Below are 72,089 nucleotides of genomic sequence, written 5' to 3'. Positions count from 1 at the left end.
ATAGTATATTGGTTGCCGTTAAGCTCCTGTGCTAAAAGAACTAATTATTAGGAATGCTAGGAATTTTATGAACTCGTAATTAGGGATAGGCCTTCTTGACAAGGTAATTTAGAGAGTGGCATTAACAATGATGAATTGAATGTTGAATTCCTAAAATATATGAGAGTGGATAAGATGAAATTGATAAACCCCAACAACATACTCATCCATATATTCCATTGAAAGTGTTTGTATTTTGTTTAGCATCAAAACTCATGCATACATGTTTATTTTCTGTTTTGCATATTAAACTCCACTTATTTCGTACTTAAGTCTTAGCTAATCAACAAATCATATAACTAAACTAGGCCGTGAGTCCTTTGGGAGAACGATACTTGGTCTTACTGAGTTTATTACTTGAAACGATTCGGTCACACTTGCTGATTGTTCAACAAGTTTGTGACATCATATTTTGGTGATCATAAAATTGTCATCAGCCCATTAGGGTATTTTTATACCCCAAGCTGCGTTTTAGTTTTTCTTTTCAGAATCTTCTCTTCACACACACTCCTACATACCTTTTCAAAGGTTCTCCACATCTTTTCCCTCTTCCCTCTTGAGAAAATCTCCCTTTCACTCACTTTCTTATTAGTTTTCCATCTAAGTTTGGGGTTGGGAGAGAGCATCATTGATGGGGCTGAGTTTTTCAAAGCACTAGAGTAGGATTTGTTTTATCAATCACTTATGTTTGTAGAATAGGGTTTAATGTACTCAATTGGAAACTTTGTCTGTATGATGGTTTGCTTATGATTGTGATTGTTTGATAAGTAATACTTGATGATGCCTTGAGATTGATTGATGTTGAGATGTTCACATTATATGCTTATACAGGTGATTCACAAGCTTTGTGAACAAATGCATGATATTGTGATTGTGATTGTGATATTAAGCAGGATGTGTATGTCAAATGTGAATGAGCTTATATGTGAGGTTTTGAGCTCTAGAGTTGTTATGATTGAATGCTATTACTTTGAAAGCATGAATGATTTTGCCCAGGTTTTCTATGATTGAATCAATTGCTTGATTGCATCATATGATCAAGGCCATTTATTGATAACCCTTTTATTGGCCAAATTCATGAAGTTAGCCCAATAAAGGGAGCACTTTGTGTTCTATCCTTTGAACCCTTAGCCTTGAACATGATTTGAAACCCTTGATGAAAAGCTTTACCTTGAGTTACGTAGAAAATATTTTGTGGTATTGATAAATGTTCAAGTTTGGGGTTGTTGGGAAATTATGAAAAAGAAAAAAGAAAGCATTGAGCTAAGAGCTAAGAAATAAGAATGTGAAAAGAGAAAGAAAAGAAAAGAAAAAGTAAAGCTCAATGCAAAGGAAAGTTGGGAATAAGTAAGAATGGTTGTGTTTATGTGATTCTCTTAACTCAAGGGTTTTGTGATCTAGAAAAACCAATTTTCTTGCTAGCCCAACCACATTATAAGCCATTGAAAAGTCCTTGTGATGATGTGTGCTTGTAAGTGTTTTTGATTATGGTTAAATGAAAGGCAAAGTTGATTCATGTGACATTGTAATAGTAGAGTGAATGAGTGAATATCTCCTATACACTTGTGTGTTTGAGTGAAACACTTTATCTAGAGAGCATAGATTCCATGAACACATAAGAACATCTTTGCTTAGTTAATTGATCATTCATGAAAATAGCATTTGTTGGATAGTATGTGTTTGAGTGATCAGTAAAAGCATGTGCACATCTTGATTGAAGTCTTGATGATAAGCTAAATTGAGTATTTACTTGTCTTGAAAGAAGGATTTTTGAATGTGGTGAACCATTATATGGATTGATGGAAGATTGAGTTACATCTTGTTTGCTTGAGGACAAGCAAAGTTTTAAGTTTGGGGTTGTGATATCGGTTGAAAAACCGTTATTTTTATGCTTAAAATTGATACTAAAAGCAACCTTTAAGACTTAGAAACTAGCTTGAACTCATATTTTTGCTTTAGTTTTGTGAATAAGAGAGTTGAAAGTGAATTTAATGATTTTGTGCAAGATTCCCTTAATTTTGTAGGCTAATTGAATGATTCGAAAGAAGAATTGAAGTACCGAATGATTGGAGTGCTCAAAAGTCAACCAGAAACCAGAAAAGTCAACCAGTGAACCAGAAAAGTCAACCAGTCAACTAGAAAAGTCAACCAGTCAACCAGAATGCTGAAAAATCAACCAGAACGCAGAAAAAGTGTGACTGAGTGGCGCTGAGCGGTAAAATACCGCTGAGCCGCACTTTTCAGGTGCCAAAATCACCATTGAGGGGCAAAAACAGCAGCTGGGGGCAAAATGGATCATGCGGTATTACCGCTCAGCGGTAAAATACCGTTGAGCGCCATTCTAAGTGGGCTTGGACCGGTTTTCTTTTGTTTTTCTGGGCTTGGACTTGTTTTATGCTATTTTTATGCCCTATTTAAGGACTTGCATGTCCTAGGGTTTGTATCTTTGGCAGAAACGAAGCAAACACTCTCTCTTCCACTCCTTTGAAGGAGGATCTTGGATGCTCAGGGTACCTCTTCACCTTTCTAGGGTTTTATCCTTCATTCTTTCATTATTATTCATCTAGTTTCACCATGAATATGGTGAACTAAACCTTGTATTGTTGTTGGGGAATCAATGTAGTCTTGTGAAAACTCTTATATATGGAATTTGTGTTTACATCTTATATTTAAGACCTATGCTTTCTTTCATCATTAGTTAGGGTTTTTCCTCTTTGCTCAATGCTTGCTTTGTTTAACTCATTCAATGCATGATTATTGATTTTGTCGATACGAGAACGTACGGAGAAGTCTAGATCCGGGGAATTTCTCCCAATAGTATATTGGTTGTCGTTAAGCTCCTACACTCAAAGAACTAATTATTAGGAATGCTAGGAATTGTATGAACTCGTAATTAGGGATAGGCCTTCTTGCAAGGTAATTTAGAGAGTGGTATTAACAATGATGAAAAGAATGTTGAATTCCTAAAATATATGAGAGTGGATAAGATGAAATTGATAAACCCCAACAACATACTCATCCATATATTCCATTGAAGTGTTTGTATTTTGTTTTAGCCATTGATCAAAACTCATGCATACATGTCTATTTTCTGTTTTTCATATTAAACTCCACTTATTTCGTTCGTAAGTCTTAGCTAATCAACGAATCACATAACTAAACTAGGTCGTGAGTCCTTTGGGAGAACGATACTTGGTCTTACCGAGTTTATTACTTGAAACGATTCGGTCACACTTTCCGATTGTTAAACAAGTTTGTGGCGCCGTATTTCGGTGTTCATAAATTTGTCATCATGGAGCAGATGAAAAGGGAGATCTCGGCCATGAACATGGCCAAGCACCCCAGCATCGTTCAGCTTCACGAGGTCATGGCTAGCAAGTCCAAGATCTACATCGCCATGGAGGTCGTGCGCGGCGGCGAGCTCTTTAACAAGATCGCCCGCGGTCGTCTTAGGGAGGACACAACGTGCCTCTACTTTCAGCAGCTCGTCTCCGCCATCGACTTCTGCCACAGCCGTGGCGTCAACCACTGATGACAAATTTATGAACACCGAAAAACGGAGCCACAAACTTGTTTAACAATCGGCAAGTGTGACCAATCGTATCAAGAAACAAGGTAAGACCAAGTATCGTTTTCCCAAAGGACTCACGACCTAGTTTAGCTATATGATTTGTTGATTATTTGAGACTTGTGAAAAATTAATTGTAGGTTTAAGTGCAAAAGACAATAATTAAATATGTATGCATGAATTTGATCAATGGAAAAACATAATACAAATACTTTAATGAATTATATGGATGAGTATGTTGTTGGGGTTGTCAATTTCATCTTGTCCACTCTCATATACTTTTAGGAATTCATCATTCTTTTCATCAATGCTAATGCCACTCTCTAAATCACCTTGCAAGAAGGCATATCCTTAATTACGAGTTCATACAATTCCTAGCATTCCTAGTAATTAATTCTTAAGTGCAGAAGCTTAACGGCAACCAATATGTTATTGGGAGAAAATCCCCGGATCTAGATTTCCCCGTACGTTCCCATATCGACAAAATCAATAATCATGGCAATGAATGAGTTAAACAAAGCAAGCTTTAAGCAGAGAGGAAACACCCTAACTAATGATGAAAGAAAGCATAAATCTTAAAGTAAGATGTTAAAACACAAATTCCATATATGAGAGTTTCACAAGACTACATTGATTCCCCAACAACAATACAAGGTTTAGTTCACCATATTCATGGTGAACTTAGATGAGCAATAATGAAAGAATGAAAGATAAAACCCTAGAAAGAGGAGGAGGTAGCCTGAGCATCCAAGATCTTCCTTCAAGGGGTGGAAAAGTGAGTGTCTGCTTCGTCTCAGCCAAAGATACAAACCCTAGGACATCCTAAAGCTTATATACTATTCTAAAAATACAAGAAATTAGGTCCAAGCCCATAAAAGTGCCGCTCAGCAGTAAACTACCGCTCAGCGGTAAGTGCGTGAGTTGATTCTTTCCTCCCAGCGGCATTTTCACCCCTCAACGGATCCAACGTGAGTGCCTGAGCGTCGCTCAGCGGTAAACTGCCACTGAGCGGTAATTGTGACTTCTCTTTTTGCACTTTTTGATGTCATTTCTGATTCCATTTCTATCCTCCTTCACTTCTTTCACCAAATTCACCTTAAAACCTGCATAAAACACTGAAATCAAGCATAAACCTATCCAACTCTCTTATTTTTGAAAATATGACCAAAAGCATGATTTCAAGCTAGTTTCTAAGTGTTTAAGGTTGCTTTTAGTATCACTTTTAAGCATGAAAATAATAGTTTTTCAACTATTATCAACCACCGCGACCTCAAGCCAGAGAACCTCCTCCTCGACGAGGAGGGCGACCTCAAACTCACCGACTTTGGCCTCAGCACCTTCTCCGAGCACCTCCGCCAGGATGGTCTGCTTCACACCATTTGCGGCGAAGAGAGAAGAGTTGGATTTGGAAGAGAAGATTAAGCAGTTGGAAGAATCTAAGTCCACCACGATGAATGCTTTCCATTTAATTTCGCTTTCGGTGGGGTTCGATTTGTCGCCCTTGTTCGAGGAGAAAAAGAAGGAGCAGAAGGAGATTTGGTTTGCGACCACACGCACCGCGAGTAGCGTGATCTCACGGTTGGAGGAGGTGGCGAAGGCGGTGAAGTTTGACGTTAAGAAAAGCGAGAGCAAAGAGGTTGTAGGGTCAACAGCGGGGTCGGAAAGGGAAGCTTGCAATTGCTGCGGATTTATACACCATGACGCCATCGCTTTCACTACAAAAAAGAAGGGCATTACCGAAGGCCAGAAGCCCTCGGAAACAGCCCAAAACCGTCGGTAAAAGGTAATTACCGAAGGCTTATCGACGGCCAAAGAGCCCTCGGTAAATCTCTTGTCGCTAACATTTACCGAGGGCTTTCGCCCTTCGGTAATTACCGAGGGCCAAAAGCCTTCGGTAATTACCGAGGGCCAAAAGCCTTCGGTAATTACCGAGGGCCAAAAGCCTTCGGTAATTACCGAGGGCTTTTGCCCTTCGGTAATTTCCGAAGGGTGAAAAAAAAAACAGGGCATTGGGCTGCTGCAGAATGTGAGACTCTCTGTAAAGTCGCGCCCGACGCCCCCTTTGTCGCGCCTGGGCTTGAGACTCTCTATATCACTTCTTCCTCACTTCTCATTACAACCATCTCCTAAATATAGCTAACTTATGAGCATATTCTATGCTTCTATCACCCAAGTACAAAACCCAATGAGAAAATAAATACTTCTCCATACATAAATTCACCTAATAAAATCTCTTTCATAACTATAAAATATCAAACGTATATATCTAATATAATACGTTTATAACCTACATAATATAATATCTTTAACAATAAATAATAAAATATCATTCTTAAATCTCTTTAATATAATACGTATATAAAACCTACCTAATATAATATAACGTACTTGATATAATATCATTCATAAATAATAAAATATCATATAAAAAAACTAATCATTCACGTATATTTATCAGTAGCATCCAAATAACCCAACTGATAACCAATTACTATTACACTATAAACCTGTTATATGCATTAGCTTTCAAAGATTTATATAAAAACAATATCACGTTAAAGCCTCTAAAAACAACTTTTACTGCAAGAGTATATAGCATCCTTACAAAAGACCTAGGATGAATCACGTAAAACATGCCAAACAATGCAGAGAAAATGTGTGCACTGGTATATAAAAAAAAACACAGGTAACAGTACAACCCAGAAGAAATGACTAAAATTTCTAATGTTCTTCCATTTTATCCTTTTCCACGCCCTAACTTTCTTCCATTTTATTAACTGGGGGACTAATAGATTGAGACACATACTCATTATTTTCCTGGTTGAGTGGATGTCCCGGTGCATCATCCTCCTTATCAAGGTCAAAAACTATAGTTTCTTTCTGTATCTGTGAATTAAGGAATATAAAATACAAACTCAATGATAATATAAAAATATATAAGAGCAAGCAACTTATCAATTCCAGGTGGCCAGGTGATCAAAAGGAAAACTAAAGTTGAACACAACCATCCAACCAACCAACTATTAAAGCATCTGGGCTAGTTTGGTATAGCCTTAGAAATGATATGCAAAATACAGGGACGAGGTTTATATAATTGCTTGAAAAAACACATAAGATTTTTCACCCACAATTTTAAGGGTATACCTGACTCAATAAGGATATTTGAGCTATTATGATCATTTACAACAGTATCAACTTCTTCCACTTTCTCTTCGTGATCAGAAATGTCAGGGCTGTTTTCACCAGAATCATCATTGGACGAAATCTCAGCAAATCTGGTCCAACAAAAGAACTAAATGAATAGGATATTCAGTCAAGATTTGCTACAAGTTTTACTCATGTCAGATATTAGAATGGTCAAACAAAAACAAATAAGCATAATGTTTATCGTAATGTAATTTGAATAGGATATTCTTGTTGATGATCAAAATCCCAAAACCATAGGCCTTTCCTGATGTAATTTGAATAAGAACAGATAAGCATAATGTTTATCAAAATTTTTATCATAGATAACATAAAAATAATAAATGGATGTAAGGAATACTACTGATGGGAGATGTCGATTGTCGGCTCTTAAATAAATCTTAGTACCTCAAAGAATTAGTTGTTGACTCTTCGCTAAATGATACCCTACATTCAACCAAAAATAATAATAATAATAACAAAACAACAATAATAATACTAAAAGATTGTTTGCATCCGCCCAATGCTTCTCTTTGCACTGCAGAATCCTCTTTTCTCTGTCATGTAAACACAAACCAATCTTCTCAACATACTTCCTAACTTGCAATTCATAATCAAGGAAAGACCAACATCAACTTGCGAATAGCAAATTGAACTTGTATTAGCACATGGAAAACCACACAAAACTAATTTCTTGTGAGCTCAAAAACAGTAAAATCAGCATAAAGTTTATATAAAAGTTGAATAGTCTTGTGTCTGAGTAACAATTACACTAAAATATAAGTTAGAACTTGACATGTTTGAAAATTCTGAAAACACATTCTCAAAGTATAAAAGGCATGACAACACTTTGTTGGAAAATGAAAACTTTGAAGGCAAATCCAAATGCAGTACATATTAAACCAGAAAATTGGTGAAGTTCTATGTTCTGACCTTCTTCTGGTTATGCAGAGTTTGACAAATTTATAGGAAAAAAAGTAAAGAAAGTAGCAAAAGGATAGTTAATTTTGAGAATGAATGAGAGAAAAGTTTATGAAATTTTGAGGGAGAAAAGTTTATGAAACTTTGAACATAAGTGCTCCACAATAAACCAGGCATCTCAATATTGCGGACAACCTCTCCCAGCTTCTTCATGTCGGTCTCATCATCCCAAGGCTTGACATCGAGTAGGACAGAAGACTTGCCACCTATACAACGTCATTCAGTTACAGTTTCCAACAATTTCAGCAATGAAGTAAAATCTAGAGATAAGAAAAAGCCCCTGTATGTGACAAGTTCTCATAAATTTCAACCATTGTTCTACTATATAGCAACATGCCTAGTTTCTAAGTTTCCCAAATAGCAAGACAATTTTACTTGAATTAAAAAAAGTCCAGAACAACTTCCATCAATATTTTAGTTATGGGAAATGTTTCATGGACAAGAAATTACTGTCACCATGCTCTTAAGAAAGCTTACTCTCTTTTATCTTGGCAGGCTTTTTAAACCAGTGGTGGTGAGCGCAACTTTGGATTGTGCGAGAAGATAAACCCTAAATCAGAACAAGCAAGGAATCATTGGATTTGATGGTCTCCCAATCTCTAAGAGAAGCGCGCGAGGGAGGGTGGGGTTCTAAGGGAAAGCCAAGGCAGGAAAGGCATGCGGTTGAGGTAGGTAAAATTATACAAGTAAATAACACACTTTTAAAGAGACCAAACAAATATGAAAGTAGTAAACAGCAGCAGATGGAAGAAGGAGGAAAGAAAAATTAAAATTTCGAGAATAAGATATAGGAGACAAACAAATCGGAAAGATTTCTCGCCAGGATTCTAAGCCGCATGAACGAATCTATAGTTTAATTTCCCAGGGAGAACACGCCAGAACACCACGATGCCTCGACGACGAACACAATGCTCAGCCCAAGCAAGAGAAGAACAACACGAAGATGGTGCATAAATAGAAAGACAAAGAGAAAGAGTCAGAAAATAAAAGAAGAGAAGTGATGATTACGAAAGCAACTCCAATGGTACTTATGTAGCTGTCCACATACGAGTTATCCTGCAAGGAAAGGAAGTGAAAAGATGAGAGAAAGCGAAAGAGAAGGGGAAATACGGTGAAGTGATGAGAGACCGACAGCGAATTAGAGAAGCAAGCATGAATTGCTGACGGAAGAGTCGCCGATAAGCAGAAGCTTGAATAGGTAACCGCTGAAATCAAATCAAACCAAACCAAACCCCAGATCACTAACACTTTCTTCCCCCAACCTCTTCACGTCACGACATCACCCCTGACGCAGCGACAACACCTCCTCACGCCGCCAAAGGACCGTCGTGAACAAACCCTAAGAGAAGCACCGTCCACAATGGAAGCCGTCACGTCAATGCCTCCGTCCTTCAACCCCACACACTTTTGGAGAATGGAGAGGAGCTCGAGAACGTCCAATGGCGATGGCGGAACCGTAATACACAAGTGGGGTTCAATGGTGCTTTCAAACTCTGAACGAGAGAAGGAGACAGAGATTACATGGGGGAGAGGGGAGTGAACTCAAATGGAGGGCAGGTTGCTTTCGCGAATACGAATTTTGGGAAAATGGAAGAGGGAAATCCCAATTCCTGATTTCAATATGTCCATGCCTATACCGATGTCTAAACACCTTCGGTAAATTAGTTGCCCATTATCGACGGGCATAGGCCGTCCATAATAACCATTTTCATTGACCTTCGGTAAAGCCTTCGGTAATTCATCTTTACCGACGGCTCAAGTGACCTTCGGTATTAGTCCTTCGGTAAATAAGACATTTCTTGTAGTGTTTTGGTGGTGGAGGTGAAGAAGGACAACGGTAATACCTTGGAGTACAACCAGTTCTGCAGCAACCAACTTCGTCCTGCGCTTAAAGACATCCTTTGAAGGACTTCCCCTTCTGAGAATCCTACACCTGTTTGAACCGACACTTCACTTCCACGTAATGACATAAACTAGACACGCAATTATGTTTTGTCCACGTTGTCAGCTACACTGTTAAAAAATTAATGTCGTGATAAAAAAGGATTTAATTGCAAACTTTTTTCACAAGTTAGGACCACATTGAACTTTTTAAAAAACGTAGGACAGACTTGAACATTGCCCCCTAAAGAAGGACGAAAAAAGGTATTAAGCCTTATTTTTATTGCACTTTCATTCAAAACCCTAAAAATTGTTCTTCTTAAGTCTTAATTAGTTGAGTAATCACATAATTGTTTAGTGTCGTGAGTCATTTGGGATACGATACTTAGTCTTACCATTTTATATTACTTGATACGATTGGGTACACTTGCCACAGTCTGAACAATAGTTCCATGTATGCATGATTACATCTTTGCTTGATTGATCATTCATGACTTTAGCATCTGTTGAATATTTTGTGAGTATGTGAGCACCACAATGAGGTTAAGTGAATCAAGATATTTAATCATCTTGACTGATAATCTTTATAATAAGCTGATATGAGCAATTACTTATTTTGAAAGAAAAGGTGTTGAAACCATTGTATTGATTGTTTGAAAGCCAAGTTACATTTTGTTACTCGAGGACAAGCAAAGTTATAAGTTTGTGGTTGTGATAACAGTTGAATTTACCGTTATTAGATAAGTAGCTTGTAATCATAGTTTTGATGAATAAGAGAGTTGAAGGTGAATTTAATGGCTTTGTGCTAGATTTCAGTGTTTTCAATAGGAATTGAGATGATTTGGAAGAAGAGTTGAAGTAGTAAGGAGTTGGAACTCAGGAAGAATTGGAAAAGCATCAAGAAAGGAGGATCACAACAGCGCTAAGCACCACTTTAGGGGCCCTCAGTGCCAAAGTAAGTTGTCTCACGCTTCGCTGCCCTTTTCTGGAGCCCTCAGCGCAGGATACCCTTGGCTCGCGCCGGAGCGCCCTTTTCAAGGGCGCTGAGCGCAACTTCCTCGAGTCGCACACTGCTGGGCGCCATAAGTGGGGCGTTGAGCGCCAATCTTGTGGGCTAGTGATAACAGTTGAAAAACTGTTATTTTCATGCTTAAAAGTGATACTAAAAGCAACCTTTAGACTTAGAAACTAGCTTGAAATCATGCATTTTGTTTATATTTTCAGAAATAAGAGAGCTGGACAGGTTTATGCTTGATTTGAGTGTTTTTGTGCAGGTTTTGAGGTGAATTTGGTGAAAGAAGTGAAGAATGAGAGAGAGGACATTAGAAAAGACAAGAAAGAGTGCAAAAAGAGAAGTCGAAGGCACCGCTCAGCGGCAAATTACCGCTGAGCGGCACTCAAGAGGTGGCGTTGGAACCGCTGAGGGGCAAATGGCCGCTGAGGGGAAGAAAGAAGACGCGTAACCACCGCTGAGCGGTAAATGGCGCTGAGCGGCACTTTTTGGGCTTGGACTTTTATAATCTTTTGTAACTCTAGATTAGTATTTAAGGGCTTGCACGTCCTTTAGTTAGTATCTTTGGCAGAAACGAGGCAAACACTCTCTCTTTCACCCCTTTGAAGGAGGATCTTGGATGCTCAGGCTACCTCTTCACCTTTATTGGGTTTATTCTTTCATACTTTCATTGTTATTCATCTAGGTTCACCATGAATATGGTGAACTAAACCTTGTATGTTTGTTGGGGAATTAATGTAATCTCTTGAAGCTCTCATATATGGAATCTGTTGAGTACATCTTTGCATTAAGACATATGCTTTCTTTTCATCATTAGTTAGGGTTTTTCCTCTTTGCTCAATGCTTGCATTGTTTAACTCATTCTAATGCATGATTATTGGTTTTGTTGATACGGACACGTACGGGGAAATCTAGATCCGGGGAATTTCTCCCAATATTTTACTGACAACATTATATTGGTTGCCTTAAGCTCCTGCACTCATGAACTAATCATTAGGAATGCTAGGAATTGTATGAACTATTTGATTAGGGAGAAGCCATCTAGAATGGTACATTAGAGAGTGGCATTAACAATGATGATTTGAAAGAGGAATTCCTAAAATATATGAGAGTGGATGAGATGAAATTGACCCCCAACAACATATTCATTCATTTAATCCATTGAAAGTGTTTATCTTATGTCTTTGCCATTGATCAATTCATGCATACATGTTTATTTTCGTCTTGCATATTAAAATTTCAATCATTGTTTTCTTAAGTCTTAGCTAATCAAGAAATCACATAACTAAACTAGGCCGTGAGTCCTTTGGGAAGAACGATACTTGGTCTTACCAAGTTTTATTACTTGAACGATTCGGTCATACTTGCCGATTGTGAAACAAGTTTGTGACATCATATTTTGGTGCTTACAAATTTGTCCATCAAGTTTTTGGCGCCGTTGCCGGGGACTCGTGGTTTAACTGGTTAATTTGTGTGATTATTGATTATCTTTGACTTATTTTTTTATTTTTAATTTAAATTTCGAATTTTTATTTTATCTTATTTTATTTTTCTGTTTATATTTTTCAGTTTGTATTTTATTTGATTTTATTTTATTTTTCTGTTTTCTGTTTTTCTGTTTTCTATTTTTATTTTCTGTTTTTTATTTTTCGGTTTTTATTTGATTTGATTTTATTTTAGGTTAGATTAGATTAGATTTTTTTAGGTTAGATTTTATTTTTATTTTTTTAGATTAGATTTTATTTTATTTTATTAGATTTTATCTTTTTATCTTTTTAGGTTAGATTTTATTTTATTCTTATTCTATCTTTTAGGTTAGGTTAGATTTTATTTTATTTTATCTTTTAGATTAGATTTTATTTTTTAGATTAGGTTTTATTCTATTTTATTTGATTCTATCTTCTAAATCTTTTATCTTCTTATATCTTTTCAATCTTTATTTTCTTCTATATCTTTTTGTGCTAACAATTGTTTTAGGGTTTTGTGCCTAATGTCTGCAGAATGCAATTTGGTCAAGAGTTTAACTATAGGGGCACTCAATTCTACCAAAGTAATCTCAACCAATGGTGGGAACCTCACTCAAGCATGGATCAAAGCCAATTTTGGCAAGCTGCTGGACAATTTGAGAACCAACCACAACAACAATGGCAGCAACAACCCTTTCTATCAGGAAGTTTGGATAGGTTGGAGGACACCCTTCAACGATTTTTGAAAAATTCCGACTCTACTCAGAAAAGCATTGAAGAATCATGTAAAAGAATGGAGATGCAACTTCGTCACATTAGTCAGATATTAAATGATGATGATAATACTGATGTTAACCTTAAGGAGGAAGGGCAAGTCATTATCACTGAAAGTGACAAGATTCTTGATGAGGAAAAATTAGAGGGAGATGAGGAAAGGGTAGAGAGAAAAGAGAAAGAAGAGTTGAGTGAGAAAGATAAAGATGAAGAAAAAGAAAAAGAATTGGTTGAGAGAAAAGAGAGAAAGAAAATTTGTGTGAAGATAAAGAAGTTGAGGAGAAAAAGAGAAAGGAAGAAAAAAATAAAAGAAGAGAAAAAGAGAAAATTTAGGGAGAGAAAAAGGAAGAAAAAGAAGATGAGAGGAAAGAAGAAGAAATCACATGAAAAATCACATCCTCATCTAAAGAAGAATCATAGGAAGGAAAAGAAATTTAAGTGCTTTATGGAAATCTTCAAGAAATTGGAGATTAAAGTTCCTATGATTGAGACATTGCAACAGGTTCCTGGTTTGATCAAATTTCTGAAGAAGTTCAGTAGAAAGAAGAAAAAGAAGAAGGAACATGAGCTTTACTGGGTCAAGCTAATGACGTTAAAAGAGCGCTTGCTGGGAGGCAACCCAGTTGATTTAAGAACTTTTGATTTTATTTTGGTTTTGTAATTTTTAATTTGTGAACCTTATTTTTGTATTTAGTTTGTTGGATTTAGCATCTACTGAAGGATGCTAGGTGATTAAGTATCTACTGAAGGATACTAAGTTTGTAACACCTACTGATGGGTGTTGGTGAGAAGATTTTGCACCTACTGATGGGTGCTGGTAAGTTTGAAACACCTACTGATGGGTGTTGGTGGATTTTGGGTCAGGCTCGTGACGTTAAACAAGCGCTACCTGGGAGGCAACCCAGTTGATTGATTGTTTTCTGTTTGTCTATTTTAGTTAGGGTTTGCATAAGCATTTTTAACATTGAATTGCAGGGAACCTATGAGGGGTATGCTAGGAAGGCACGTAGGTCAAGAAAAGAAGGAGAAGGGCACATCACGAAAGTGCCGCTGAGCGGCATTTACCGCTGAGCGGTACTAACGCAGATGGGCTTAAGTTCCCCTTAGCGGAACCCGAGCCCATTGGGGTATTTTAAACCCTAAGCTGCGCGTTTTTACACTCTTTCAAGTTCTTCTCTGCATAAACACTTCCACACCTCTTCTCCTAGGTTTTCCACATCTTTCTACTCTTCCCTCTTTAGAAGATTTCTCTTCCACTCACTTTTATACTAGTGTGCCATCAAAGTTTGGGGTTGGAAGAGAGCATTATAGTTTGGAAGCATTCTCATATCATCTAGCATCTCCACCCAAGTAAGTAAAATGCATTTTGTTCATTCTAGGGTTCTTGAAATTAAATGTGATTGTCAAAGCATGAATATTTAGGGGTTTTGATTTCTATGCATGATTTGATGATATATTTGATGTTTGAACCGATTAAACTGCATGATTATGAACTGGAAAACTGAAAATTGCATTTGGGTGGAGTTAGGGAAGCTTTAAAAACTGATTTTTCAAAAATCTGCAGAGTTACCGCTGAGGGGTAAATTACCGCTGAGCGGCACTCTGCCAGATTTGGTTTTTTCTGATTTTTGCGTGTTGGAATGTGGCACTGGTGGCGCTGAGGGGAAATTCTGGCCCTCAGCGGTGGTTTAGCTTCAAAAGGAGTTTTGTTTTGTGTTTACTAATGATTAACATCATGTTCTGTGGTTTTGGATTTATGTTTGAATGCAGGAATGGCATCCTCTTCAGGAAAGAGATTGAAAACCATGGCAACCAAGAGGAAGGAAAAGGAACCAGAGCAGCCCCATAATGGCAGGTTCCTCTCTAGGAAACATGAGAAGCACTTTAGGGTGGTTCAGGACAGGAGACTTCTAATGGAGAGAAAGGTTGGAATGATACCTAACTTTGCTCCTCAATTTGGAGAGCAAGTGTTAGGGAATGATTGGGGGAAGCTAGCCACTTATCCATCACCTGCCAACATAGCTGTGGTGAAAGAATTTTACACCAATGCAAAGAAGATTGGTGATTATCCAGCTGAGAATTATTTGGGCTATGTTAGAGGCCATGCTATCAGGTATGATCCTGACTCCATAAATAACTTTCTGGATACTGTGTGGGCTGGTGAACAATGCCAGTTTGCTCTTAGCATGGAGGAAGGTGCTGATTATGAGGATGTGGAGAGAGTATTGTGTATATCTGGAGGACACTTCCAAAGGAATAGATCTGGCTCAGTGGTTAACATTAGGAGGACAGATTTGACTCCTCTTGCAAAGTATTGGATGGCGTTTTCTCATGCCAACATTCAGCCATGTTCACATGTGTCAGATATTACTCTCAGCAGGGCACTATTCATCTACTGTGTTATCAGAAACTTGAATGTTAATATTGGGCAGGTGATAGCTGATGAGATTAGTGTGTGTGCTAACACCTCAAACAACAAAGCACCACTGGGACATCCTTCTTTGATCACTCACCTTTGCAAGCTAGCTGGGGTGGACACTTCTTTTCCACCATTTGAGAGGCCAAGAAAAGCTATAGATGAGGCCTATTACAGACAGTACTGTGGAGGTGAGGAGGCAGCCCAGCCAGTGCCACCCCGCCAGGCTCGTAGAGAGAGAAGGCCAGCACAGAGCAGGACTTCTGCTGATACTCATGAGGCAGAACCATTCCAGATGAGGGACATGTATATGTCTCTTATAGGTGCTCAGTTGCAGTCCATCCACAGAGGGCAGGTGGCCACGGCTGAGATGATAGTGGGGATGTATGATACCCCTCCAGCACACAGGTGGACTATGGATGAATTCCATAATGTGGTAGCTTGGCCAGAAGAACCAGTATATGGAGGAGCTGGAGCAGCTGAAGCTTCAGCCAGAGATATGGAGGAAGATGAAGCAGAGGAGGAGGATGCATTTGATGAAGATGATGATGAAGAGGAAGAGGAAGATACAGAGAGCTCGGACTGATGAGGAGCTGAGATAGCATTTACTGATGAATGCTATCATATGATTATGCTTTTGTGGTTTAAGTTTTCTGAACTTATTTGTTTTTGTTTTTAGATTAGGGTTTGATGTACTCTATTGAACACCTGGTTTGTTATGATGGTTTGCTATTAACTGTGATTGTGTGATAAGTAATGCTTGATGATGCTTATTGATTGATTGATGTTGTGATGATGTGCACATTAAAATGCTTATACAGGTGATTCACAAGCTTTGTGAACAAATGCATAATATCATGATTGTGATTGTGAAATTAAGCAGGATGTGCATGTCAAATGTGAATGAGCTTATATGTGAGGTTTTGAGCTCCAGAGTTATTATTGTTGAATGCTATTACTTTGAAAGCATGAATGATTTTGCCCAGGTTTTCTATGATTGAATCAATTGCTTGTTTTGCATCATATGATCAAAGGCCGTGTTTTTGAAACCTTTTTTATTGGCCAAATTCATAAAGTTAGCCTTATAAAAGAGAACACGTTGTGTTCTATCCTTTGAACCCTTAGCCTTAAATATACACTGAACACCCTTGCTTGAAAATCTTTACCTTGAGTTAAGTAGAAGATCTTGTGTGGTATTGTTAAATGTTCAAGTTTGGGGTTATTGGGAACACATGAAAAAGGAAAAAGCATTGAGCTAAGAGCTAAAAAGTAAGAATATGCAAAGAAAAGAAAAGAAAAAGAAGCAAAGCTCAATGCAAATGCAAAAGAAAATTCAAAGGCAAGTTGGGAAGAATAAGAATATTTGTGTTGATATGACTCTCTTAACTCAAGGATTTTGTGATCCAGAAAAACCAATTTTCTTGTTAGCCCAGCCACATTATAAGCCATTGAAAAGTCCTTGTGATGATGCATGCTTGTGAATGTATTTGATTGTGGTAAAATGAAAGGCAAAGTTGATTCATGTGACATTGTGATAGTGGAGTGAATGAGTGAAACACTTTACCTCTTATACACTTGTGTGTTGAGTGAAACACTTTACCTAGTGAGGAAAGATTCCATAAGCACATGAACATCCATGCTTAATTGATTGATCATTCATGAAAAATAGCATTTGTTGGAACTTAAATGACTTTGTGAACACTAAAGCATGTGCACATCTTGAATTAACTCTTGGTCATAAGTTTGAGTGAAGTTATTACTTATCTTGAAAAGAGGATTTTGAATGAGTGAACCATCATATGAATTGGTTGGAGATGGAGTTACATTTTGTTTGCTTGAGGACAAGCAAAGTTCTAAGTTTGGGGTTGTGATAACAGTTGAAAAACTGTTATTTTCATGCTTAAAAGTGATACTAAAAGCAACCTTTAGACTTAGAAACTAGCTTGAAATCATGCATTTTGTTTATATTTTCAGAAATAAGAGAGCTGGACAGGTTTATGCTTGATTTGAGTGTTTTTGTGCAGGTTTTGAGGTGAATTTGGTGAAAGAAGTGAAGAATGAGAGAGAGGACATTAGAAAAGACAAGAAAGAGTGCAAAAAGAGAAGTCGAAGGCACCGCTCAGCGGCAAATTACCGCTGAGCGGCACTCAAGAGGTGGCGTTGGAACCGCTGAGGGGCAAATGGCCGCTGAGGGGAAGAAAGAAGACGCGTAACCACCGCTGAGCGGTAAATGGCGCTGAGCGGCACTTTTTGGGCTTGGACTTTTATAATCTTTTGTAACTCTAGATTAGTATTTAAGGGCTTGCACGTCCTTTAGTTAGTATCTTTGGCAGAAACGAGGCAAACACTCTCTCTTTCACCCCTTTGAAGGAGGATCTTGGATGCTCAGGCTACCTCTTCACCTTTATTGGGTTTATTCTTTCATACTTTCATTGTTATTCATCTAGGTTCACCATGAATATGGTGAACTAAACCTTGTATGTTTGTTGGGGAATTAATGTAATCTCTTGAAGCTCTCATATATGGAATCTGTTGAGTACATCTTTGCATTAAGACATATGCTTTCTTTTCATCATTAGTTAGGGTTTTTCCTCTTTGCTCAATGCTTGCATTGTTTAACTCATTCTAATGCATGATTATTGGTTTTGTTGATACGGACACGTACGGGGAAATCTAGATCCGGGGAATTTCTCCCAATATTTTACTGACAACATTATATTGGTTGCCTTAAGCTCCTGCACTCATGAACTAATCATTAGGAATGCTAGGAATTGTATGAACTATTTGATTAGGGAGAAGCCATCTAGAATGGTACATTAGAGAGTGGCATTAACAATGATGATTTGAAAGAGGAATTCCTAAAATATATGAGAGTGGATGAGATGAAATTGACCCCCAACAACATATTCATTCATTTAATCCATTGAAAGTGTTTATCTTATGTCTTTGCCATTGATCAATTCATGCATACATGTTTATTTTCGTCTTGCATATTAAAATTTCAATCATTGTTTTCTTAAGTCTTAGCTAATCAAGAAATCACATAACTAAACTAGGCCGTGAGTCCTTTGGGAAGAACGATACTTGGTCTTACCAAGTTTTATTACTTGAACGATTCGGTCATACTTGCCGATTGTGAAACAAGTTTGTGACATCATATTTTGGTGCTTACAAATTTGTCCATCAGCTAGGACCCGTTTTCTATTATTTTTGTGTTCTATTTAAGGACTTGGATGTCCTAGGATTCACATTTTTGGACGGAATAGGCTAAGAAACACACGCTTTAATCCCTCGGAGGCGGATTTGGATGCAGAAGCTCCTATCTTCAATTTCTAGGGTTTCATCTTTCATTCTTTTTCCATTGTTCTTCTAGTTTCACCATGTCAATGGTGAACTAAACTCTATTTGTTGTTGGGAATGATGTAACCTTTGTAAACTTTCATGTATTGAATTGGTTCTTCATTATATATGCTTCTTTCATTAATTATTAGGGTAATTCTTCTTTGCGTAATGCTTGCTTTGTTTAACTCATTCTTTAGCATGATGTAAAATTTGCATGAGTACCGGAAGGTATCTTATAATTCATGATCCGGAGAATTATTCCCAGAAGTAGTATTACTCAGGAATGAGGGTATGAGTTCTGGTTGTCTTAAGCTTTTGTTCTTCAGAATTAATTATTAGGAATGTTAGAAATCGTATGAACTAACAGTTAAGGATAGGCTTTCTTCGCCAAGGAATCGAGTTTTAAGTATTTTAGATAGTGCACTAGTACAATAAGAAGAAAAGACACTGGTTATTTTTTATTATTGGCATCAGTTCTGTAACCGAGGCATATGTGGGCGAGGTAAAAAGGCCAGACTTTATGCCTCAGTCATGGACCGAGATAAAACCAGATATGAATTTGCCTCGGTTCTTAGATAACCGAGGCAATATCATATTTTTTTTTCAGATGCAACCCGTTTCAGTACGCAACCAGCAATCATAATTTGTTTCAGTTCTCAGCAACCATAAATTGTTTCAGTGGTGCAAGTCATTGTTTTCCAAACAACTAGAAAATCCCAATCCCAATCCGAGATCAAAACAAACCTAACATTTCTCAATTTCAGAAACCCAAAGTCCTTGTGATTGTGAGTCTTCACTAGCCTGGCCTCAAGAACAATGCCAAAATCTACAAAATTTCACAGATCTAACATGGTTAAACTTCTACAACGAACAAGATATGAAGAAGAGGCAGAAGAACAAGAGTAGATGGACACCTTCTGCAACGAACCAGGAAGCTCCCTTAGGGTTTCCAATCACACAAGGCTTCGATCGCTGGAGGAAGATTGTTGGTCTAGGGCAGCAGCGTTCCATTAAGGGGTGAGAGGGTAGCGGCGACTCGCGGTGGATCTGGAGCGGTGGATGAAGATGAAGATATAGAGGGGAAGAATGGCGGAGGGAACAACGACGGAGGGCTCGCCGATCTGGAGCGGCTTGGCGATGGCAATCTGGAGTAGTGGATCTAGAGCGACGGAGCCAACAACGGTGGAGGCAGCAATGACGGAGGGCTCGCCGATCTGGAGCGGCTTGGCGATGGTGATCTGCAGTGATGGATCTAGAGCGGCGGAGGCAGCAATGGCAAAGGCAACAACGACGGAGGGCTCGCCGATCTGGAGCGGCTTGGCGATGGCGATCTGGAGCGGAGGATCTAGAGCAGTGGATGCAGCAGTGGCGGAGGCAACAGCGATGAAGGCTACAACGACAGAGGCTACAGTAGTGACAGAGGGGAAGAATGGGAGAGAACATAGGGGAAGAATGGGAGAGCACGGACGAAGAAGAAGTGAGAGCACGAGGGAAGAAGAAGATGTTGGGGTGTGGAAATGAAAGAGATCAGAGAAATGAAGGGTCGCACATGTGTATAGGCATCAGTTGTTTTGCAACCCGAGACCATAGAACTGTGTATAGGCATCAGTTGTTTGGCAACCCGAGACCATATAACCTTTTCATAAAGTTGTCAGACAAAAAAGCAGAGTATAGGTCTCGGGTGTTCTTCTAACCGAGGCAATATCATCATTCTGCCTCGGGTTAAGATGTAACTGAGGTATATAGTCTTTTCCGTTTCAGGTTTTGCATAACCGAAGCGTATATGGCGTGTTAGATTCCACTTTTTTTACTAGTGGTGACATAGACATTAATGAAGAAGTAGAATTCATATATGCATAAGAGTAAACTAGGTGAAATATAACCCGTACCAAAATATTCATTCCATCATATCATTTAATAGTGCAAAATTAGTAAATAAAAAAATAGTAAATAAAAAAACAAAGCAATATATATAGTTGATGGTCAATAAGAAAGCAATACATAGAGTATTAGGACAATTGTTATAACCATAATAAAAAGAATTAAACATTTTCTATTCTCCTCTCCTCCATGAGTACAATATTGAGAAGAGTCCCCACGTATAAAACTCAACCTGAGATATATTATGCCAAATGGTGATCATCATATACTTTTTATACTCCACCGACAGTTTGGTAGAGCACGTCTTCAAGTACAAGTACCCCATAAACAACCCTACCGATATAACTACCAGTACCAGATACATCACAAATCCAATAACTTTCTTCTTTCCCTCTAATACCTGTGAAGCTTTCTTCAGTGCCTCGGTTCCACTAATCTCCTCACGAACCGAGATATCAATTGCCAAGTTCCCAAAAGTGCCCACATACGAGAACATTAAGATACCTCCTGCAACCAAAATCATTGTACCAATGTTGCTGGCTAAGACGTGACTTTTTACTTCATGTTGCTGCTCACAACTAGAACTAATTATCAACGCCAAGCGCTGATGCAAAAGTAGAATTCCCAAGAGTATACAACCCAATTTAACTAGTCTTACCAAGAACCACGTAACAAGTAAGCTTCTAGCGGGTTTAGTAACTATTGATATGAGGCTTGCGATGCTCAACACCGCTTCTGAATCCGCTCTCTTCTTAGAGACCAAGATGTAGGAAATTGGCTTTAGCAAGGAAAACATGGATATGGCAAGAACGGCAAAACCTTCAACTTGTGCGATAAATGAGACATACTGGAAGTTTGCGTCTGCAAAGCTGCTGAGGTCTTCACTATTTGTGAGAAAAACATTGGACAAATACCCCGAGACATAGAAGCAGTAGAAGTAGGAGGGAGGCATCACCAATAAACACAAGAAAATTGTGAATATGATTTTATGTGCAGTGCAGAAATCTTGAAGGTTTCTCAGAAATCCTGCCAAACCCATTTAGATCGATAAAGGGTTCAGAGTATTTCCTTATTGAAGGTGAAGATGAAGACTACTGAATTCAACTGTTTTGACGGCGAAAGTATAAAAATAGATTACATGGGCGAAGGTTCCTTGTAAGGCCTAACAGTGGTGCAGTTGAATATTTCATTCTGACCCACGAAGACTTTTAATGAGGCAGTGAATGCATCGGTTTTAGATAGAAAAAGTTTGAAATTTAATGGGCGTTAATTATTTCATTAAGGAAAATGTTATTTGGACAACAAAAGTTTGACACAATTTTGACAACGGCGACGTGGCAGCTGTGCATTGGCTCAGTGAATTGAAAACAAACCAGAAAAAACCCAAAATACCCCTCACCCCGGTTCACTGAGCCAATGCACAGCTGCCACGTCGCCGTTGTCAAAATTGTGTCAAACTTTTGTTGTCAAAATAACATTTTCCTTTCATTAAATCCCCTGTCATATGTCAGAGCCATCCATCCGTCAGACGTCTTTATAAAATTATTAAATTATAAAATTATATAATAAAAAAATTATAAAATTATAAATTACAAAGTTATTTAAATTTTAAAATTATAAAATGTGTATATAAAATATAAAATTTTAAAAAGGTTTAAATGTTTATTTCATGTATCCAAAGTAAATTTTTGTTTAACATCTGTTTTAAAAATATAGACATTAAATCTTAAAATTGTCAAAATTGTATGAATTGAGTCTCTTCCATTAAATAAACACAAATCGACTTAAATCCAAACTGACATGATAGAGGAATCTTCATTTCTTTCTTCTCTCTCTTCTATTTTTTTTAAATGCCCAGCTTTTTCTTTCTTTCCTATATTTTTATTAAATATTTATTTTTTCTCTCTCTCTTTCCTCCGCAACCTCTACCTCCAAACCATCACTTCTCTGGTGAGTTCCTTCGCTTGTCTCACTTGCCCTTGCTCGTCTCACTCGCCCTTGCTCGTCTCACTCGCTTGGATTATCTTCCAACAACTTCACCGGTCAAATTTCTTTCTTTGTCAACAACTTAACCCACCTCACTGGTCTCTTTTTGGAACACAACGCCAACAGGAAACGTAGATCTCTGTGGGCAACCCCTTCTTCCCGGCTCCGGCGCCGTCTCCCTCCTCCAATTCGACCCCGGCCACGGCGCTGGGGCATGTGTGTTCGGAAACGTGAAATCCGAGGTTGACGTTTGAGGGTCTGGTTTCGGAGTGTGGTGATCTTATTTGGGGTTTGGAATCAATTTTGAAACGAGAGAACTGGTGTTCCATGGAAGTAGTTGGGAAGTCGAAAAAGTCAGAGAAAAAATGGTCCATTGTTGCAGATGAGTGAGAAGTTGAAGATTGGGAAGTTTGATTCAGATGAGGTGAGATTTGGTTCCTCAAATAAAAAAGAGAAGTTATTTTTGGTGACATCAGAAGAGGAAGAGGGTGTGATCGGAAGAGGAGAGAGTTCTCCGAGAAGGTGCAGTTTTATTTGATTGTTGAAGAGGTTTGCCATACAGCGGTCGAAAATATACTGTTATATTGTTATTAAATTTTCAACATGCTAGTTTTTTTATTTGAAAACAATGTTTCTCTGTAAATAAAAAGAAACAGAAAAAAAGTGAAAATCGTGAAACTTATTTGTTAGTGTTCTTTTGTAAAAGAATTTTTTTTTTTGTGTGTTTGTTGCAATTATTAAAATTTAAAAATATAAATAATTGAAATTCGGACAAAAATACATTTTCTTAATTATATTATAATACAAACATGTATGTGATATAAAACTAATCAAATCAGTTTTGCATTTTAAAATTTTATAAGAATGTGCCGTTTTTTAGTATATAATAAACTTAGCTGGAGTATTTGTTGTCAACTTAAAATGAAATTGTAGCCTGTTAGGAAGTGTTAAAACAATTTCATTTTTCATGTACTACTAAATCTAGCAGAGAACAATAACTATTTAACTTTAATTAATAATTTGATGTTTTTATTTAGATGTGTGATTCATTTTGATTTTAATTTTGGTTTTTATTTAATTGGGTTTCTATTTCATTAAAGTAGATTTAATGGTATATATCTTTACATTGATATTAATATTATTTAAAAATTATATAGATTTGTCACTTATTAAAATTAAAGAATTTAAGAATAAAAAATTATCTAAATTTTAATATATAAATACTGATTTAGAAATGGTTTCTTATGAGGTAAAAGATGGAGAAGGAGCATGCTTGAGATGTTCAAGAAGCTGAAGGAAGATTTTGAGTGTATGAGAGATAGTGAAAAATGAAGATATATAACCAGAAACACTAGTAGAAAAATACCTTTTTATGACAGACCTATTATAACGGATAAAAATTATCCATTATAATAGGTTGACCGGTGGCAGAATGGTAATAAAAGTAAAACATATTATAACGTAGTTTTATAAATCTGTTATAATATGAAATGCGGTGGCAAACTTGTAAATAAATTTAAAACATATTATAACGTAGATTTGTATATCAGTTATAATTTCAAACACAGTGGCAAACTTGTAAATAAATTCAAAAGATATTATAACGGAGTTATACATATATGTTATAATACATAAGAGGATTAGAAAACTTTGGTAATATATTAGAACTGATTTTAAAAAATATCTCATAATATCTCTCAAAAATCTGATTTTTCTATTTTCCTCAACAATTTCAGTCAGGTTAAACTCTCGAAGTCTTGGCAAGCCCTAATTTCTCCTCACATTGAATTGATGGCGCGATCTTCCCACATTGTTGGCTCTCCATGGTCTTCCCACGCTCTTCATGTCGTCATCTCGGAGGCGCCAAACAAGTAATTTGTGTTACCGGAGCTTCCGGTTACATCGCTTCCTGGCTCGTCAAGTTTCTTGTCGAATGTGGCTACACCGTCAAGGCCACCGTTCGCGACACGAGTATGTTTTTTTACTTCTGTAATTTTTGTTTTCGTCAGTGATTATTTGTGGTGATACATTACTATTTGGAAGATTAAAGATTGGTAATGTGTGATGTGTAGATGATCCCGAAAAGGTAGATCACTTGCTCAGCCTTGATGGTGCGAATGAGAGATTGCATCTCGTCAAGGCGAATCTTCTAGAAGAAGGTTCCTTTGACTCTGCCGTTGAAGGTTGTCACACTGTGTTTCACACTGCTTCTCCCTTTTTCAACGATGCCAAAGATCCGCAGGTTTGCTTCTTTTGCGATTTGATTTATGTATTTATTTTTTAATCTGTTTTGGCTGTGTAATATTTTGTTTTTAATTTATCTATTGCAGACTGAGTTGTTGGATCTGGCAATGAAGGGGACTCTGAATGTTCTGAAATCGTGTGTGAACTCGCCCACGCTGAAACGCGTCGTTTGAACTTCTTCTATTGCTGCAGTTGCGTTCAGTTTTTGCTTTAATTGTAGAACTGTTTTAGCGGTGGAGATTGCTAGAGGGATAATGTATTTCCGTGAAAAGTGTGAGGCTTGAATCATTCACTGTGACATAAAGCCTCAAAACATCTTGGTGGATGAGTTTTGGACTGCCAAAATATCCGATTTTATGTTGCAGAAGAATTATCGAAGTTCATGCCCCTAAACCTGAGGCGGTTAGTCTCTGCTCCTGGGCTTATAACTGTTTTGTTGCAGGAAAACTCAATAAGCTTTTTCCTTGGGAAGTGGTGGATGACAAAACTGCTGTGGAAAATATGGTTAAAGTGGCACTTTGGTGTATCCAAGATGAACCTTTTCTTCACCCAACAATGAAGAGTGTCGTATTGATGTTAAAAGGGGTCACTGACAGAAATTCCTCCTTGTCCCGCTTCTAATTCTACTTGAATTTTCTCTGTTAAGAAATGTCGCAGTGTTCATGAATCATATGCTTTTCAGTTTATTTGTTTGTGGTTGTCTTACTGTCACTTGTTAGGCTTATTTTATGGTGTTGTTTAGGTAACAAGACAGAAGTTGAACTAGTAATGCATAAGGTTGGGATGGCATTGTTTGATTAATGTAGCCAACTCCAACTAATGGGGTAAGGCTTATCTAATGAAGTTTGGTTTATTTAACATTAGTTTTAAAAAGATATGTGGATACTTATTACAATCATTTATTAGATATTATTTCTTAGCTTACTGTTTCTTATCCATGAATAGGTTGACATTTTGATTCTCAAATATATTATTGTTGAGAGCAATTATGAGCAAAGAAGTTGAAAATATACACTTTGGTGATGGTTCATGCATCAACAGTGAATGTGGTGTAGTTGGTAACACTCTTCATAAAGAAGAAAATGGCAACATAGAAAAACAATTTCATAGCTGGGAGATGAAAGAAGAACCCGTGTAGGTGATCAAGATCAAGAAAGTTTTTCTATTTATTTATGGAAAAGAAAATCATTTGTTCTAAAAATGATTTGTTCTTTTAACTCTCTTAATTTTTAGAACCAAGGGTGTTTTAAAACAGGAATATGATGATTATAATTTATTTTTTTTTAAAAAAAAACATATATTATAACGTACTAAACAATGTATGTTATAATATCTTTCGTGCATATTATAACTGATTTCAGAAACTACGTTATAATACGTTATTATAACGTAAATTTCTGCTATGTTATAAAATGTGCAGACTTATTATATCGCCCAGAACTATGTCCCTAGTAACTACGTTATAAAAGATCACTTTTGTACGTTATAAAATGTGATTTTTCCACTAGTGAAAAGATGTTCATGTTTCAACTAGGTGCCTCCAATGATATAAAAAAGATTAAAAAAGAGAGAAAAAGCTGGGGCATTTCAGGAAAATTAGAGGAGAGAGAAGAAAAAATGAAGATTCCTCCGCCACGTCAGTTGGGAGTTAACTCCGTTTGTGTCCATTTAACGGAAGGGACTCAATTCATACAATTTTGACAATTTTGAGACCCAATGTCTACATTTTTAAAACCGGGTACTAAACAGAAATTCACCTCTTAACATAGGGACAAAGTAAGCATTTAAGCCTTTAAAAATTTATAAAATATTATATGATTTAAGTAAATAGTGTGACATAAGGATTAAATATGTTTTTAGTCCCTCAAGTATCACGTGATTTTGGGTTTCGTCTCTCTTTCAAAAGTTTGTTCATTTTCATCATCTTCTTTAGTAAACTCAAATTTTTAGTCCTCAAAAAGTGACGACCTTAATTTTTCTCTAAGTTGGCTAACGGTTTACCACGTAACTTTTCATTTTCTGAAACGTGGATCCTTCCTTCATGCATCTTCACGCTTAAGCTTCTCTCCCTCCCTTATTCATCTTCATCATCCTCCAACTCCCTTCATCGTCGGGCCGCCCCCTCTCCCTCCGTCTCTGACTGGTGGCAAATCCTTCCACACTGACAAGATCGACGCCAACATCTCCCACTCTGTCTCCATCATCGGCGAGTACCTTTTCCTTCCTCTGTCTCATTTTTCCATCTCCATTCTACAAAGAAAAATTCTACTGAATCTCTAAAGTAGTACTACAATACACGCCATTGAGACAGAGAGAAAGAGATTCTGGGAACAATTCATACACATCGACATTAATCTTTCAACAACAAAGATATCATAATTCATAATTACTTTTTTTTTCTCATTCAATATGTGGAGATTATTGATAAGGGCAGCACTGGTTTAGCTGAACGTACAATCTCAAAGCTTCTGGTTTTTTATGATGACAACACACAATTAATAACACATGTGTTTAGGTGTTACATGTTCATTACTTTCATGATTATGATTATATGAGAACATGTTTGTGTTGTGTTGATCATTGCAATTCACTGTGTTTTACATGAGATCTTATTTGTGAATGCATGACATATGTTTTAGAAAAGGAAAACCATATCCACTCTTGTTGAACTTAAATTGTGTGGCAAAACAACAGTTTTAAGTCGACTTCATTATGAAATAAGTCGATTAAAACTTGTGGCTTTGCATAAACGTTTTCAAAGTGTGGTGTGAGAATTTTTAAAGAGAAAGTTTTTCAAAACTATGTTTTTAACTGTTACAAAGTCGACTATGTGCGCAAGCCATTCGAGTAAGTCTGTTATAGTTTTGAAGTTTTATTAATGCTTGTATTAAATGTTAAAACGGCTATATTTTTTAAATATTTTGACCAAGCATTTATTGTGATTTGAATGCATTAATTATACATTCAATTAACTACATTGATTGCTGCTAACTGCTTTAACTAAATTGTGATATTTGACTTCATTAGTAGCTAAGTCGACTTGAGCACGTTAGAATTGTGAAAATCTATAAATAGACGTGAATTTGAATTCTAAAGAGACAATTAGTGATTCTAACGATTTGATTGATTTGTTTCATATTATTGATCTCTTGGAAAACGTGTGAAAGCTCCAAGAACTCATCAAGAAGATCGTGGTGTTCATCTTTGGTGATTGCTTGACGAGCAAGAGTCTGTGTGCTCTTAATGTTTGATCAACCTGCACTTGAGGTTTCTATTTCGTGATCAGTTTCTTTCAATCTTGTGAAGATTGGTGTTGCCCTGTTGTGACTACAGGAAGAGGACGTGCGACGTTCTGGACTTTGAGGATTGTTCAAAGTATTAAAGACTACGGGAGAGGGGACATCTTGTTGTTGTTCTTTGTTTATACATGCCTATATTTTGATTAAAGGGTTAGAGAGGTGTTTTATATTTTCGACGTGGAGGTCTCTATAAAATCCTTGTTGTAAAAACCTTGATTATTATTGATAACAGTTGAAAAACTGTTATTTTCATGCTTAAAATTGATACTAAAAGCAACCTTTATACTTAGAAACTAGTTTGAAATCATGCTTTTCTTCATATTTTTAGAAATAAGAGAGCTGGACAGGTTTATGCTTGATTTCAGTGTTTTTGTGCAGGTTTTAAGGTGAATTTGGTGAAAGAAGTGAAGAAGGAGAGAGATGAAATCAGAAAAGACATCAAAAAGTGCAAAAGGAGAAGCCGAAGTCACCGCTCAGCGGCAGTTTACCGCTGAGCGGCACTCAGGCACTCACGGGAGATCCGCTGAGGGGCAAAATGGCCGTTGAGGGGAGAAAACAAGACACGCACTTACCGCTGAGCAGTAATTTACCACTGAGCGGCACTTTAATGGGCTTGGACCTAAGTTTTTGTAATTTACGAATGGTATTTAAGCTTTAGGGTTTCCTAGGGTTAGGTATCTCTGGCTGGAACGAAGCAAACACTCTCTCTTCCACCCCTTTGAAGGAGGATCTTGGATGCTGAGGCTTCCTCTTCACCTTTTTAGGGTTTATTCTTTCATTCTTTCATTGTAATTCATCTAGGTTCACCATGAATATGGTGAACTAAACTCTGTATGTTTGTTGGGGAATCAATGTAGTATTGTGAAACTCTCATATATGGAATTTGTTTTTACATCTTTTAATTAAGACTTATGCTTTCTTTCATCATTAGTTAGGGTTTTTCCTCTTTGCTTAATGCTTGCATTGTTTAACTCATTCGATGCATGATTATTGGTTTTGTCGATACGGGCACGTACGGGGAAGTCTAGATCCGGGGAATTTCTCCCAATATGATATTGGTTGTCGTTAAGCTCCTGCACTTATGAACTGATCATTAGGAATGCTAGGAATTGTATGAACTCGTGATTAGGGAGAAGCCTTCTGGAAAGGTACATTAGAGAGTGGCATTAACAATGATGATTTGACTGTTGAATTCCTAAAAATATATGAGAGTGGATAAGATGAAATTGACCCCCAACAACATATTCATACATAAATTTCATTGAAAGTGTTTATCTTTTGCTTTCTGCCATTGATCAAAACTTCATGCATACATGTTTATTTTCTGTCTTGCATATTAAACTCCAAATATTTCGTTTGTAAGTCTTAGTTAATCAAGAAACCACATAACTAAACTAGGCCGTGAGTCCTTTGGGAAGAACGATACTTGGTCTAACCAAGTTTATTACTTGAACGATTCGGTCATACTTGCCGATTGAAAACAAGTTTGTGACATCATAATTTGGTGTTCATAAATTTGTCCATCAATTATAGCGCATTTACTTTCTATGGTGGAAGGACACTGGATGTAGGTTTGGCCGAACCAGTATAAAAACTCAGTGTTTGATCTTTCTATCCCTACTCTGTTACATTCAGTCGACTTTGTATTTCGAGAAAGTTTTTTAAAGGAATCCACTTTTCGAAACAGATTTAAAGAAAACATTGTTTTTGTATTTCACCAATTCATCCCCCCTTTTGGTGTTGAAAATTAAGCCATTCTATTTTAACACAATATTTCCTTTGTTTAGGTTTGTAAATGATGATTTCAAGCAAACCAAGAAAGTGCAAAAATATTATAGATGGAAATTGAAATTATCATCAAGAAAGAGAATGGAAGAAACTAGAAAACAAGGCTAACATTCTTACAATATAATTTTTTTTTTCTAAAAAAGCATATATTATGACGTACAAAACAATGTACGTAATAATACGTTGATTTTGATATCACTTATTATAACGTACAAATAAATTCACGTCATAATATCTCTCGGCGTATTATAACGGACAAATGAAAATTTGTCATAATAAACTGCGCATATTATGACGGACTTCAGAAACTACGTTATAATATGTTCAAGTTATTATGACATAAATTTCTGCTATGTTATAAAATGTGCAGACTTACTATAACGCCCAAAACTATGTCCCTAGTAACTACGCCATAATACATCATTTTTGTACGTCATAAAATGTCATTTTTCCACTAGTGATTGTTCTCGACTTGGATTTGTTCATCACTGAATATCCATCCCATGGTAGTTTTCTTTAGACCAATACATGTCAGGATTGCTTTTCCAATTTCGTTTGTTTGTTGCATATGACCTTAGTTTTTCCAATGAGGACAACATTGCTAAGTGTTAGAACTTTGCTTATGAACACATAATAGGGCAGGTTACACTAGTTATTTATTCCTGCATCAATGATATGCTTCTTGAAGACAACAACCCAGTTAGTTGGTATTTTGAATTGAATTGCATATAACAATTACAAATCTTCATATGTCAGCTTATAGTAATGAAACCTTCCAGGTAATAGTAACCAATCAATGATGTATGCAATCACTTTTTCTTCTTTATCCAATCATCTATGTAGAAACCCTTTTTCTTTCTTGTATCTACCAAGATACCTTATACAATCCTTATACATTTGCCTCTTTTTAGTCCACTTGTTGTACAGAGAGTTAGGTAAGTGTGACATGCATCCTTCATCCTTGAGTCCAGCAACATGCAACCATGTATTATTATTGATCATAATGTCAACACCTTTAACCCGTGAGTGAATGTCACCGTTGACAACTTTTATATATTATTGTAAAACACACCAACTAAGTTCAGATAGTAGTCATCCTTCATCTCAACAAAGGTGGCTAAACCTTGATGGGCGAGTTTTTCTGGAAAAATGAATGCTTCTCTTCTGAACAAAAATAAATCAAGTGACTTATGCAGAACAATCTCTTTGACATTTTTCCAGCCCATAAACCTTTCTCTAGCACTACGGTCACTAATCCATCCTGAAGGACTTGCATTTCTTTCCGATGAAGGAACCCTTTTGATGCGTTTGGATGAGGATGATGATGCCATTTTTCACAAGATTTACACAGATTTATTTAACAGCTTTTTAGGGTCTTACAAAGGCCAATAATAAGACATAACTACAAACACATCATTTCAAATCAAAAGATATACAGGGGAACGAACAACCATCACATTCAATCAGGCCCATTTAAGTTTTCAAAATAAGAAAGCCTAAAAATAGAGATTATTAATCGGTTTCATTAAAGAAAAAGTCAACTGGTGTATGACAGAGTGTTACCAAAAACAGAGAAACACATTCACAGATTATAATCGACTCAGTTCATAACAGAATCAATTAAAATTTGCACAACTTTATTTTCACAGAATTCAGTCAATCAAACAACACACAACAAACATGCTTATAACAGTCAATAAGCCAAATATTTATAATGCATGATGCATGAAAATTTTTTTTTGACTTACCATATTTAGAGACTGAAGAGCTTGTGAATCGTTCCATTTCTAGTTCATCCTTGAGCATTGTACTTCTTCAGTTACAACTCCTTTCCTGCAAAACAATTGAATGATTTTGACGCTGGTACCCATTTGAACTTGGGTCCTGTCTTGTCAGTTGTAGGAGGCAGTTCCTTAGGAATCGATTTTAATTTTCCCTTTGGAACTCCAACCTTTTTGTAGTAGCAGTTTCTAACATTATGGCCAATAGTATTGCAGTAAAAACAAGCATTTGTAATAGGCTTAATGAGATCAATAAACTTTTTGAATTAATCCTATTACTCTTTGCTTTGTAGCCAATACCATACATATTAATTGCTCTTCTAGATGATCTTAACACAAAATCTAGATTTTCTTTACCTTGTGTAAATTTACATACGTGCTAGTTAAGTAATCAATTTTCTCAATGTGTACAAGATAGTTATCACATTCTTTCTCAACAATTTATATTTCGGTCTTAATTATCTTTGCAGATTTTAAAGCATTTTCAAGTTCTTTTCCAAGCTTTTCATTATCCTCTACTAGATTATCAATTCTATATTCATAGTCTCTTCTCTCAAAGGATAATAAATTTACCTTATACTGGAGTTGCATGGCTTCTGCATGTATCTCCTGAAATGCATCCAACAACATGTGGTACTTGACCTCTATTGGTTCATTCTCAAATTCACTATCACTGTCATCATTAGAGTGTGTAGAGCCTGCCATGAAACATAAATTTGACTCCTCTTCAACGCTACAATCATCATCACTTGAAGAGTCTCCATCACTCTTTTCCCAGGAAATATATGTTTTCCTTTGCTTTATGTTCTTGTCCTGAAGATACTTGGTGAATTCTTTTTGCTTGTTCTTCAAGTCTGGACAGTCAGGCTTGATATGACCATCCTTTCCACACTCGTACCATTGTACAACGTTGTTTCTTGAATTCTTTCTTCCTCTAGCAGTACCTGCATTGTTAGTGGTAGAACTTCTATCTTTCATAAATCAATTAAACTTTCTTAGCACCATGTTCAAGATTTCTTTGTTATTCAGGTCTGCTTCTGAATCAGTTTCTGGTTCAAAATTCTTCACTACATTCTTGCTTGTGGCCTTGAGGGCAATTGATTTATTTTCTTAGTTTCTTCTTCCTCTTTCAGCCTTCCAAGTTCCAGTTCATGTTCCCTGAGCTTGCCAAACAAAGTTGCCATATTCATGTTAGTCAAATCTCTTGATTCAGATATGGATGTTACCTTTGGCTGCCAGCTCCTATTGAGACTTTTCAAAATCTTTATGTTGATCTCCTCTTTATTAAACACTTTTCCGAGAGCCATGAGATGATTTACTATATATGTAAATATTTTCTGCACTTCATAAATCGTCTCACCAGCTTTCATCCTTAATAATTCATACTCTTGTACAAGGAAGTTATTCCCGACACGTTTCACTTCGTTTGTGCCTTCATGCATCACCTCAAGAACCTCCCACATTTCCTTGACAGTCTTGCATTGTGATATCCCGAAAAATTAATCCATTTTTAGCATAGAAGCAATTACATTCCTAGCCTTAACATCATATTGTGCTCTACGGTTTTCATCTTGAGTCCACTCAGAAAAGTTTTTCAAAACAGTTTTTCCATTCACAATTTGAGTGGGTTCATATGGAATGTTTAGAGTTGCATCCCAAACTCCTATATCCACGGATTCAAGAAAGATTTGCATCCTTATTTTCCAAAAAGCATAGTTTTCTCCAACAAATAGTGGTGGTCTGTTTGTGGATGCACCTTCACCAAAGGTTTGAGAAATGAAAGCCATTTTCCAGGATCAATCGATTAAATAGAAATAGTAATCAATTAGTTTTTCAAATATTTTATGAAAACCAATGCCACTTTCTAATTTACCTTAAACCCGATGTCTCGGTGAAGAAAGCCTACTCCTATTAGTTTACAATGTCTTGTCTCCCTAGCAATTATTCATGCATTACATTCGCACAAAAGCTTAAAGGCAACCAATCCTCCTATCCTTATGTCTAGGAAATATTGCTCTTGGGAGAATTTCTTCATTTCTAGATTTACTTATATGTGTCCATACAAATAACATCAATGATCATTCAATTGAATGAGTTAAAAAAAGCATGGATAAAGTATACAAGAAAAGAAAGCATATAAATTGAAGAATGAATTTAATACATGAGAGTTTCAAAGGATTACATCGGTTCCCCAACAACAATGAAGGTTTAGTGCACCATAGACATGGTGAAACTAGATGAAAAACAATGAAAGAATGAAAGACAGAACCCTAGAAGTTAAAGAGTAGAGCTTGAGCATCCAAAATCCTCCTCCAAGGGGTGAAGAAAGTGTGATTTCGCCTCTTTTTGTCCAAAGATACTAACCCTAATTCGACTAAAACCTTATATAGTTTCCTAAGGATTACAAAAAATAGGCCCAAGCCCAAATTAATGGCGCTCAGCGGCACTTTTTCCGCTTAGTGGTAAGTGCGGATCTTCAGAATTGACGCTCAGTTGCAGTTTTAGCCCTCAAAGGTGACTGTGAGACTTCAGAGTGTCGCTCAGCAGTAAAATTGGCACTCAGCGGTGACTGCGACTCTTCTTTTAAGCACTTTCACTTCCTTTCTTGAGTTCAACTCCTTACTACTTCGACTTCTTTCATCTAATTCATCTCAATTCCTGCAAAATAAGGAAAACCAAGCATAAAACCCATCCAACTCTCTTATTCCCAAAACATATGCAAAAGCATGATTCAAAGCTAGTTTCTAAGTCATAAGGTTGTTTTTGATGTCAAAATTAAGTATAAAAATAACAGTTTTTCAAATGTTATCACAACCACAAACAAACTTAGAACTTTGCTTGTCCTCAATCAAACAAGATGTAACTGAGTCTTCCACCAATCCATACAATGATTCACCACATCCAAAACTCTTTCTTTCAAGACAAGTAATTACTCAAATCAGCTCATCACCAAGAATTCAGTCAAGACGCACACATGCTTTGGTGTTCACATAATAATATCCAACAAATTCTATTATCATGAATGATCAATTAACTAAGCATAGATATAATCATGTGCTCATGGAATCTTTCCTCACCAGATAAAGTGTTTCACTCAAACACCACTGTATAAGAGATCACTCATTCACTCTACTATCACAATGTCACATGAATCAACTTTGCCTTTCATTTAACCACAATCAAAAACATTCACAATCAAGTATCATCACAAGGACTTTTCTATGGCTTATAATGTGGCTAGGTTAACAAGAAAATTGGTTTTTCCGGATCACAAAATCCTTCAGTTAAGTGAATCATCTAAACACAATCATTCTTCCTTCTTCCAAACTTTCTTTTGCATTAAGCTTTTCTTTTTCTTTCATTTTTATTTTACTTTTCACATGCTTAGCTCAATGCTTTTTATTTTCCCTTTTTAGACCTCCCAACAACCCCAAACTTGAACATTTATCAATACCACCAGATATCTTCAACTCAACTCAAGGTAAAGCTTTTCAAAAAGGGTTTTCAATCATGTTCAAGGCTAAAGGTTCAAAGGATAGAACACATTGTGCTCTCTTTTATTGGGCTAAAATCATGCATTTGGCTAACAAAGGATAGAACATAAGCTCATCCAATCATTCCACATACACATCTTGCTGAGCATCATAATCACAATCACAACATCATGCATTTGTTCACATAGCTTGTGAACAACCACCTGTATATCAACATATAGTGCACAATCTCAACATCAATAAATATCCAAGCATCATCAAACAATACTCATCATGCATAAATCACAAGCAAACCATCATAGCAGATAAAGTTTCAAACTGAGTACATCACACCATATTCTAAAAACATAAGTATATGAGTTCAACAGTACAAAACAAAAGATAGAAAAAAATCATGCTCTAGAGGTGATAACATCCATCAGTAGATGCTATCTCAGCTCCTCATCAACCCATGTTGTCATCTGAATCTTCCTCCTCTTTGTCATCTTCAACATCTTCAAAGTCATCATCATCCTAATCATCATTCATAGTTGGAGCTTCAGTTGCTCTAACTCCACTGGCTTGTGCTCGATGGTCTGGCCATGCCACCACATTGTTGAACTCATCCATGGTCCATTGATGTCCTGGGGGTGTATCATACATCCCAATGATCATCTTTGCTTGAGCTGATTTGAGTAATTACTTGTCTTGAAAGAAGGAGTTTTGAATGTGGTGAACCATTGTATGGATTGGTGGAAGATTGAGTTACATCTTGTTTGCTTGAGGACAAGCAAAGTTCTAAGTTTGGGGTTGTGATAACAGTTCAAAAACTGTTATTTTTATACTTAAATTTGACATAAAAAACAACCTTTATGACTTAGAAACTAGCTTGGAATCATGCTTTTGTTTTCTTGTTTTTTCAGGTTTTAAGATGAATTGAATGGAAGAAGTGAAGTAGCCATAAGTTGGATTCAGAAAAGGAAGAAAAAGTGCGTAAAAGAAGAGCCACAAGTACTGCTCAATGCTACTTTTGCCGCTGAGCGGCACTCAGTCAATGCTGAGGGGCAAAACTGCAGCTGAGCGTCAAATAGAAGAACCGCACTTACCGCTGAGCGCCATTTTAATGGGCCTTGGGCCACTTTTTTGTAATCTTTAGGAATCTATATAAGGTTTCAGTCAACCTAGGGTTAGTATCTTTTGGCAGAACGAAGCAAAATCACACTTTCTTCACCCCTTGGAGGAGGATGTTGGATGCTCAAGCTCCACTCTTCAAATTCTAGGGTTATATCTTTCATTCTTTCATTATTTTTCATCTAGTTTCACCATGTAATCCTTTGAAACTCTCATGTATTGAATTCGTTCTTTAATCCATATGCTTTCTTTCATTAATTACGCATGCTTTGTTTAACTCATTCATTTGAGTGATCATTGCTTTTATTTGTATGGACACATATAGAAAAATCTAGAGATGAAGAAATTTCCCAAGAGTAATATTGCCTAAACATAGGGATAGGAGGATTGGTTGCCTTTAAGATTCTGTGCGAATGTAATGCATGAATAATTGCTAGGGAGACAAGACATTGTAAACTAGTGATTAGGAGTAGGCTTTCTTCACCGAGACATCGGGTTTAAGGTAAATTAGAAAGTGGCATTAACATTAATGAAGAAGATGAATTCTTGAATACATGAGAGTGGATAAGATGAATTGAAAACCCAAACAACATCATCATTCCATAATTTGCATCAATTTCTTTTGCTTCTTTTGATCCAATTGATCAATACATGCATTCATATTTAATTTTTAGTATTTGCATTTAAACCTACAACAATATGTTCACAAGTCCAATTTAATCAAAAAATCACATGACTGTTTAGGCCGTGATACTTGGTCTTATCATTTTATTATTACTTGATACGATTAGATTACTCTTGTCGAGTGTTAACAATTTTTTGGCGCCGTTGCCGGGGACTCGTGGTTTAAATATTCTATTTGTGTGATTATTGATTAGCTTTGAATTGATTTTTATCTTTTTATCTTTTTGTTTTATCTTTTTATCTTTTTGCTTATCTTTATATCTTTTTGTTTTTATTTTTTATCTTTGTATCTTTTTAGTTTATCTTTTCTATCTTTTTGTGCTAACAATTGTTTCTAAGGTTTTGTGTTCTTGTGTATGCAAGATCTAACCAGTGTACTGAAGAGATGGATGAAGAGAACAATGTTAGACGTACTCTAGCGGATTACACCACTGTTGTTGGCCCTCATCACTTTCATAGCATTGCTAGGCCGAGGGTCAATACTATAAACATGGAGGTGAAACTGGCGTTGATACAATTGGTAAAGAGCAACCAATTTAATGGGCTATCACATGAAAGTCCATATGAGCATCTCACCACATTCGACGAGATTTGAAACACTGTAAAGATCAATGGTGTGCCAGATGAAGCAATAAAGCTTAGTTTGTTTCCTTTCTCATTAGGAGGCAATGCTAAGTTATGGTTGAATTCTTTTTCGGAGGAAAGCTTTACCGAATGGGAAGTCGTGGTTTCAAAGTTTATAAACAAGTACTTCCCACAATCTAAAATCAACAAAGGGAAGCAAGAGATTTATTCTTTTAGACAAGGCATGGAGGAGACGCTAGGTCAAGCCTAGGATAGATACAAGAGCTTGATGAGAAAGACACCCACTCATGGCTTTGACTAAGCAAGTATAGTCATTCTTTTCCTTGGAGGTCCTGGTTCACAAACCAAGTTGATGCTAGATGCCTCAACTGGAGGTAATATTAAATGCAAGACTCTAGAGGAACCCATTGAATTGATTGACAACATGGCTATAAATGATAATGAGTTGCATAATGAGAGAGGAGCTCTAATTCAACAGAAGGGAGTTCTACAATTGCAATCAAATGATGCCTTGCTTGCATAGAACAAAATCATAACTCAATAGTTGGAGAATTTTAGTAAAACACTTTCTTAGTTGCCAAAAGAGCTAAAGAATGTTGAATAGGTTCAACAACAACTTTGTGAATTGCGTAGTGGTGACTATATCAATGGTCAATGCGCTTTTCCAGTGGAGGCTTTAGAAGATGTCAATTTCATAGTAAATCAATTTCCATACCGCCAAGGGAACTACAACCAAGGGTGGAAACCACACCCAAGTATGGGTTAAGGTTAGAATGGACAAGCTGGACAAGCAGGACAATTCAAAAGACCACAGCAGCAACCATCAATATGGCAACAAGTATCTACATTGAATAAGAAATCATCAAAGCTGGAAGAAACTCTTCAACAATTTATTCAGGTGACCATCTCAAACCATAAAAGCACTAAAGTTGCAATTAGAAATTTGGAGATATAGGTTAGCCAAATAGCTAAGAACTTGAAGGATATGCCTGATAAGAGTTTTGGGGCTAATACTAAGGTTAACCCTAGGGAAGAATGTAAAGCTATTGTAAGTGCAGATGATAAGAGGGTGGATGAGAAAGAGAGTGTTGAGTTGAAAAAAAGAGTGGAGAGAAAAGAAGAGATAATAAGTGGCGATGAGAGAAAAGAGAATGAAAAGAAGAGGGGAGAGAAAATTTTTGAGAAAAATAATAGAATTCTTCCTTATCCCAAGGGGAGTAAAAAGATTAAGAAAGAGAGACAATATGGGCGCTTTAAAGATATCTTTGGGCAATTGGAGATTACCATACCTTTGAATGAAGCATTGCAACAAATTTTAGCTTATGCAAAGCACATGAAGCAAGTCTCCACAAAGAAGAGATATCTAAATGAAAAGATTGGTGATCTTGAAGTCAAGCCAACAAAGGTGACTTTGCTAATTGCGGATGGATCTTCCAAGAAACCTTATGGTGTAGCGGAAAATGTGATGGTTTGCATAGACAAACTAAAATTCTTGGTAGATTTTGTGGTGATGGAGATGAAGGAGGGTAAAAAAGGTGGACCAGAAACAGCTGATGAGTTGGTGTGATGAAAGAAAGAGGAACACCAACGTTGAAGATGGAACTTGAGCTTATTGGGTCAAACTAATGACGTTAAAAGAGCGCTTACTCGGAGGCACCCTAGTGATTAGAGAACATTAATTTCTTTGATTTTGGTTATGTAATTTTATAAAGGTTTAATCCTTTTCGACATCCCTATTTATGTACGAATGTCTCAGATGGGTCCTCGTTTTCTAAAGTGTATCAAAATGGTCCTTAATTTTCAAAATTGATATCAATTGAGTCCTTTCCGTTAAGTTGGCTGGACGGCGTTAAAAAAATTGATGAGTGGATGCTGAGATGACGAACGAACGCTCGTCCACTAGCGTACGAACGCTCGTCCACCAGCGAACGAACGCTCGTCCACCAGCGAATGAACGCTCGTCGACCTCTTGCTGCTGGACGACCGTTCGTTCCACACTGGACGACCATTCGTTCGGTGGTGGACGAGCGTTCGTTCGCTGGTGGACGAGCGTTTGCTCGTCATCTCAGCATCCACTCATCAATTTTTTTAATGCCGTCCAGCCAACTTAACGGAAATGACTCAATTGATTCAATTTTGAAAATTAAGGACCATTTTGATACACTTTAGAAAACGAGGACCCATCTGAGACATTCGTACATAAATAGGGATGTCGAAAAGGATTAAACCTTTTATAAACTTTGGGACATTGATTTATGTTGTTTGAGATTTTATGGTATAACATCTACTGATGGATGCTAGGCAGTTGAGTATTAACTAAAGGATACTAGGTTTGTTTACACCTACTGATGGGTGTTGGTAAAAAAGAATTGCACTAACTGAAGGGTGCTGGAGGATTTTGAGTCAGCCTCGTGACGTTAAACAAGCGCTACCTAGGAGGCAACCCAGTTGATATACTTTATTTTTGTTTGTTTGGATTCTGCTTTAGATACATGATAGAGACGGAATGTATGAGTGATGTGAGACCATAAATGCATGAGGTGAGTCAGAGGCATGAGTATAAGAACCCTAGGGCAAGCTAGGAAGAAGGAGAGTAGGTGCTGCAAATGCCGCTCAGTGGTAATTACCGCTGAGCGCGAATACTGTAAAGTTGGGGGGACTATTTTGGTTCCATTGGGCTCAGCGGTATAAGGCCCGTTAGGGTGCTTTTATACCCTAGGGCGCGGTTTTGCTTCTATTTTCAGATCTTCCTCTTCCCACACACTCTCAAGCACTCTCCAAAGAGTTCTTCTCACTTTTATGTTCTTCCCCCTTCACAAAACCTCTCTTCACTTTTGCACCAAGTTTTAATTCAAGTTTGGGGTTTGGTGAGACCATTGTTGTTGGAGGCTAATTTCTTCACATTCCTAGAGCATTTTTCACTCATTTAGCATTTGCACCCAAGTAAGTACAAGCACTTTCCATTCTATGGTTTTGAAAGCATGAATTGGTATTAAGATGGTTGTCTAAGCGTGATTCTTGAGGGATTTTGATTTTTATGCATGATTAGATGAATTAATTGTTGCTTGGACCGATTAAACTGCTTGATTTAGGTCTGGAACTAGGAAGAATGTAGGTGGGTGGAGATTGAGAGCATTTTTGCAAGATTTTGACAAATCTACAGAATCGTCGCTCAGTGGAAATTTCCCCTTAGCGTGATTCTGGCAAAGTGTTTTTTTGCTTCTTTTTGCTACTGGCTTGCTGTATAAGTTGCATTGAGGGGTTTTGATTGCCCTCAATGGTGATAGGACTGATCTTAGGGTGTTGTTTGTGGTTTACTAATGCTTAACAATATGTCTTGTGGTTTTGTGAATTGTGTTTGATGTAGGGATGGCCTCCTCGTCGGGCAAGAGAATCAAGACTATAGGATCCAAGAGGAAGGATAAGGAGCCAAAACGCTCCTAGGTCAACAAGTTCCTATCTCGCAATGAGCGCCACTTCAAAGTTGTCCAAGATAGGAGGGTACTAATGGAAAGGAAGGTTGGACTAATACCTGACTTTGCTCCACAATTTGGGGAGCAATTGGAGAACAGGAACTGGGAGAGGCTAGCCAATTACCCTACACTAGCTAACATAGCAGTGGTGAAAGAATTTTACACCAATGCAAGAAGGTTGGGTGGTCATCCTACTGAGGATTATTTGAGCTATGTTAGAGGACATGCCATTCGGTATGACCTTGATTCCATTAATAGATTTTTAAATACTGAATAGGCTGGTGAGCAGTGTCAATTTGCTTTCAATATGGAACAAGGAGCAGACTTTGGTGATGTGGAAAGTGTGCTACGTGTGCCTGGTGGACACTTTTAGAGAAAAAGGAATGGTGTTGTTGTAAACATCAAGAGAGTTGATCTGACTCCTATAGCAAAGTATTGGATGAGATTTTCTCATGCCAACATCCTGATGACAAATTTATGAACACCGAAAAACGGCGCCACAAACTTGTTTAACAATCGGCAAGTGTGACCGAATCGTTTCAAGTAATAAAACTTGTTTAACAATCGCCATAAAAGTGTCGCTCAGCGGTAAACTGCCGCTCAGCGATAAGTGCGTGAGTTGTTTTTCTCCCCTCAGCGGCCATTTTACCCCTCAGCGGATCCAACGTGGGTTTCTGAGTGCCACTCAGCGGTAAACTACCGTTGAGCGGTACTTGCGGCTTCTCCTTTTGCACTTTTTGATGTCTTTTCTGATCCCATCTCTATCCTTCTTCACTTCTTTCACCAAATTCACCTTAAAACCTGCATAAAAACACTGAAATCAAGCATAAACCTGTCCAGCTCTCTTATTTCTAAAAATATAACCATAAGCATGATTTCAAGCTAGTTTCTAAGTGTTAAAGGTTGCTTTTAGTATCAATTTTAAGCATGAAAATAACAGTTTTTCAACTATTATCACATCCAACTATGCTCACATGTCTCAGACATTATTGTCAGCAGGGTACTTCTTTTGTACTATGTGCTCAGAGGGATGAGCATTAACATTGGTCAGGTCATAGCTAATGAGATACAAGTGTGTGTCAACACTATGAACAATAAGGCACCTTTGGGACATCCCTCTTTGATTACACACTTATGTAAGCTAGCCGGAGTGAATATCTCTTAACTGCCATTTGAGAGGCCTAGGAAAGTGATGACAAATTTATGAACACCGAAAAACGGCGCCACAAACTTGTTTAACAATCGGCAAGTGTGACCGAATCGTTTCAAGTGATAAAACTCGGTAAGACCAAGTATCGTTCTCCCAAAGGACTCACGGCCTAGTTTAGTTATGTGATTTGTTGATTATTTAAGACTTAAGAACAAATTGATTGTAGTTTTATATGCAAAAGACAGTAAATAAACATGTATGCATGAATTTGATCAATGGAAAAGACAGAATACAAACACTTTAATGAATTATATGGATGAGTATGTTGTTGGGGAGTTATCAATTTCATCTTATCCACTCTCATATACTTTAGGAATTCAACATTCTTTTCATCAATTGTTAATGCCACTCTCTAAATCACCTTGCAAGAAGGCCTATCCTTAATTACGAGTTCATACAATTCCTAGCATTCCTAGTAATTAGTTCTGAAGTGCAGGAGCTTAAAGGCAACCAATATGCTATTGGGAGAATTTCCCCGGATCTAGATTTCCCTCGTACGTTCTCATATCGACAAAATAAATAATCATGACAATGAATGAGTTAAACAAAGCAAGCAATAAGCAAAGAGGAAAAACCCTAACTAATGATGAAAGAAAACATAAGTCTTAAAAGTAAGATGTTAAAACAAATTCCATATATGAGAGTTTCACAAGACTACATTGATTCCCCAACAACAATACAAGGTTTAGTTAACCATATTCATGGTGAAACTAGATGAATAATAATGGAAGAATGAAAGATAAAACCCTAGAAAGGTGAAGAGGTAGCCTAAGCATCCAAGATATTCCTTCAAAGGGGTGGAAAAGAGAGTATTTGCTTCGTCTCTGCCAAAGATCCAAACCCTAGGACGTCCTAAAGCTTATATACTATTCTAAAAATACAGAAAAATTAGGCCCAAGCCCATAAAAGTGCCGCTCAGCGGTAAGTGCGTGAGTTGTTTTTCTCCCCTCAGCGGCCATTTTACCCCTCAGCGGATCCAACGTGGGTTTCTGAGTGCTGCTCAGCGGTAAACTACCGCAGAGCGGTACTTGCGACTTCTCCTTTTGCACTTTTTGATGTCTTTTCTGATTCCATCTCTATCCTTCTTCACTTCTTTCACCAAATTCACCTTAAAACCTGCATAAAAACACTGAAATCAAGCATAAACCTGTCCAGCTCTCTTATTTCTAAAAATATAACCAAAAGCATGATTTCAAGCTAGTTTCTAAGTGTTAAAGGTTGCTTTTAGTATCAATTTTAAACATGAAAATAACAGTTTTTCAACTGTTATGACAACCCCAAACTTAGAACTTTGTTTGTCCTCAAGCAAACAAGATGTAACTCAATCTTCTACCAATCTGTATAACGGTTCACTCATTCAAAAATCCTCTTTTCAAGATAAGTAAAAACTTCAATCAAACTCATGACAAAAATTTCAATCAAGACGTGCACATGCTTTGGTGTTCACAAAGTCACTTAATATCCAACAAATGCTAATTTTCATGAATGATTAATCAACTAAACATGGATGTTCATGTGCTCAATGAATATTTCCTCACTAGGTAAAGTGTTTCACTCAAACACAAGTCTATAAGAGGTAATCACTCATTCACTCTACTATCACAATGTCACATGAAGTAACTTTGCCTTTCATTTAACCACAATCAAACAAATTCACAAGCATGCATCATCACAAGGACTTTTTCAATTGCTTATAATGTGGCTGGGCTAATAAGAAAATTGGTTTTTCTGGATCACAAAATCCTTGAGTTAAGAGAATCATATCAACACAATCATTCTTACTTTTCCCAACTTTCCTTTGCATTGAACTTTGCCTTTTCTTTTCTTTTCTTTTCTTTTCCTTTTCACATTCTTATTTAGATCTTAGCTCAATGCTTTCAATTTCCCTTTCTATTTTCCAACAACCCCAAACTTGAACATTTATCAATACCACAAAATATTTTCTACTTAACTCAAGGTAAAGCTTTTCACAAAGGGTTTTCAAATCATGTTCAAGGCTAAAGGTTCAAAGGATAGAACACAAAGTGTTCTCCTTTAGTGGCTAATGAAATTGGCTAATATAAGGGTTACCAACAAATGGCCTTGATCATATGATGCAGACAAGCAAGTAATTCAATCATAGAAAACCTGGGCAAAATCATTCATGTTTCCAAAATGATAGCATTCAATCTCAAAAACTCTGAAGCTCAAAACCTCACAAATGGCTCATTCACATTTCACATACACATCCTGCTTAGCATCATAATCACAATCATAACATCATGCATTTATTCACAATGCTTGTGAATCACCTGTATAAGCATATTATGTGCACATCTCAACATCAATCAATATCAAACCATCATCAAGCATTACTTATCGCACAATCACAATCATAAGCAAACCATCACAACAGACAAAGGTTTCCATTGAGTACATCAAACCCTATTCTAAAAAAAAAATAAGTAACTACAGAACACTGAACCAAATAAAAGCATAAGTCCTCCTCTAATTATGATAGCATTCATCAGTAAATGTTATCTCAGCTCCTCATCAACTGAGCTGTCATCTGTATCCTCCTCTTCTTCTTCATCTTCAGCATCCTCAAATGCATCATCATCATCATCATCAGCTTCAGCATCATCGTCCTCCATCTCCATAGCTGAAGCTTCAGCTGCTTCAGCTTTGCCTCCTTGTACCTGCTCTTCTGGCCAAGCTACCACATTATGAAACTCCTCCATAGTCCACCTGTGAGCTGGAGGTGTATCATACATTCCAACAATCATTTCTGCAGTAGCCACCTGCCCTCTGTGGATAGACTGTAACTGTGCACCTATAAGAGACATGTACATGTCCCTCATTTGGAACGGTTCTGCTTCATGTGTCTCAGCAGATGCCCGACTCTGTGCTTGCCCTCTTTCTCTATGAGTACGGCGTGGTGGAACTGGCTGAGCTGCTTCCTCACCTCCATAGTATTGTCTATAATAAGCCTCATCAATTGCTTTTCTTGGCCTTTCAAATGGTGGAGCAGAAGTATCCACCTCATCAGCTATTACCTGCCCAATATTAACATTCAAATTCCTGATTGCACAGTAAAGGAGGAGTGCCCTGCTAAGAGTGATGTCTGACACATGAGAACATGGCTGAATGTTGGCATGAGAAAACGCCATCCAATACTTTGCAAGAGGAGTCAAGTCAGTGCTCCTAATATTCACCACAACACCAGTTCTATTCCTTTGAAAATGTCCTCCAGGTACACATAAAACTCTCTCCACATCATCAAAATCAGCACCTTCTTCCATACATAGAGCAAATTGGCACTGCTCACCAGCCCACACAGTATCTAAGAAGTTGTTGATGGAATCAGGATCAAACCTAAAAGCATGGCCTCTTACATAGCCTAGGTAGTTCTCAGCTGGATAATCACCAATCCTTCTTGCATTTGTATAGAATTCTTTCACCACAGCTATATTTGCAGGTGTAGGGTATGTGGCTAGCTTCCCCCAATCATTCCCTAACAATTGCTCTCCAAATTGAGGAGCAAAGTTAGGTATCATTCCAAACTTTCTCTCCATAAGGAGTCTCCTATCTTGGACCACCTTGAAGTGCTTTTCATGTTTGTGAGATAGGAACCTATTAGAATGGGGTTGTTCTGGTTCCTTTTCTTTTCTTTTGGATGCCACGGTCTTCAATCTTTTGCCTGAAGAAGATGCCATTCCTACATCAAACATCAAACATAGATGCAAAACCACAAAACATGTTGTTAATCATTAGTAAAACACAAAACACACCTTATTTCGAAACTAAACCGCCGCTGAGGGTCAAAATTATCCCTCAGCGCCACCAGTGCAGCAATCCAAAACACAATGCATCAAAAATTTCAAATCTGTCAGAGTGCCGCTCAGCGGCAAATTACCCCTGAGCGGTGACTCTGCAGATTTTTGAAAAATTCCTTTTTAACCTATCCTAACTCCACCCACATGCAATTTTCATTTTTCCAGATCAAAATTAAATAGTTCAATCGGTTCAAACATCAATTAAATCATCAAATCATGTATAGAAATCAAAAACCCCTAACTATTCATGCTTTAACAATCACATTCAAACTCAAGAACCCTAGAATGAACAAAATGCTTGACTTACTTGGGTGGAGATGCTGGATGAGATAATAATGTTTTTCTAGCTGAGATGCTCTCTTCCAACCCCAAACTTAGATGGAATACTAGTGAAAAAAAAATGAGTGAAAGAAAGATTTTCTCAAGAGGGAAGAGGGAAAAGATGTGGAGAACCTTGGAAAAGGTATGTAGGAGTGTGTGTGTAGAGAAGATTATGAAAAGAGAAGCTAATGCGCAGCTTAGGGTATAAAAATACCCTAATGGGCTCGGGTTCCGCTAAGGGGCAACCTAAGCCCGTTCTGCGATAGTACCGCTCAGCGGTAGTTTGCCGCTCAGCGGCACTTTTGTGTTGTGCTTTTCTTCTTCCTAGCTTACCCTAGGTGCCTCCTACTCATGCCCCTCACTGGTTCCCTGCAATTAAGTTTTCAGATTACTCATGCAGAACCCTATTATGCTACTACAATAAAACAAACAGAAACAATATAATCAATCAACTGGGTTGCCTCCCAGGTAGCGCTCTTTTAACGTCATTAGCTTGACCCAATAAAGTTCAAGTTCCTTCTTCATGGTTGGTGTCTTTGTCTCACCAACTCCTCAATTGTTTCCGGTGTACTTTTTTTACTCTTCTAGAATATGGAGATTCTATCTCTATCATCTCCTCTTCTTTGTAGCCTTTCACAACCCACAACTTGTTTTTGAATCTCACATGTGTACCAAGTTGGGCCTTTCATCCAATCATCAGGAACTTTTCTTCCTCTTCCAATCTTTTCTCTTTTCTGTACCTGAAACAACAAACAATGTTTACCTTCAACCTTGAGCTTTTCATCTTCAGGGCTAGTCATGAGTACATCTTGAAATGCAACTTTATGACTAGCTTCTTCCTCCTGCATCTGCCTCTCTTCTTTGAAGACATCTACAACAACTCTCTCCTCTCGGTCTTGGAGCACCACAATTCCTTCATTCACATCAATGATGGCTTTCGCCGTTTTCATAAACATTCTTCCAAGAATAATAGGTATCTTTTCAGTCTCCATCTCCATCACCACAAAGTCTACCAAGAACTGGAGTTTGCCTACACAAACTATAATATCCTCTGCAATTCCATATGGTTCCTTTGAAGATCCATCTACCATTACTAAGTTAACCTTTATAGGCTTCACATCAACATCACCAATCTGCTCCAGAAAAGAATAAGGAATCAAGTTAACACTTGATCCTAAATCAAGTAAAGCTTTTTTAATCCTGTTCTTCCCTATGGTACAAGAAATAGAAAAGCCTCCTGGATCTTTCGCTTTTGGAGGGAATGGCTCCTTTTTAACAGCTTTATACTTCTTTGCCTCGTGATGAGTCGTTATTTCTTGAATTATATTTAGTTTATTGCACTTAAATAAACCAGGGAATTGTGTTTAATTGTTTGTTATTTCCCCGTTTTCTGAATTCTGCTTAATTTGGTCGGAAATTTGTAATTGTGCTAATTTGGGTTTTCTGAGCTGATTAAGTGTATTTTTGAAGTGCAGGAAAATTTCGGAAATACATTTTGGGACATCAGGAAGAGTGCCAAATAAATTCAAGACTCTCCACACAGACATTTTAGAATTAATTAAATTGTAATTCAGTAGTTTAGAATTTCTGTATCAACTTTTACATTTTGGGACAATTTTTGGTAAAGTAGACTAGACCCAAAATGTGAAGGAAAAATGACTTGGCACCTTAGGGTTTTTGTGTGGACCCCACCCTTATTAAAGGTGACCCACGACCCTTACCCAGCCGCCACTTGCCAGTTTTTGGTTTTTTGAAAGCTCTTGGCTTTGGAACGTTTTTTTTTCATGGAATGAAAGAGGGAACAGAGACACTCTTGGTTTTGGTTCTGAGTTTTTGGCTTTGAACATTTTTTTTAGCATGAATGAAAGGCTCATTTTGTTTATTTAGAAGAAGAGGCACGGTGTTTTATTGGTTTTCTTCCAGCTGGAAAAAGCTCTCGGTTTTGAGCTCTTGAGTCCGGGAATGGCATTTTGCTTCCAGCAATGATTGATTCCAGTAGTGAATTGATTCCAGTGGTGATTTTCATTTTGCTTTCATTCATCATAGCTGCACGGTGTCACGGAAGAAGCTGGCAGCGTTGGTGCACGTTGTAGAACGTCCTGGAAGCAGCAAGCTAAAGGTGTGCACGGAAAGTGAGTTGGAAGCAGAATAGGAGATGTTGTTTTCGTTTTTGCTTTAGGGAGCACAAGTGCTTATTTCATTTGAAAAAGAAGTGTGTTGTCACGGGAAGCGGTAATGTGTTGGAGCTGGAAGAAGTGAAGCACCGAGAGGGAAAGAATGGTGCGCGGAGAATGAGTAGAAGCACGTTGAGAGTGCTGTCACGGCTGCACACGCGGGATGGAAGTTGGAATTGAAGAATGGTGTGCACGCATACGTGGAGCTGGAGAAAGGAAGGAGAAGCATTGATTTATTTTCTTGGAGAATGAAGCATTCGGTGTTACGTTTTGGAAGCAACACGGTGATTGAAATAAGCATGGAGCAAGTAGATTGGCATGGAGAATGAATTGGAAGCGGTGTTGAATGGAAGCAGTAGAATGACGTGGAGATAAAGAGGTTGGGGTGTGCACACTTGGAGGGCTCCAGCCGCCACCTCCAGGGACTTTCTTTAAAGAAGTTTTCTTTTTTATTGAATGGAACGTTAGGCAAGGAGAAAGCTGGAGGTGTCACGGGATGATGTGACATTGACTTTACATTAGAATAGAGTGTTTAGTTTGGTTTCATGCAGAGAATGAGCTGGAAGAAAAGAGATTGCTTTTGATTTATGGAATGAGAAGTACAGTAGGTGGTAGTATGGGGGCTGGAATGATGAGCCCATGGTGCAGCACGTTAATAGAGAATGAATTGGAGATGAACGGTTGAATGCGTTAGGTAGCGTGGTGTCACGGCTCGGATGGACTGCTGCACGGTTATTTCATTTTGCGTTGGGAGCTTTCAATTTTTTATTCCAGCAGTGAGAAGCACAGAACGAGAAACACACAATGATAAGCAAATTTCAATTTTTTTATTCCAGCTTGGAGTAGTTTACTTGCTTAGTCTATTTCATTTGCTGCCACGTTTGATTCCTTTACTGTTCATGCATTGTTTTTTTTAATGTCGTTCAATGATGGATGTACTTCATCTAGATGATTACAAAGTGCATTTAATTCTTTTAGCTCATCATTGCATTTTAATAGTTTTGGATTCCTTTTTCTTATTTCTCTAATGCATTTAAATTAGTTTTGGCTTTAGGAATGTTTAATTTACTGTTATCATGTTGTCTGTTCTGTTCAGTTTATTTATCTTCTTGCATTTCCAATTTCCTCACTTATTTTAGAAACCGTTCGGTATTCACGCTTTGTTAATTCATTTCACTGTTTTCAATTATGTTTGGTTGTATTTAATTTCCAGTCTTAATTTACATCATTTTCGAATCACAAAAACACTTTCAAACCCCCCCCCCCCACTATGTGTTTGACCTAAGACTCGAACCCAATTTGGTCCTTGAGAGACGACCTAGGAGTCACTTCCTAGTCTATACTGCATTCTTTTATGCACAACTTTTGTTGGGAGGTGCGACCCTCTCATCAAAATGGCGCCGTTGCCGGGGACCAATGGTTCGGTCTTAGGTTTTTTGTTGTGTGTGTGTTGTGTTTTGTCTTGTGTGTTTGAGTGTGTGTGATTTGGTTGTTTAGGTTGTTTTGTGTGTTCAAAATTTTTGTGATATCGTTTCATGATTTTAGGGTGTTCTGACTTAGTGCATGACTAGGGGAAATCCTGGGCCTATACCACCCTTTGATCCGGAGATTGATAGAACTTTTCATAGGTTAGCTAGGCATTCTAGGAATTTATCTTTAGAGTCTGTTTTTGAGTCTGTTCCATTGGATACTGTGCATCCCACTGCTGAGTATTTTGTGCATACTGCATCTACTGCATCTGTTGCATCTGCACGTGACTCTGATTCTGATTCTGTTGTTTTTCACACTGAGAACAATATGGCACAACCTCCACCTCGCGAGAGGACTTTTAGGGAGATGGCTGCACCTGATTTCGATATCGAAAGCTTGTGCATCCAATATCCTGATGAGGACGTTCCATGTGTTCTCAAGACTGGACTGATCCATTTGTTGCCCAAGTTTCATGGTCTTGCAGGTGAGAGTCCTCATAAGCATTTGAAGGAATTCCACATTGTCTGTTCTAGTATGAAACCACATGATGTTCCTGAAGAGCACATCTTCTTAAAGGCATTCCCTCATTCATTGGAAAATGTTGCTAAGGATTGGTTGTATGGTTTGGCGCCTAGATCCGTCACTAGCTGGGATGATCTGAAGAGGCTGTTCTTAGATAAATTTTTTCCAGCAGCCCGGACCACAGCTATCAGAAAAGACATAACTGGTATTAGGCAGCTTGGTGGAGAGAACTTATATGAGTATTGGGAGAGATTCAAGACACTTTGTGCTAGTTGTCCCCACCATCAGATACCTGAGCATCTCCTTGTCCAGTATTTCTATGAGGGTTTGAACAACATGGACCGTGGTATGATTGATGCTGCCAGTGGTGGAGCTCTTGGAGACACCACACCTGCTGAGGCCAGGCAATTGATTGAGAAGATGGCCTCCAACTCCCAGCAGTTTAGCACCAGGAATGATGCCATTGTGGTGAGGGGCGTACATGATGTTGTTGCCCAGTCTTTATCAGCTGTTGAAAGCAAGTTGGAAGGAAAGATTGACTCTCTTACAAAGATGGTGACACAGTTGACTACCAACCAGAGATCTGCAGCTCCATCTGCATCTGTTGCACGACTATGTGCTATTTGTCCTTCTAGTGACCATTATACAGATGCTTGTCCTTCTTTGCAGCACTCTGCTGCCTCTGAGGCGCCTCAGGCTTATGCTACGAACATCTACAACAACAGGCAGCAACAACAGCAAAATCATGACTTATCCAGCAACAGGTACAACCCAGGGTGGAGGAATCACCCCAATATGAGATGGAACAATGCGCCACAGCATCAACAGCAGGCACCACCTTTCCAGAATGCTGGAGCACCTAACAGATATGTGCCTCCACCTATGCAACAACACCAGAGGCAACAACAACAGCAGCAACAAGAGGCACCTGCCCAACCAGTTGCCCAACCTTCCACTTCGTCTGAACCTTCATTGGAAGAGTTAGTCAGACAGATGACTATGCAGAACCTGCAGTTTCAGCAGGAGACTAGAGCTTCCATACAGAGTCTCACTAACCAGATGGGTCAGATGGCTACTCAGATAAACCAGGCGCAGTCTCAGAATTCGGATAAGTTGCCATCCCAGACTGTGCAGAACCTAAGGAATGTGAGCGCCATAACCCTTAGATCAGGGAAGCAGATTTTTGTGCCTTCAGAGCCCGCTTCTACACCTACACCCATGCCTGCTACTTGTCCTAGAAAGAACGACCATGACGGTCCGAGCAAGGCATTTGAGGATGGTGAATCTTCTTCTCCAGCTGGTGGTTCTTCTTCAGGTGGATCTTCTCCCTCTTCCACCACCACCGCTGCCGCACCTTCTCCATTGGTTGACCGACCTATCCCTCTACCATTCCCTTCACGGGGGCTTCCTAGCAAAAAGATGGAAGATGTGGATAAGGAAATTCTGGAGACCTTCAGGAAGGTAGAGGTGAACATACCTCTACTTGATGCCATCAAGCAGATACCGAAGTATGCCAAATTCTTGAAGGAGTTGTGCACACACAAGAGGAAGATGAAGGGAAATGAGAGGATTAGCATGGGAAGGAATGTATCTGCGCTTATTGGTAAGTCGGTCCCGCACATCCCTGAAAAGTGCAAGGACCCAGGTATATTTTGCATTCCTTGTGTGATTGGAAACAATAAATTTGAAAATGCCATGCTTGATTTGGGTGCTTCTGTTAATGTCATGCCTTTGTCTATATATGCATCTTTGTCTCTGGGTCCTTTGCAAACCACAGGTGTGGTCATTCAGTTGGCCAATAGGAGTGTTACCCACCCAACAGGTTTCATAGAGGATGTCTTGGTTAGGGTTGGTGAATTGATTTTTCCTGCTGACTTTTATGTTTTGGAAATGGAGGAGGGATTCTCTCATGGATCCGCTCCCATTATCTTAGGCAGGCCATTCTTGAAAACTGCCCGAACTAAGATTGATGTGTATGCTGGAACTTTGTCTATGGAATTTGCTGATATTGTTGTTCATTTTAATATCCTTGATGCAATGAAATTTCCAGCTAAGGACCATTCTCTGTTTAGGATCGATGCATTGGATGACATTATTGATAAATATGTTGTTGATGATTTTGATTCTTTGCATAAGAAAGAGCATTCTTTTCTATCTTCTCTACATACATGCATTGAATCTGAATTTGAGAATGATGTTGATTTTGAAGAGAATTTTAATATGCCATGATGTTGATGATGTTTCTGATATGGATAATGTTGATAATGTAATTGTCATGGATATGGATTTGGAGCTTGATGAGATAGGTGTTCCGCCTTTACCTGTGAATTCTTTGGAGTCAGAATGCACTAACCACTTTGTAGGAAGTACAAATGAATCTGACTTGCAGGCACCTATTCTTGAGTTGAAACAGCTCCCAGATAACCTCAAGTACGTGTACTTGGAGGATGATGAGAAGAAACCAGGTGATCATTTCCACCTCCCTTGATTCTGTTCAAGAGAAGTTGCTTGGTGTGCTGAGGAAGCACAAGAAGGCCATTGGTTGGAGTTTGGCTGACATACCTGGTATTAGCCCATCCACATGCATGCATAGAATTCTTTTGGAAGATGGGGCAAGGCCAGTGAGACAGCCACAAAGAAGGCAAAACCCCGTGATCATGGACGTCATCAAGAAGGAGGTGACCAAGCTTTTGCAAGTTGGGATCATCTACCCTATTTCAGATAGTCAGTGGGTTAGCCCCATCCATGTTGTGCCCAAGAAAACTGGCCTCACTGTGGTGAAGAATGAGAGGGATGAGCTTATCCCAGCTAGAGTGCAGAACAGTTGGAGAGTCTGCATTGACTATAGGAGGCTCAACCAAGCAACCAGGAAAGATCATTTCCCCTTGCCATTCATTGATCAGATGCTGGAGCGCCTGACAGGTAAATCTCATTATTGTTTTCTTGATGGTTTTTCTGGTTACTTTCAAATAAATATTGCGCCTGAGGATCAAGAAAAAACCACATTCACCTGCCCCTTTGGCACTTTTGCCTATAGGAGGATGCTCTTTTGGTCTATGCAACGCCCCTGGTACCTTCCAACGGTGCATGCTTAGCATTTTTAGCGACTTTCTTGAGAATTGCATAGAGGTGTTTATGGATGATTTTACTGTGTATGGATCCTCCTTTGATGCATGTTTAGACAGTCTGGAAAAAGTTTTGAAAAGATGCATAGAAACAAACCTTGTTCTCAATTTTGAGAAATGTCACTTCATGGTTGGACAAGGTTTGGTTCTAGGGCATATCATTTCTGAAAAGGGAATAGAGGTAGACCCTGCTAAGATATCTGTGATTTCGCAGTTGCCTTACCCCTCTTGCGTGCGAGAGGTGCGATCTTTTCTTGGACATGCAGGTTTCTACAGGCGCTTCATCAAAGATTTCAGCAAGAAGGCGCTTCCCTTGTCCAGACTGCTGCAGAAAGATATTGACTTTTCTTTTGATGACAGATGCAAGCAGACTGCCTGAAGGAAGCTTTGACCACCGCCCCTATCATTCAGGCACCAGATTGGACAGCCCCATTTGAACTCATGTGTGATGCGTCTAATTATGCATTAGGGGCTGTCTTGACACAAAAAATTGACAAGCTGCCGAGAGTGATCTACTATGCTTCACGCACTTTGGATGTTGCCCAGGCAAATTATACCACCACTGAAAAAGAGTTGTTGGCAATTGTTTTTGCCCTTGATAAGTTTAGGTCATATTTGCTTGGATCACCTGTTATTGTGTATACTGACCATGCAGCTCTAAAGTTTCTGTTGAAAAAGGTCGAGTCAAAGCCTAGATTGATCAGGTGGATGCTACTGCTCCAAGAGTTTGACTTGCAAATTGAAGACCGGAGTGGAGCACGAAATTTGGTTGCAGACCACCTAAGCCGGATTGAAAAAGTTGGGAATGAAGCTGATGTGTTGCCCATACAGGATGCCTTTCCTGACGAGAGTTTGTTGATGATTTCTTACTCTCACCCCACTCCTTGGTTTGCACACATTGTAAATTATTTGGTTGCTTCTGTTTTTCCTCCCTTAGCATCACGTGCTCAGATTGCTAAAATTAAGAGTGATGCTAAGTATTATGTTTGGGATGACCCATATCTGTGGAAGTTGTGCAGTGACCAGGTTACTAGGAGATGCATTCCGGACCATGAGATTGACTCGGTCCTGCAGTTTTGTCATGCCTCCTCACCTGGTGGTCATCTGGGGATACAGAGAACAGCTCGCAGGGTGCTTGACTGTGGTTTCTATTGGCCTTCCATCTTCAAAGATGCGGAGAAGATTTGCAGCACTTGTGAACCTTGTCAGAGAGCAGGAGGATCAATTTCACAGAGACAAGAGATGCCTCAACAACCTATGTTGTTCTGTGAGGTGTTTGATGTATGGGGTATAGATTTCATGGGTCCTTTTCCTGTTTCTTTTGGTTTCTGTTATATTCTCCTTACTGTGGATTATGTTTCAAAATGGGTGGAAGCTAGAGCCACCAGGACTAATGATGCTCGGGTTGTTGTAGATTTTGTTAGATCTCACCTCTTTTGCAGGTTTGGAGTGCCTAGAGCAATTGTTAGTGATCAAGGAACCCATTTTTGCAACAGATCCATGCAAGCTTTGCTCAAGAAATATGGGGTGACGCACAGAGTTTCTACACCTTACCACCCCCAAACAAATGGGCAGGCTGAGATCTCCAACAGGGAGATTAAGAGGATTTTGGAGAAGATTGTCCAGCCCAACAGGAAAGATTGGAGCAATAGGTTGGACGATGCTCTTTGGGCTCACAGGACAGCCTACAAAGCACCGATAGGGATGTCTCCCTACCGGGTTGTCTTCGGAAAGGCATGTCACCTACCGGTCGAGATTGAGCATCGGGCATATTAGGCTGTGAAGATTTGCAACTTCTCCATGGACCAAGCTAGAGAGGAAAGAAAGTTGCAACTGAATGAATTGGATGAGATCCGATTGGAGGCATATGAGAACTCGAAGTTCTACAAGGAAAGGACAAAGAAGTTCCATGATAGTTTTATTGTTAGAAAGGACTTCGAGGTTGGCCAACAGGTTTTGTTGTATAACTCTAGACTCGGCCTCATGGGTGGTAAGTTGAGATCAAAATGGACTGGACCTTTTGTTGTGACTAATGTTTATCCTTATGGTGCAGTAGAGATCCAAGGTCCATCTACAGCTAAAAGCTTCAAGGTGAACGGGCATAGACTGAAGCCTTTCCTCAGCAACCCTTCTTTAGTGGATGTAGTGGCGGAGGAGACGTCTTTGGTCCACCCCACCTATCCTCCCATCTGACTCAGGGAGTTTCTTTTCTCCTTCCCTCCTCACTTTTATTGCACTTTGTCGATATTTGATGATTGTTCTGATTGTTTGATCTACTGATTGTGACACACTGAGGACATTGTGTCGTTTAAGTGTGGTCTATTAGGGGAGGTTGTTTCTTTGTTCGTGTTTCGGTTTTTATGTAGTTTGTTGTGTCTTATGTACAGTTTTGCATGCTTTTCGTAAATTCTGGATTGTGGTTAGGTTGTCAGTTTTCCTTCACTTCATTGATACTCTGAGATGTTGGATTCCTTGCTTTTCTTTGCCTGGAAGATGATCATGATGTTTGAGAGTTGAATTGATTGTGACACAAATGCCCTGTGTGAGAATTTTAGCCACTTTATGTTCTTTCTTATGTGTGATATGTCTCTAGATTGCTTGCACATATGCCTTGGCTTGACTCTTGTTGATAATTCTTGATTGATATGCATGTTTGGAAGTGATAAAGGCAATTTTGTTCTTGAGCCTCTCCAGCCAAATAAGCTTACCTTGTTCTAATCCTTTGAAAACCCTTTTTGAGCCTATACTTTCCCCCATTTCCTTGTTTTGAAGCTCATACACTAGCCCTCAGTGAAAAACAATGATTACCTTAACCCTAGGGAATTTTGGAGCTTTGGAAGTGTTTTGGGAACAAGTGTGGTCTCCTTGGGGTTTCTGATGAGTTGGCGAGTTGGTTCCTCTTCTTGTTTTGTTTTGGTAAATATATGTGTATCTTGTCTTTTACAATTTTGTTTTGAAAAGAGAGAAAAGAAAAGAGACAGGATGAAAAAAAAAAAAGCAGAAGAGGATGGAATTAGAGGTTGTGAGTGTGTTTGAATGTGTTTACACTTGTTCCCCATTGCTCCTCTGTTCCTTATGGTTTGTAGCTTCTTATCCAGATATATCCTGCCTTGTCCTTGGCCCCATTACAACCATGAAAAGATTTTTGATTTGAACATGCATATGTTTCTAAGTGTTGATATTAGAGGCTTGCCAAGTCTGTTGTTGTTTGCTTTCTTGAGTGCATTGAGTGACATTGATTTACCTTAAACACTTGAGAGAAACACTAATTGTGTGCATTTGTGAGGCTCTGTTGCTTTTGATTCATCTCTTGAACTGATTGACTGTTTTCCTTGTACTGAACTGTTTGGATGATTCTTTGAGTAGTTGTTTTCATTGACTTTGTGTGGGATTCTGCCTATACCTTTTACCGTCCAGATTTTGTGAGAATTGTGAAACTGTGTTTCTGTTTTGGAGTCTGTGTTGTCTGTCTGTCGAGTCTATGTCAGCTTCCTGATGTTTGAGTAGTTCCCTGGTTTTCGTCTTGGTTTTGCCTAGGAGTGCAAAAGACTAAGTGTGGTCTATTTTGATGAGTCGTTATTTCTTGAATTATATTTAGTTTATTGCACTTAAATAAACCAGGGAATTGTGTTTAATTGTTTGTTATTTCCCCGTTTTCCGAATTCTGCTTAATTTGGTCGGAAATTTGTAATTGTGCTAATTTGGGTTTTCTGAGCTGATTAAGTGTATTTTTGAAGTGCAGGAAAATTTCGGAAATACATTTTGGAACATCAGGAAGAGTGCCAAATAAATTCAAGACTCTCCACACATACATTTTAGAATTAATTAAATTGTAATTCAGTAGTTTAGAATTTCTGTATCAACTTTTACATTTTGGGACAATTTTTGGTAAAGTAGACTAGACCCAAAATGTGAAGGAAAAATGACTTGGCACCTTAGGGTTTTTGTGTGGACCCCACCCTTATTAAAGGTGACCCACGACCCTTACCCAGCCGCCACTTGCCAGTTTTTGGTTTTCTAAAAAGCTCTTGGCTTTGGAACGTTTTTTTTTCATGGAATGAAAGAGGGAACGGAGACACTCTCGGTTTTGGTTCTGAGTTTTTGGCTTTGAACGTTTTTTTTTAGCATGAATGAAAGGCTCATTTTGTTTATTTAGAAGAAGAGGCACGGTGTTTTATTGGTTTTCTTCCAGCTGGAAAAAGCTCTCGGTTTTGAGCTCTTGAGTCCGGGAATGGCATTTTGCTTCCAGCAATGATTGATTCCAGTAGTGAATTGATTCCAGTGGTGATTTTCATTTTGCTTTCATTCATCATAGCTGCACGGTGTCACGGGAAGAAGCTGGCAGCGTTGGTGCACGTTGTAGAACGTCCTGGAAGCAGCAAGCTAAAGGTGTGCACGGAAAGTGAGCTGGAAGCAGAATAGGAGATGTTGTTTTCGTTTTTGCTTTAGGGAGCACAAGTGCTTATTTCATTTGAAAAAGAAGTGTGTTGTCACGGGAAGCGGTAATGTGTTGGAGCTGGAAGAAGTGAAGCACCGAGAGGGAAAGAATGGTGCACGGAGAATGAGTAGAAGCACGTTGAGAGTGCTGTCACGGCTGCACACGCGGGATGGAAGTTGGAATTGAAGAATGGTGTGCACGCATACGTGGAGCTGGAGAAAGGAAGGAGAAGCATTGATTTATTTTCTTGGAGAATGAAGCATTCGGTGTTACGTTTTGGAAGCAACACGGTGATTGAAATAAGCATGGAGCAAGTAGATTGGCATGGAGAATGAATTGGAAGCGGTGTTGAATGGAAGCAGTAGAATGACGTGGAGATAAAGAGGTTGGGGTGTGCACACTTGGAGGGCTCCAGCCGCCACCTCCAGGGACTTTCTTTAAAGAAGTTTTCTTTTTTAGTGAATGGAACGTTAGGCAAGGAGAAAGCTGGAGGTGTCACGGGATGATGTGACATTGACTTTACATTAGAATAGAGTGTTTAGTTTGGTTTCATGCAGAGAATGAGCTGGAAGAAAAGAGATTGCTTTTGATTTATGGAATGAGAAGTACAGTAGGTGGTAGTATGGGGGCTGGAATGATGAGCCCATGGTGCAGCACGTTAATAGAGAATGAATTGGAGATGAACGGTTGAATGCGTTAGGTAGCGTGGTGTCACGGCTCGGATGGACTGCTGCACGGTTATTTCATTTTGCGTTGGGAGCTTTCAATTTTTTATTCCAGCAGTGAGAAGCACAGAACGAGAAACACACAATGATAAGCAAATTTCAATTTTTTTATTCCAGCTTGGAGTAGTTTACTTGCTTAGTCTATTTCATTTGCTTCCACGTTTGATTCCTTTACTGTTCATGCATTGTTTTTTTTTAATGTCGTTCAATGATGGATGTACTTCATCTAGATGATTACAAAGTGCATTTAATTCTTTTAGCTCATCATTGCATTTTAATAGTTTTGGATTCCTTTTTCTTATTTCTCTAATGCATTTAAATTAGTTTTGGCTTTAGGAATGTTTAATTTACTGTTATCATGTTGTCTGTTCTGTTCAGTTTATTTATCTTCTTGCATTTCCAATTTCCTCACTTATTTTAGAAACCGTTCGGTATTCACGCTTTGTTAATTCATTTCACTGTTTTCAATTATGTTTGGTTGTATTTAATTTCCAGTCTTAATTTACATCATTTTCGAATCACAAAAACACTTTCAAACCCCCCCCCCCCAACTACGTGTTTTGATCTGAGACTGAACCCAATTTGGTCCTTGAGAGACGACCTAGGAGTCATTGCCTAGTCTATACTGCATTCTTTTATGCACAACTTTTGTGGGAGGTGCGACCCTCTCATCACCTCGTCATCTCTACGTCTTTTCTTTGTAGAGACATCTTCCTCAGATTTAGTATAAACTGTAATTTGTTGTAATATCTCCCTCCAAGGTGCATCATTGTCCACCATCTTGAAATAATTCTGTAAAATCAAATTGTTTCTCTTGATTTATTGGAAAAGGAAAATATCTTTACTCTCTATCTCTCTTTTCTCTTTTTTCTCTCTCTTTTCTTTCTCTCTCTCTCCTTTTTCTAACTCAACTGTCTCATCTTTTGTACTCTCTAACACTTTACATTCTTCTCTAGGGTTAACCTCAGTATTAGCCCCAAAATTTTTATCTGGTCTCTCTTCCAACTACTTAGTGATCTGACCCATCTGAATCTCCAAATTCTTGATAGCAGCTTCAGTGCTCTTTTGGGTAGACTCAGTTTTCTGTATGAACTGGTTAAGAGTTTCTTCCATCCTTATTGACCTTTCATTAAGTACAGAAATCTGTTGCCATAAGGGTAGTTGTTGTTGTTGCTTGTTAAATTGCCCAGCTTGTCCAGTTTGCCCTTGACCAATGCTTGGGTGTGGTTTCCACCCTTGATTGAAATTCCCCTGACGGTATTGATTGGTCATGAAGTTAACATCTTCTACGACTTCTGCTGGAAAGGCGCATTGACCATTGATATGGTCACCCCCACATAATTCACACAATTGTGATTGAACCTGCGCAAACGTCTTTAACTCTTTAGGCAATTGTGCAAGTGTTTTTGTAAGAGTTTCCAGTTGTTGAGTTAGTATCTTATTCTGTGCTAGCAAGGCATCATTTGTTTGTAATTGTAGAACTCCTTTTTGTTGGTTAGGAGCTCCTCTTTCACTGTTTAGCTCGTTGTCACTAGTAGCCATATTTTCAATTATTTCTGTAGCTTCCTCTGGAGTTTTCCATTTGATGTTTCCTCCTGCTGAGGCGTCAAGCATCATCTTGGTTTGTGAACCAAGACCTCCAAGGAAAATTAGGACTACTTCCACTTCTTCAAATCCATGCGTGGGAGTCTTTCGTAACAAGCTTTTATATCTTCCCATGCATGACCCAGTGATTCCTCCATGCCTTGCCTGAATGAAGAAATCTCTTGCTTTCCTTTATTCACCTTTGATTGTGGAAGTATTTGTTTAGGAACTTTGTCACACTGCTGCTTCCCACTCTGTAAAGCTTCCCTCTGGAAAAGAATTTAACCAAAGCTTAGCGTTGCCTCCTAATGAAATGGAAACAAGCTAAGTTTGATTGCTCATCCGACACCCCATTTATTTTCACTGTGTTGCAGATCTCATTAAATGTTGTGAGGTGCTCATATGGGCTTTCGTGAGACAACCCATTGAATTGATTACTTTTTACCAGTTGGATCAACGCTGGTTTGACCTCCATGTTGGCTGCATTGACTCTTGGTCTTGCTATGCTGTTAAAATGCTGAGGTCCAGCTGTATTTGTGTAATCTGCAAGAGTTCTTTGATATTATTATTTTCCATGTTCTCAGTGCTATGGTCAGAACCTTGTGGTGATGGTTGCAACAGAGTTTCCGGAGGAGGGAAAGTTCTCTAGATGTACGATTCTTCTCCTCCGTCTACTCTCGTCTAAACCTTCAAGAAGGTTCTGCAGTTTTCTTGCTCCTGGTTCGGATTGCCTCCTGCATACACAAGAAAAACAAAACCTACAAAAATTGGTTAGCACAAAAAAATATAAAGAAGATATAGATTCAGAGATAAAATAATAAAAAACAGAAAATAAAATAAATAAAAACGAAAATAAAAACAGAAATTTAAAATTCAAGTCAAAGATAATCAATAATCACACAAATTAACTAGTTAAACCACGAGTCCCCGGCAACAGCGCCAAAAACTTGATGACAAATTTATGAACACCGAAAAACGGCGCCACAAACTTGTTTAACAATCGGCAAGTGTGACCGAATCGTTTCAAGTAATAAAACTCGGTAAGACCAAGTATCGTTCTCCCAAAGGAGTCACGACCTAGTTTAGTTATGTGATTTGTTGATTATTTAAGACTTAAGAACAAATTGATTGTAGTTTTATATGCAAAAGACAGTAAATAAACATGTATGCATGAATTTGATCAATGGAAAAGACAGAATACAAACACTTTAATGAATTATATGGATGAGTATGTTGTTGGGAGTTATCAATTTCATCTTATCCACTCTCATATACTTTAGGAATTCAACATTCTTTTCATCAATTGTTAATGCCACTCTCTAAATCACCTTGCAAAAAGGCCTATCCTTAATTACGAGTTCATACAATTCCTAGCATTCCTAGTAATTAGTTCTGAAGTGCAGCAGCTTAAAGGCAACCAATATGCTATTGGGAGAATTTCCCTGGATCTAGATTTCCCCGTACGTTCCCATATCGACAAAATCAATAATCATGGCAATGAATGAGTTAAACAAAGCAAGCAATAAGCAAAGAGGACAAACCCTAACTAATGATGAAAGAAAGCATAAGTCTTAAAAGTTAGATGTTAAACCAAATTCCATATATGAGAGTTTCACAAGACTACATTGATTCCCCAACAACAATACAAGGTTTAGTTCGCCATATTCATGGTGAAACTAGATGAATAATAATGGAAGAATGAAAGATAAAACCCTAGAAAGGTGAAGAGGTAGCCTAAGCATCCAAGATCTTCCTTTAAAGGGGTGGAAAAGAGAGTATTTGCTTCGCCTCTGCCAAAGATACAAACCCTAGGACATCCTAAATCTTATATACTATTCTAAAAATACAGAAAAATTAGGCCCAAGCCCATAAAAGTGCCGCTCAGCGGTAAACTGCCGCTCAGTGGTAAGTGCGTGAGTTGTTTTTCTCCCCTCAGCGGCCATTTTACCCCTCAGCGGATCCAACGTGGGTTTCTGAGTGCCGCTGAGCGGTACTTGCGGCTTCTCCTTTTGCACTTTTTGATGTCTTTTCTGATTCCATCTCTATCCTTCTTCACTTCTTTCACCAAATTCACCTTAAAACCTGCATAAAAACACTAAAATCAAGCATAAACCTGTCCAGCTCTCTTATTTCTAATAATATAACCAAAAGCATGATTTCAAGCTAGTTTCTAAGTGTCAAAGGTTGCTTTTAGTATCAATTTTAAGCATGAAAATAACAGTTTTTCAACTGTTATCAGGGAGACTCTATCTTCAACTTTTAGGGTTTTTCTATCTCATTGTTCTCCATTGTACATCTAGTTTCACCATGACAGTGGGGAACTAATTTTTATTTGTTGTTGGGGGATGATGTAACCTTGTGAACTCTCATGTATTTGAATTGATTCTTAAGAATATATGTTTCTTTCATTAACTGTTAGGGTAATTCTTCTGTGATCAATGCTTGCTTTGTTTAACCATTCATAGCGTGATATATGAATTGCATGAGTGCTTGGAGGTTCCTTACAATTCAGGTTCTTATAGAATTATTCCCAAGAGCAGTATTTCTAAGGGATGGGGGTATGAGTCTTGGTCATCTTAAGCTCCTGATCTTAAGAATTAATTATTAGGGATGCTAGGAATCGTCTGAACTAGTAATTAAGGATAGGCTTTCTTCTCGGGTTTTAAGTAATTTAGTGAGTGACATTAACTTTAATGAAAGAAGAAGAATTGTTATATACATGAGAGTAAACTTGGTGAAATCTAACCCCAACAACATATTCATCTCATAACATAACCATCATCTGTTCATTGATGTGCTGCTCTTCAATTGATCAAAATTGCATTCATATTTCATTTTCTGTATTTCCATTCTAACTTAGTGATTTCGTTCCTTTTAAGTATTAATTAATCAAGTTAACACCCAATTGTCTAGTGTCGAGAGTCTCTTGGGACATGATACTTGGTCTTACCATTTTATATTACTTGTACGATCCGGTACACTTGTCGGTGACTCAACATTGGGTAATCACATAATTGTTTAGTGTCGTGAGTCCTTTGGGAAACGATACTTGGTCTTACCATTTTATTACTACTTGATACGATTTGATACACTTGTCGACATCTTAACAAGTTTTTGGCGCCGTTGTCGAGGACTTGTGGTTTAAACTATACTTTTGTGTGATTCTTAACCGATTAGACTTTATCTTTTACTTTTATCTTTTATCTTTTACTGCTAATTGGGTGTTGTTAACACTTCGGCAAGTGTACCGAATCGTATTAAGTAATAATAAATGGTAAGACCAAGTAATCTTTTCCCAAGAGACTCAAGGCCTAAACAATTATGTGATTTCTTGATTAAATAAGACTTGTAAACAAAATCATTGTGTTTATATTAGGGAAAAGTAAACATGAATGCAAGTGTTCATCAATTGGATTGAAAGATGCAAAAGTGATTGATGTAAAATATGGAATAATTATGTTGTTGGGGTTTCAAACTTATCCTATCCACTCTCATGTATTTATGAACTCATCTTTCTTTATTAATGTTAATGTCACTTTCTAATTTACCTTAAACCCAATGTCTCGGTGAAGAAATCCTAATTCTAATTACTAGTTCAGAATTTCTTGTCTCCCTAGAAAGTAATCATGCATTACATTCGCACAGAAGCTTAAAGGCAACCGATCCTCCTATTCCTATGTCTAGGTAATATTGCTTCCGGGAGAATTTCCCCAGTTCTAAATTTAGCTATATGTGTCTGTATTGATAACATCAATGATCATGCAATTGAATGAGTTAAACAAAGCATGCATAGAGTATAGAGGAAAAACCCTAACAATTAATAAAGTAAAGCATATATAATCAATAATCAATTGAATACATGAGAGTTTCAAAGGATTACATCGTTTCCCCAACAATAATGGAGGTTTAGTTCGTCATATACATGGTGAAACTAGATCAAAACAATGAAAAGAATGAAAGATAGAACCCTAAAAGATGAAAATTGGAGCTTCCGCATCCAAAATCTGCCTCTTTCTATCCAAAGATATCGACCCTAGGTCAACTAAACCCTTATATAGTTTATTACAAATACAGAAAATTAGGTCAGGCCCAAATTAACAGTGCTCAGCGGTAGGAATTGCGCTCAGTGGTAAGTGCGACACTAAGAGTGACGCTCAGCAATGGCGCCCAGGCATGAAATAGTGCATTTAACAGTAGACTCTGGCACTCAGCGATAGAAATGCCGCTCAGCGGTGACTGCAATACTTGAATTAGCCCTCAGCGATGGCGCTTAAGTGTCAGAAAAAGAACTCAACAGCAAGCTTGGCGCTCAGTAGTGAAATGGCGCTGAGCGATAGCTGCGATTCTTCTTTTGTGCAATTTTCCTTCCTTTCCTGAGTCCAACTCCTTGCTACTTCAACTTCTTTCATCTAATTCCTCTAAATTCCTGCCAAAACAAGGAAAACCAAGCATAAAACCCATCTCTCTTATTTCCACAACTTAAGCAAAAGCACGATTTCAAGCTTGTTTCTAAGTCATAAAGGGTGTTTTTGATGTCAAAATTAAGTACAAAAATAACAGTTGAAAAACCGTTATCACAACCCCAAACTTAGAACTTTGCTTGTCCTCAAGCAAACAAGATGTAACTCAGTCTTCCACCAATCAATACAATGGTTCAACACATTCAAAAACTCTTTCTTTCAAGACAAGTAATTACTCAAATTAGCTCACCAAATAGAATTCAGTCAAGATGCACACATGCCTTGATTCAAAAGAACTCATCATGGTGTTCACATAATCACATAATATCCAACAGATGTTATTCTCATGAATGATCAATTAACTAAGCATAGATGTAATCATGTGCTCATGGAATCATTCCTCACCAGATAAAGTGTTTCACTCAATCACACAAGTGTATATAGAGGTCACTCATTCACTCTGTTATTACAATGTCACATAAATCAACTTTGTCTTTCATTTAACCACAATCAAACACACTCACTTGCAAGTATCATCACAAGGACTTTTCTATGGCTTATAATGTGGCTGGGTTAAGAAGAAAATTGGTTTTTCTAGATCACAAAATCCTTGAGTTAAGAGATTCATTCATACTTTCCTCACAACCATTCTTACTTATTCCCAACTTTCCCTTGCATTGAGCTTTTATTTTTCTTTCTTTTCTTTCCTTCTTCTTTTTCTTTTCATTTGCTCAACACTTAGTTCATTGCTCATTTATTTTCTCTTTTCAAATGTCCCAACAACCCCAAACTTGAACCTTTATCAATACCATAAATATTCTCAACTTAACTCAAGGTAAAGATTTTCAAAAAGGGTTTTCAAATCCTGTTTGAAGCTAAAGGTTCAAAGGATAGAACACATGGTGCTCTCTTTTATTAGGCTAAAATCAAGCATTGGCTAAAAAAGGATAACAATTGATGGCCTTGATCATATGACACATGCAAGCAATTGATTCAATCATAGAAACCTGGGCAAAGTCATTCATGCTTTCAAAGTAATGGCCATCATTCACAAAAACTCTCGAGTTCAAAACCTTACATATAGGCTCATTTAACATTCCATATATTCCAGATACAAATCCTGCTTAGCATCATAATCACAATCACGACATCATGCATCTGTTCACATAGCTTGTGAACAACCACCTGTATATCAGCATATGATGCATAATCTCAACATCAATCAATAGCCAAGCATCATCAAGCAATACTTATCATGCACAAATCACTATCAAACCATCACATCAAATAAAGGTTTCAAACCGAGTACATCACAACCTATTCTAAAAACTCTAAAACAAATAAGTTCATAAAACAAAGATAAGTTTAGAAAACAGGGTTGCCTCCCAATAAGCGCTTCTTTAACGTCACTAGCTTGACCTAATAAGCTCATGGATCTCTCGGCTTCATAATTGTTGATAGACATTCCACTTCTCCTCCCAACTTCTCCGTGGATAAATAGCAGCTGGATCTACTAATTCAATTGCTCGATGAGGACGTGCTTCCTTCACTATGAACGGTTCTGATCACTTTGACTTCAACTTCCTGAACAACAACACATGCTGCCCTGGATTAAAAACTCATTTTATCAGCTTCCTGTCATGATAGAATTTTACCTTTTCTTTGTGATTCCTGGATGAATCATATGCATGCAACTGCATCTCTTCAAGCTCCAATATCTACCTTCTGCATTTATTTTGAGTATTTGAGGGATCAAAATTAAAAAATTTTAGAGCCCATAAAGCTTTATGCTCCATCTCCACTGGCAAATAACATGCTTTCCCATAGACTAGCTGGTAAGGTGATAAACCCATAGATGTCTTCATTGTCATCCTATATGCTCAGAGAGCATCATCCAGTTTCTGTGACCAATCCTTTCTTGACGAAGCAATTGTTTTCTCCAAAATCCTCTTTATCTCCCTGTTAGACACCTTAGCTTGCCCATTTGTCTGTGATAAGGTGCAGCCACCTTATGTCTCACACCATAATGTTTGAGTACTTTTGAAAGCTGAAAGTTACAAAAATGAGATCCTCCATCACCAATAAGTACTCTTGGAGTTCCAGAGCATGAAAATACTTGCCTCTCTAGAAATTTAATCACAGTGCTAGCATCATTCTTGGGACAAGCCAGAGCTTCCACCCATTTACTCACATAATCCACTGCCACCAATATGTATTCATTGTTGAAAGATGGTGGAAAGGGTCCCACAAAATCAATACCCCAGCAATCAAAGACTTCAACCTCTAAAATGCCTTGTGATGGCATCTCATGACATCTTGAAATAGCCTCAGTCCTTTGACATTTATCACAATTTCTAGCATGATAAAGATCATCTTTAAACAGGGTAGGCAAATAAAATCCTGACTGGAGAACTTTTGCTACTGTTCTTTCTCCATTAAAATGTCCCCCAAAAGGTGAATTGTTAACAGTTGAAAATACCATTATTTGTGATGTCATTTTGATACTAAATACACCCTTTTTCACTTAGAAACTTGCTTGGACTCATGCTTTTTCATTAAGTTGTGTGAATAAGAGAGTTGAGGTTGAATTTGATGATTTTATGACAAATTTGCCTTCTTTTGACAAGTAATGAGAGAACACGGAAAGTAGAGATGAAGTGCTAAGGAGTTAGAGATTACAAAGGCTTGGAAAAGTACCAAAAGGAGGAACAACACGAAGCCTGGGCGCCCTATCTGGAGGCTTGAGCCTTAGAAAATCGATGTCCACCGTTCGGGCACCCTAAATGCCCGAGCGTCGTGCGTCGCAGATCTGGCCCAGTTTTTGCTCTGTTTCGACGCTTTTGGACCAGGCCTTGTTTCTACTATTTTCCGACTTTATTTAAAGGACCCAATCACTCTAAGTTTTGTATCTCTGGCTAGAGCAACACAACAGCACACTCTTCTACTCTCTAAAGGCGGATCTGGAGGCGGGAGCTTCCTTCTCTACTCTTAGGGTTTCACTATCTCATGATTTTCCATTATTCATCTAGTTTCTCCATGTCTATGGCAAACTAAACTCTATTTGTTGTTGGGATGATGTATCCTTGTGAACTCTCATGTATTTGAATTGATTCTTAATTTATATGTTTTTCCATTAATTGTTAGGAATTCATCTGTTTCAATGCTTTCTCTATTTAACTCATTTAGTAGAATGATTTATGAATTGCATGAGTGTCGGGAGGTTCCTTACAATTCAGGTTCTTGTTGAATTCTTCCAAGGGTAATATTTATCAGAGATGAGGGCATGAGTACTTGCTCGTCTTCAGACTTAATTTTCTAGGAACGCTAGGAATTGCACGAACTAGGAATTAAGGCAGACTTGTTGCGCCGAGGGATCGGGTTCTAAGTAATTTAGTGAGTGACGTTAACATTAATGTAAAAAGAAGAATCTTATATACATGAGAGTAAACTTGGTGAAATCAAACCCTAACAACATAATCATCTCATTTTATAAACAACCTCCTTTCATCGTTGTGTTCTTTGCTATTGATCAATTGCATTCATATTTAATTTTTTGTCTTTGCATTTGAAACCAATTATCTCTTTTCATTTAAGTCTTAAATAATCGAGTTATCACACAACTGTTTAGTGCCAAGAGTCTTCTAGGATACGATACTTGGCCTTACCATTTTATATTACTTGTGTAATTTGGTACACTTACCAATCCATCAACAAATTTTTGGCACCATTGTCGGGGACTCACAGTTTAAACTATTCTATTTGTGTGATTCTTAATTAGTTTTGGCTTTATTCTATTTTACTTTTTTTATTTTATTTGATTTTATTTTATTTTATTCTAATTTATTTTATTTTCGTGTTTTATTTTTTTTATTTACTTTTGTGCTAACAATATTTTCTAGGGTTTTGTTTTTAGTTTATGCAGGATACAATTAGAACAAGGAGAACCAAAAGTTCTGAACCTGTACTTGAAGGACTTGAGACTAATAGAAGGCCATTGAGAAAGAGACTATCTAGAGTACCTTCTCTAGAAAGAATTTCACAGGTCTTACAATCAGATGAAGAAAACATGGACAACAGTGGTGGCAGACGCACTTTGGCAGATTATGCAATCGTGGTTGGCCCTCATCATTTTAACAGCATTGCAAAGCCGATGGTCAATGTCGTGAATATGGAGGTGAAGCCTGCGTTGATCCATCTTGTGAAGAACAACCAATTCAATAGGTTGTCTAATGAAAGTCCATATGAGCATCTGACCACCTTTAATGAGATTTGCAACACTGTGAAGCTGAATGGAGTACTGGATGATGCTATTAGATTGAGCTTGTTTCCTTTCTCATTGGGAGACAATGCTAAATTGTGGTTAAATTCTTTCCCTGAAAACAATTTCACTGAATGGGAAGATGTGGTTGCTAAGTTCTTGAATAAATACCTCCCATAATCAAAGATCAACACGGGAATGTTACAGTTACAATCTTATGATGTCTTGCTTGCTCAAAATAAGATTATCACTCAACAGTTAGAGGTGTTGACAAAGAAACTCTCTCAGCCACCAAAGGAGTGCCGGAATGTTTCACAAGTTCAACAACAACTTTGTGAACAATGTGGTGGTGATCATATCAATGGTCAATGTGTTGTGCCTGAGAATATCAATGAAGAAGTTAGTTACATGGACAACTAGTTTCGTCTCAACAATTATAATCAAGGGTGGAAATCTCATCCTAGCAATTGACAAAGTCAGTTTGGGCAAACTGGTGGGCAATTCAATAGACCACCACAGTAGCAGCAGTAACAATGGCAACAATAACCCTCTCTATCTGACAAAACTACAAAGCTTGAGGAGACTCTCCAACAATTCATATAGGCTAGGGATACAAGTGAGATTCAACAAAAAGATTTGAGTTGTGAAAGAACTCATAGCTGATGGGCTAATAGAGATTGAATCTCCAATTTCAAGGAGAACTAAAAAGGTGAACAGGAAGCTGGTGAAGATGAATTGATGTGGAGAAGGAAAAGATGACACCAAGATCAAATATGTGACATGAGCTTATTGGGTCAAGCTAGTGACGTTAAAGAAGCGTTTGCTGGGAGGCAACCCAGTGCTCTAAAATCTTCTATTTGTTTATTATCTCTTTAAGTTTGCAATTTTTCTTTTTATTTGGTGTGTGCCTTATTGGGTCAAGCTAGTGACGTTAAAGAAGCGCTTACTGGGAGGCAACCCAGCTTTATAAACCTTTCTTTTTAATCTTTTGTTTTGTTATTTGTTTTCTTTTTAATCAATTGTTTTGTTATTGTACTTTGCTTGAATGAACTACACTGCTTTGATTCAACTATGATGTGTTTTTGTGATTTGGTACACTTGTCAATCCATCAACATGAATCATGACAATGCCAGAGAATTCCTTTTGCTTCTTCATTTGTAACACACAGCCTTAGAAGGTTATCAGCTCCAATCTTGAACAAGTAAGGATCTTCCCAAATAAACTGCTTGGCATCATGTAAAATTGTTTTTCTTTGTTGCCAATTAAGATCTTCTGGAATTACTCCTGCAGCTTTGAAATTAGCCATATCAGCAAACCACGGCCTTTGTTGGATATACCTGAGTGTTTCGTCTAAGAAAGATTCCCAGATTTCAGCTTCCTTGGTTGTAACTTCACTGTTAACCAACCTAGATAAGTGATCAGCTATTACATTTTCACTTCCCTTCTTGTCATGGATTTCCACATCAAACTCTTGTAGTAAAAGCACCCATCTAATCAACGCGGCTTAGAATTCGGCTTGGTTAGAAAATACTTTATAGCTGCATGATCTGTGTAGATGATCACTTTAGATAGAATGAGATAAGTTCTAAACTTCTCCAAAGCATACACAATAGCATGAAATTATTTTTCTGTGGTGCCATAATTCAATTGAGCTTCATTCAAAACCTTGCTAGCATAATAGATAGTATGAAATACTTTCTCTTTTCTCTGACCCAGCACAACACCTATTGCATAATCACTGGCATCACACATCAATTCAAAATTTCGATTCCAATCTGGAGCTACAATCATTGGCGCTGAGATCAATCTGCTTTCCAAGATGTCAAAAGCTTTTAAACATTCTTCATTCATCACAAAAGGTACATCTTTAACCAGCAAATTACTCAATGGTTTGGCAATCTTTGAGAAGTCTTTAATAAATCTTCTATAAAACCCAACATGGCCTAAAACACTTCTAATTACCTTCACATTTGTTGGTGGTGGAAGTTTCTCAATGACCTTTACTTTGGTTTTATCCACTTCAATCCCCCTAGTAGAAATCTTGTGACCTAACACAATTCCTTCTGTTACCATGAAATGACATTTCTCCCAGTTAAGCACAAGATTCGTTTGAACACATCTCTTAAGGACAATATCCAGATTCGCCAAACACCTTTGGAAAGAATCTCCAACCACCAAAAAATCATCCATGAAGACTTCAATACACTTCCCTATGAGATCCGCAAAAATTGCATGCATACACCTTTGAAACGTAGCTGGGGCATTACATAACCCAAATGGCATATTTCTGTAAGCAAATACACCAAATGGACACGTAAATGATGTCTTCTCCTGGTCTTTTGGATCTACCACATTTTGATTATATCTAGAATATCCATCTAGGAAGCAATAAAAAGCCTAACCTGCTGATTAACGGTTGAAAAACCGTTATTTTTATACTTGATTTTAATATTAAAAACACCCTTTATGACTTACAAACTAGCTTGAAATCATGCTTTTGTTTAAGTTTTGGAAATAAGAGAGTTGGATGGATTTTATGCTCGGTTTTCCTTGTTTTGACAAGAATTAAGATGAATTGGATGAAAGAAGTTGAAGTAGAAAGGAGTTGGAACCCAAAAAAGACAAAAACAGTACTAGGCCGAACGGTTCATAACAGAGACTGAACGGTGTGAAGGTGGTGAACTAGGCCGAACGGTGTGAGATAGGAGAAGCTGAATGAAGTGGTAGAAGTCATGTCGAACGGTCAACAGTGTAAGACTGATCGGTCAAAAGTGAAACTAGGCCGTGAGTCCTTTGGGAGAACGATACTTGGTCTTACCGAGTTTATTACTTGAAACGATTCGGTCACACTTGCCGATTGTTCAACAAGTTTGTGGCGCCGTATTTCGGTGTTCATAAATTTTTCATCATCTAGCAGTCTTCATAAATGCTTGCAAAAAGGATGAGAGGCACATCTCCATTCTCTTCCATCTCCATTATGACAAAATCCACTAGAAATA

At 37.9% G+C, this 72,089-nt stretch overlaps 3 protein-coding genes, 1 long non-coding RNA gene, 1 other non-coding gene and 2 pseudogenes across 6 annotated transcripts; 3 read left to right on the top strand and 4 right to left on the bottom strand.

Moving 5' to 3' along the window:
- Positions 1 to 3,361: 3,361 nt before the first annotated feature.
- On the top strand, positions 3,362 to 9,715 carry LOC148194226 (CBL-interacting serine/threonine-protein kinase 6-like; annotated as a pseudogene).
- On the bottom strand, positions 6,300 to 8,262 carry LOC148194227 (uncharacterized). 2 transcript variants are annotated; one of them, XR_015781688.1, is made up of 4 exons: positions 8,249 to 8,262; positions 7,199 to 7,977; positions 6,752 to 6,882; positions 6,300 to 6,493 (listed from the first exon to the last, which is right to left on the bottom strand). It is a non-coding gene; the product is annotated as an uncharacterized LOC148194227 (long non-coding RNA). The 2 variants fall into 2 exon arrangements; XR_015781687.1 differs by lacking the exon at positions 8,249 to 8,262 and having other exon boundaries at positions 6,378 to 6,493; positions 7,199 to 8,155.
- Positions 9,716 to 20,613: 10,898 nt separating the features above from the next.
- Positions 20,614 to 21,819, bottom strand: LOC148194225 (uncharacterized). The gene has a single exon (XM_088097862.1). It carries the CDS (start codon positions 21,580 to 21,582, stop codon positions 20,716 to 20,718), a length of 867 nt encoding a protein of 288 aa, XP_087953988.1. The 5' UTR covers positions 21,583 to 21,819; the 3' UTR covers positions 20,614 to 20,715.
- Positions 21,820 to 22,534: 715 nt separating this feature from the next.
- Positions 22,535 to 23,087, bottom strand: LOC148194224 (uncharacterized; annotated as a pseudogene).
- Positions 23,088 to 24,352: 1,265 nt separating this feature from the next.
- Positions 24,353 to 24,969, top strand: LOC124828974 (cinnamoyl-CoA reductase CAD2-like). The gene is made up of 3 exons (XM_088096079.1): positions 24,353 to 24,500; positions 24,602 to 24,771; positions 24,860 to 24,969. The coding sequence occupies exons 1-3, from the start codon at positions 24,353 to 24,355 to the stop codon at positions 24,944 to 24,946; spliced, it is 405 nt and encodes a 134-aa protein (XP_087952205.1). The 3' UTR covers positions 24,947 to 24,969.
- A 16,052-nt stretch (positions 24,970 to 41,021) lies between these two features.
- Positions 41,022 to 69,269, top strand: LOC148194222 (uncharacterized). Its single transcript, XM_088097146.1, has 9 exons — positions 41,022 to 41,221; positions 41,265 to 41,328; positions 48,380 to 48,465; positions 50,136 to 51,297; positions 51,541 to 51,754; positions 51,815 to 52,605; positions 52,709 to 52,765; positions 68,754 to 69,005; positions 69,117 to 69,269. The coding sequence occupies exons 1-9, from the start codon at positions 41,022 to 41,024 to the stop codon at positions 69,267 to 69,269; spliced, it is 2,979 nt and encodes a 992-aa protein (XP_087953272.1).
- On the bottom strand, positions 50,682 to 50,789 carry LOC148194223 (small nucleolar RNA R71). Its single transcript, XR_015781819.1, has one exon. It is a non-coding gene; the product is annotated as a small nucleolar RNA R71 (small nucleolar RNA).
- Positions 69,270 to 72,089: the final 2,820 nt, after the last annotated feature.

The sequence above is a fragment of the Vigna umbellata genome, chromosome 8 (genome assembly GCF_029865625.1).
Source record: "Vigna umbellata cultivar VRB3 chromosome 8, Vumbellata_1.0, whole genome shotgun sequence".
NCBI classification, from domain to species: domain Eukaryota; kingdom Viridiplantae; phylum Streptophyta; class Magnoliopsida; order Fabales; family Fabaceae; genus Vigna; species Vigna umbellata.
This window is presented reverse-complemented; position numbering and strand designations above follow the sequence as displayed.

Excerpts from the sequence above, each read along its gene's own strand:
- LOC124828974 (XM_088096079.1), top strand. The coding sequence starts at position 24,353 with ATGGTCTTCCCACGCTCTTCATGTCGTCATCTCGGAGGCGCCAAACAA. Across the intron at positions 24,501-24,601 it reads GGCCACCGTTCGCGACACGA|ATGATCCCGAAAAGGTAGAT; the intron begins GTATGTTTTTTT and ends TGTGATGTGTAG. Across the intron at positions 24,772-24,859 it reads ACGATGCCAAAGATCCGCAG|ACTGAGTTGTTGGATCTGGC; the intron begins GTTTGCTTCTTT and ends TATCTATTGCAG.
- LOC148194222 (XM_088097146.1), top strand. The coding sequence starts at position 41,022 with ATGGAAAGGAAGGTTGGACTAATACCTGACTTTGCTCCACAATTTGGG. Across the intron at positions 41,329-48,379 it reads AGACTTTGGTGATGTGGAAA|CTGCACGGTGTCACGGAAGA; the intron begins GTGTGCTACGTG and ends CATTCATCATAG. Across the intron at positions 69,006-69,116 it reads TCAATGTCGTGAATATGGAG|CTGAATGGAGTACTGGATGA; the intron begins GTGAAGCCTGCG and ends AACACTGTGAAG.
- LOC148194225 (XM_088097862.1), bottom strand. The coding sequence starts at position 21,582 with ATGGGTTTGGCAGGATTTCTGAGAAACCTTCAAGATTTCTGCACTGCA.